Source organism: Callithrix jacchus, chromosome 7, assembly GCF_049354715.1.
Source record: "Callithrix jacchus isolate 240 chromosome 7, calJac240_pri, whole genome shotgun sequence".
Taxonomy (NCBI): domain Eukaryota; kingdom Metazoa; phylum Chordata; class Mammalia; order Primates; family Cebidae; genus Callithrix; species Callithrix jacchus.
This window is the reverse complement of record NC_133508.1, coordinates 153883434-153955522: the sequence shown is the minus strand read 5'-3', so window position 1 is coordinate 153955522 and position 72089 is coordinate 153883434. Positions and strand designations below refer to the sequence as shown.

Here is a 72089-nt window from a genome sequence, read left to right as displayed (position 1 = left end):
GCCATCATTCTCTTCTGAGCCACCATCGTCTCTTGCCTAGATGCCAGTAATCATCCCCGGAATGTTCTCTCGAGTTCATTCTTCTTTACCTTCAGTCTCCTTCTCTATACCAACATCCAATTATTTTTTACTTATTATTATTATTTTTTTTTTTGAGACGGAGTTTCGCTCTTGTTACCCAGGCTGGAGTGCAATGGCGCGATCTCGGCTCACCGCAACCTCCGCCTCCTGGGTTCAGGCAATTCTCCTGCCTCAGCCTCCTGAGTAGCTGGGATTACAGGCACGCGCCACCATGCACAGCTAATTTTTTGTATTTTTAGTAGAGACGGCGTTTCACCATGTTGACCAGGATGGTCTCGATCTCTTGACCTCGTGATCCACCCGCCTCGGCCTCCCAAAGTGCTGGGATTACAGGCGTGTGCCACCGCGCCTGGCAATGATGTTTTTTTTAATGCAAACTTGATTCTATCACTCCTCTGCTTATAACCTGTTAACAGTTTCTCTGATGCTAGAGTCCAAATGCTTTTACCAGCATCTTCAAAATCCTGCACTGCACTGCAGTTACCTCTCTGGTTCTCTTTTCTCCATTCTCTCCTTCACTCTCCACACTCCAGGGCAGTGCACTGGACTTCACGACGCTCCTGTAGTGTGCTGAACCTATAGGACCCTTCTTCCTGGAATCTACCTCTCTTCACTCTCCCTCTATACCCACACCAACCTTTTAACCAACCTGGCATCATTCACTTCCCTGCTTAAGTGCTACTTTCGACCTTGAATCTTTCTTCCTTTGCTCAGGTCAGGCCAGAACCTGTCTCATTGGCTTCCTGTCATTTTACCTCATAGCACTTTACCATACCTGGGCTTCAGGAGGGAAGAGACTGGGCATGCCAGTCCTCAACACCCAGAACACATACAGCACCCCAAACGGGATTGTTTAGCACAAAGAGGGCATGCAGTAAATGTTGAACGAATAAAAGGAGTCCAGAAAACTAATTCTCACCAAAGTGTGAATTGATAATGGTTTAAAGCACTTCCTAGAGGGTAGAGGATATCCAGATAAACTTTGGGGACTTAAAGGAGTGCCTCTCTACCGGCAAAGCTTCAATTATTACCGTATTTCTTGCTAGAGGCTTTCTAGTTCCTGACATTTCAGTCTGTGGGAGAGAAGGGAACAGAGATGTCCCTTAAATTCCTAGGTCACCTGTCCCCTGCTTGCCTCTCTCACTTCGTCTTGTGCCACTGCTCCTCCCATCTCCCTCTGCTCTGCCCAGATGGGATTTGTTTTGGTTTCTTGACTGGTAAGCTCCTTCCCTACAGGTCCCTCTATGTGGGATGCTCTCTCCACTTCCATCTTGCTCTTTACAAGGTGAGCACCTTTACAACACAAATGCCACTTCCCAGGAGAGGCCAGCTCGGTTATTCCCTGCTGTTGCACTCTCTTTGTGCCTGTCGGAGCATTTAACCACAGCTGGTACTTTTATGCCTTTAATTTATTTACTTACTTTAGTATATCTCCTTTACTGATCTGTAAATAAAGGCAAGGACCACATTTACTTGCTTCACTATTGTTTGCCCAGAATCTAGCATAGGGCCTGGGACATAGTTGGTAATCATTAACTGTTTATCAAATAAATGAATTCATAGTTGGTAATCATTAACTGTTTATCGAATAAATGAATTAATTTTTACAGTAAAGCAGAGCTGATAAAGTTATTGACTGTCACACCGAAAACTGGAATGTTTTTGTTAATATTATGGAAGTTTGGCAAGCCAGACAAATAAAAGTAAATCTAAAGTTTCATCTGAAAGTTTACTTAGCTGAAGGGGGAGGGTGTTGGGAAAGGGAAGGAAAGAAAGGACTGGGAAATGACACTTTACAAAAGAAGACATACATGAGGCCAACAAACATGAAAAAATGCTCATCATCACTGGTCATTAGAGAAATGCAAATCAAAACTACGTTGAGATACCATCTCACACCAGTTAGAATGGCGATCATTAAAAAATCTGGAGACAACAGATGCTGGAGAGGATGTGGAGAAATAGGAACACTTTTACGCTGTTGGTGGGAGTGTAAATTAGTTCAACCATTGTGGAAGACAGTGTGGTGATTCCTCAAGGACCTAGACATAGAAATTCCATTTGACCCAGCAATCCCATTACTGGGTATATATCCAAAGGATTATAAATTGTTCTACTATAAGGACACATGCACAGAAATGTTCATTGCAGCACTGTTTACAATAGCAAAGACCTGGAACCAACCCAAATGCCCATCGATGATAGACTGGACAGGGAAAATGTGGCACATATACACCATGGAATACTACGCAGCCATAAAAAACGATGAGTTCATGTCCTTTGTAGGGACATGGATGAACCTGGAAAGCATCATTCTCAGCAAACTGACACAAGAACAGAAAATCAAACACCGCATATTCTTACTCATAGGAGGGTGTTGAACAATGAGAACATATGGACACAGGGAGGGGAGCATCACACACTGGGGGTCTGTTGGGGGGAAATAGGGGAGGGACAGCGGGGGATGGAGAGTTGGGGAGAGAGAGCATGGGGAGAAATGCCAGATATAGGTGATGCGGAGGAAGGCAGCAAATCACACTGCCATGTGTGTACCTATGCAACAATCTTGCATGTTCTTCACATGTACCCCAAAACCCAAAATGCAATTTAAAAAAAAGAGAGACCACCAAAAAAAAAAAAAAGAAAGAAAAAAAGGACTGGGAAGTGTAGAGAATAGGATAAAAGATAAGGAAAAGTAAGGGAGCAAATGCAGACTCAAACCATTTACTCTGATGTGTTCTCTCAAGAATGTTGTCTTCGAGTTTCTTTTTTCTATGATTTAAGCCTATATAAATTAATGTGAAGGAAGAAATATTCAACCTGTAGGTTAATTTTGCCAAGTAAGTCATTGGACTCCTGTATTCATTTCCTGTTGCTGCTATATGTAACAAGTCTCCACAGTGTTGTGGCTGAAAACAACAGAAGTTTACTCTTCTGACAGTTCTAGAAGTCAGAAGTTCAAAATGAGTCTTAGGGGCAAAAATCAAGGGATCTACAGGACGGGTTCCTCCTGGAAGCTCCGGGGGAGAATTCTTCCCTGCCTCTTCCAGCTTCTGGGGCTGCCAGCATTTCTTGGCTTATGTTACTTCACTCCTCCCACTGCGCCTGTGGTCCCATTACCTACTTTTCTGTGTGCTTTCTCCACTCGTGTGGGCAAATCTCCCTCTGCTTCCCTGATGACATGATTACATTTAGGGCCCACCTCGATAAACCATGCTGCTCTCCTGCTATCAGGACCCTTAATTTAACACATCTGCCAGGCCCCTTGTGCGGCTCTGTACTCACAGGTTCCAGGGATTAGGATGTGTATAGCTTTGAGGCCCATTACTGAGCCTACCGCAGGTCTCTTTCAAGTGTGAATTTCTATCTTACTGCCTCCTCAAACCAACATGTGCTTGCGTTTTGGGTATTGGCTTTGTTTGTTTGTTTTTTAGAATTCTAACAACTTCTTTATTCTTTTTTTCCCTTCAGAGCCCTAACAATTTTCAATGCTAATCAAACTTCAACTTTAGGTATAATGCCTCATATTTCTCCTAGATCCCAAACTTGGTTTTCAGAAGGGAGAGAAAGTATATTGTAAGCCAGCAAAACGACTTCAACTTTGTTTCCTCTCAGGCACCTGGAAACAACTGCCTGAGACTGGGTAATTTATAAAGAAAAGAGGCTTAATTGACTCTTAGTTCCGCAGGCTTAACAAGTAATAACTGGGAGGCCTCAGGAAGCCAAGAAGAAGACAGGGAAAACAGGCGCTTCTCATGGTGGAGCAGGAGAGAGAGAAAGAGCAAATGGGATGGGGGTCACACACTTTTAAATGCCACCAGATCTCATGAGAATTCTATCATGAAACAGCCCTAGGGGGATGGTACTGAACCATTAAAAACCACCCCCATGACCCAGTCACCTCCCTCTAGGCCCCGCCTTCAACATGTGGCGATCACAATTCGACATGGGATTTCGGTGAGGACACAGAGCCAAACTGTATCAGCATCTCTTTTGAAAGGAGTCTCCAGTGACACTAAACTTAAATAAGTCTTTCTCAGGAATAAAACTTCTAGAGATTTCTATTTGGCAAAGCTCTGAGCAACACCCTTTAATTTGTTTTGGGTCTTATCAGATCTAGTTCTATTTATCACTGCAGGGAGTGTCGTGTTTTTCTGCTTCCACTCCACACAACTGGAACTTGAAAATCAATTTGAATGGTGTTTGCCCATGAAGCTGTTATTTAATAACCCTGAAAACCAGCCAAACTACATAACCCCAGCTTAAAGTCAAGTCACATTTAAGGAAAGAACTTTAATGACCACTCCCTGAAGGTACATAAGTATCTGGCCTTCACTGAAAGCCTGAGTGCAGAGTCTGGAGCCGCCTTTTGAAGGAGACCTTAGTTCGTGGCCATGCAGGTAGGAAGCTATTTTTGTGATAAGCCCTGGCCTTCTGAACTAAATTGTTATGGACATGTGTTAGTTACTCAGACCACTGCTGTCCAATAGAAATATAATGTAAGCATTATATTTAAGCATGTAATTGAAATTTTTCTAGTAAGAGCAAAAAGAAGCAAGTGAAATTAATTTTAGTAATATGGCTTGTTTAATTCAATATGTTCAAAATACTGTCATTTCAACATGAATCAATAAAATGAATAATTATTGAGGCTGGGCACAGTGGCTCACACCTGTAATCCTAGCATTTTGGGAGGCTGAGGCAGGTGGATCACCTGAGGTCAGGAGTTCAAGACCAGCCTGGCCAATATGGTGACACCCTGTCTCTACTAAAAAATACAACAAATTAGCCAGGTGTGGTGGTAGGTGCCTATAATCCTAGCTACTCAGGAGGCTGAGGCAGATGAATCACTTGAACCCAGGAGGTGGAGGTTGCAGAGAGCCGAGATTGTGCCATTGCACTCTAGCCTGGGCAACAAGAGCAAAACTCCATCTCAAAAACAAAACAAAACAAAAGAACTGTTGAGAAGTTTATATAATTTTGCTTTTTCAGGTTAAGTCATAATTATCGTGTGCGTCTTATGCTTCTTTGGCATCTCAGTTAGGACCAGCCATCTTTCATGTGTGCAGTAGCCCCGTGTGGGTAGTGACTACCTTATCAGACATGACAGTATACCCTTCATGGTTGATTAAGAAAACTATATTGGGTCACTAGTTATTCTGCCATCATGAATAAACTCTTTTACTCCTTTATATACTTTCTGGTTTTGTTGTATTTTTGCTTATTAGGTTTCATTTTAGTTATTTTTATTTTCCTCATTGGGAAACAGGAAGTTGAAACAGGAAGTTCCACTCCTTAAGAGAACACCCCCGCCTTCTCTTAAGGGATGGAAGTTGGAGGGTAAGCCATATGCTAAAAATGAGATAAAATGACTTTTATTCCCTGGTGAGCTTCACGGATGCCCTCTGAGCCCTTCAAAAAGATGGCCTCCAGGTTCCAGAACGTGGCCTGGGCCCAAAAAGCAGCACGTGGGAACAGGTGATGAAACTACACTTCAGCTGCTCGAAGAAAACCCTGACTCCTCCCAAGAGAGCAACAGCAACTCTTAACATGACATCGCAACAGCTTTGGGGACCAGTTTTCTTTCTCATATCTCGGATTCCTCAGTCTCTGCATGAAGAAGTTGTCCTGAACTAGGATGGGATTCTGGAAACCTGCCTCTACTAGCGAGTTGGGAGACCCTGGGCAATTTATTTATTTAGATTATTTGAACCTCAGAGCCCTCGTTACGAAAATGATGAAGTTTGAATAGATAAGTGGTTTTCTAACATTAAGTTGTGAACTCATGTTTCAAATGAAACTACAGAGAATCCCAATACTTCAAACAGATCCAAGTGCAGCTACTCTGACAGCGGTAATGACAGGGAGTTACAGGGGTTGGACCAGCGATCTACTGCCTCCGTCTTCCTTTTGCATCTGAGGCACAGTTTGAAAACCTCGATAGATGGTCTCCACTATAGCTTTCAGCATGAAGCATTCTAATTCTCTGCCATTCTCCATTGTGCTGTATCAGCCAATACTCCCACTTAGCTCAAGCCTAGACTAAGAAAAAAGTAGATAGGACATCATTTCCCCAGGAGACTTGCACAGGTTCTTTGGAGCCCCACCACCTCACCCCACAGAATTTCAAACACATAATTTCCTTTGTTGCTTTTTCTTTTTCAGGTATCAAATATTTGTGAAAGTCCTTAAAAAAAAAACGGGCTAATGCGCAAAATCCAGTTTCCTTTTTGCAACTTTCTTTTTGAGACAAGGTCTCACTCTGACACCCAGAGTACAATGCAGTGGCTCCATCATGGCTCCCTGCAGCCTCGTGGGCTCAAGCAATCCTCCTGCCTTCAGCCTCCCTAGAAGCTGAAAATACCAGTACTTGCCACCATGCCCAGCTAATTTTTAAATTTTTTGTAGAGACAAGGTCTTCCTATGTTGCCCAGACTGGTCTCCAACTCCTGGCTTAAGCGATCCTCCTGCCTCAGCCTCCCAAAGTGCTGGGATTACAAGTGTGAACCACTATGCCTAGCTACTTTTTTGCAACTCTTCTTTAAGTCATTCCTATCTTACAGCTAGAATATAAAGATAACTAACCTATGATATCAAAACCATGAGTGAATGAGCAAAGGGATGTATATATTGGATAAAAATTGCAGTATAACCAAAGCTCAGTAAATACAAAAGTATTTGTTCTGAACCTGGATATTTTAGGATATGTGGCTGTTGACGTAATAAATAATACATGACTTTGATACTACTAAGAGAAAAAATATATCTAATTGTAGATAGATATAATCATTAGAAGATAAACTTTTCTTGTTTTTTTTCCCCTAATCTGGTGCCTGATAGTATGATTATAAATTTAGGCAATATTTCACTTTGTAGTACTACCAGAGAATGAAGTGTTCCACTTGAACAAAACCCAAACAATCCTTTTCCTAAAACCATATAGATTCTCCATTTGATTATCCTTGTGGTAATTTTCTGACATTTTCACTGAAGACTGTTTTCTTCAAAGCATTCCCTACCTGAAGATCACAGCTGAGACATAGGAGGCAAGGTTTCCTATATCTGATAAGATGGTAAACCTTATTTCTTCCCCTCAGTCTCAGCCCTGGAGATGCCGAAAAGGAAAAGAGATTGATGAACTGGTCAAATTATCAAGTCAAACAACAATAACAAAAAATCAAGACAGAAAAAAACAAACATAAGCAAAGGTCTGAAGGATTTAGGAAAACAACCAGAAGAATGAAAATAGAGTGTGTACCTTTTTTTTTTTTTTTTTTTTTGAGATGTAGTCTTGCTCGTTGCCCAGGCTGGAGTGCAATGATACAATCTCAGCTCACTGCCACCTCTGCCTCCCGGATTCAAGTGCCTGCCCCAACCTCCCGAGTAGCTGGGATTACAGACACACACCACCACGTCTGGCTAATTTTTTGTATTTTTAGTAGAGATGGGGTTTCACCATGTTGGCCAGGCTGGTCTCGAACTCCTGACCTCAGGTGATCCACCTGCCTCAGCCTGCCAAAGTGCTGGGATTACAGGTTTGAGCCATCACACCTGACCAACTTTTGACTCTTAATTATGGTTTCCATCTCTGCTGAAATCCCTCAATATTTCTTGCTCTCTCCTTTCCAAGCAGTTCTTTTAGCATGCAGTAGCTATTTAAAGTTATTTAAATAGTTATTTAACATTCCTGTCTGAACCAGATCTTTGATTGTTTTATGTCTTCCCCTTGATTTTTATGCCTTCCAATTTTCGAAAGACTACTAGACATTCTAAGTAAAAGAGCAGTGGAGACTGCAATAAATAACATTTATGTCCAGAAATAGGTGTGCTCCTTCTTCTGACAGACTATCAACAAGGAGAGCCAAGTCAATACCGTCAGGCGTTTTGCTGAGTCTGGCATCTTCAGGGCACCGCAGGATTTCTATCCAATAGAGAAAATCTGAACATTGGTAATAAAAAGTGATAAAGTGGGCTGGACATGGTGGCTCATGCCTGTAGTCCCAGGGCTCTGGGAGGCCAAGGTGGGAGGCTTGAGGCCAGGAGTTAGAGACAAGCCGGGGCAATAAATATGGCAAGATTCTATCTCTACCAAAAGACGAAGCAAAACAAAAAGCCTCTTGTGGCATGTCCAAGGTTTCAAACAGAAAATAAATAATTAATTAAAACAAAATAAAAGGGTGATAAGTTGGGAGAAGACGTTCCCAATATCCAACACTAGCAAGTGCTACATATCTAAGATATATGCAGAACAACTTTAAATCAACCACAACAAAAGTCAGGAAATTCCAAAGAAAATGAGCAAAATAGACACAAAGGCAATTCTTAGATGAGGATATTGGAATAACTAATGATATGAAGAAATGCTCAATCTTTCAACAGACTTGTGAATTAAGATATCACTTTCCACCAATCAGATTCGCAATTTTTTTTTTTTTTCCAGACAGGGTCTGGCTCTGTCACCCAGGCTGGAGTGTGATGGCGCAATCTTGGCTCCCTGCAATCTCCGCTTCCTGGGCTCGAGCAATTCTTGTGCCTCAGCCGCCTGAGTAGCTGGAGTTTTAGGTATGCAGCACCACACCCCGCTAATATTTTTATTTTTAGTAGAGATGCTGTTTCTCCATGTTGGCTAGGCTGGTCTCGAACTCCTGAAGTCAAGTGATTCACCTTCCTCAGCTTCCCAGAGTGCTAGGGTTAGAGGCATGGGCTACCATGCCCAGCCTAGATTGACAAAAATTTAAAAGTCTGATAACACTGAGTGTTGATAAACATTTGGGGAAACAAGAGCTGGTAGGACACGTGTAAATGTGTGAGCAGCCAGCCAGCCTGCGGTGAGTAAGCAACCCATTCCCAGGCATATGCCTTTGGCAAACTCTTGCACACGACTGAAAGAAACATTGCCCGGCAAATATTAGGCACTGAATAAAATGTTTTTTTGTTTTGCTTTGTTTCTGAGATGGAGTCTCACTCTGTTGCCCTGGCTGGAGTGCACTGGCACGATCACAGCTCACTGCAACCTCCACCTTCCGGTTCAAGCGATTCTCCTGCTTCAGCCTCTGGAAAAGCTGGGATTAGCCACCACGCCAGGCTAATTTATTGTATTTTTAGTAGAGATGGGGTTTCACCATATTAGCCAGGCTGGTCTTGAATTCCTGCCCTTGTGATCTGCGCACCTCAACCTCCCAAAGTGCTCGATTACAGGTGTGAGCCACTGACACCCAGCCTGTGTAAAATGCATATTAAATGAATGCATGAAAGCGTTCATCGCAGCATTGCTTGTAGTAAGTGGACCTGAGGCAACCCAATTGTCTATTACTAGAAGTACAAGAAGATAAAACAGATGTGAGGAATGTATTTGACGACAGCTAACACTGGTGGAAATATTGCAGTGTGCCAGGCAGTCTTCTAAGTGCCTTCTATGTGTGTTAACACAATTATCCTCACGACAATGCTATAAGGTGTTTATTTTAGACAGAAAAGATTAGGTTAGATTAAGCTGAGGGTCAGGCAAACGGTAAGAGTCAGAGTTGAGTTTGAACCCAGGCACCGAGCTTCCACAGCCAAGCTCTCAATCCCCCATGCTGAGGGGCTGCCCACCTTCTGTACTGCATGTCCCTGCCCGAAGGTGGTCTGCTCTGGTCAGGAGTTGAGCTGAGTTTAGTACCTTCAGTGCACCACAGTGCATCTGTTCAACAAATAAAATCTAAACATTGATAATTATGTTTCTACCGCTGGCAGGGCGTGGTGGCTCAAGCCTGTAATCCCAGCACTTTGGGAGGCCGAGGCGGGTGGATCACGAGGTCAAAAGATCGAGACCATCCTGGTCAACATGGTGAAACCCCGTCTCTACTAAAAATACAAAAAATTAGCTGGGCATGGTGGCGCGTGCCTGTAATCCCAGCTACTCGGGAGGCTGAGGCAGGAGAATTGCCTGAACCCAGGAGGCGGAGGTTGCGGTGAGCCGAGATTGTGCCATTGCACTCCAGCCTGGGTACCAAGAGCGAAACTCCGTCTCAAAAAAAAAAAAGTTTCTACCTAGCCCTTTCTATTACTTATCTTCTTTTCCTCTCCAAAGGGAAACATTTTCAACTTGTCCTCCAGTAGCTAGGAGCACACCTCAACTCGGTTCCAAGTGTTTCTTCCTCTATATAGTTAGTACGAGGGTATCCTTCCAGCCCCTTCAAATCTCTGAAGATCTTGTAAGGAGCTGGGACCTCAGGCAGCCTCTCTCTCTCTCCTCTCTCTCCCAGTCTTCTTGAAGTTCATTTCCAGATAACCTGAGATAATCCGGTGCTTTCCTCCTCCAAGTCCCTTTCCCCTGGAGTGCAAGCACATTCCACTGTAGGAGGATCTTTCAGACTTGAAAGAGTCTGAAAGAGCTCTGGGTGCCCAACGGCCTGGGATCGTGGGAATGCCCGTCATTGCACTGGGCTGTGAGGTAGTAGTCCTTCAGAGGAGAGTATGGTCTACACTTAAGACCCCAAACGATTACACTTTGGAATTGTTTTGTCCTATTTTTCCAAAATGTTCTACCTTCTCCTTCTTTATGTGATTATTGTCTCTTTTAGCCCTGCCCGTTTTATCACTTGTTAGTGTGTTTTATCTTGCAGTGTTCTCGAACCGCCCATCATGTCAGCCAGTTGTGGGAAACCGGATGACCCAGCTCGGTAGAAGTGTGCCAAAAGAGGTTATTGAGTCCTGAGCCAAACTCTGTAGGACTCTGTGTGAGCTTGGTGGAAACGTTTCCAGTGTAAATTCTAACACTTGTTGAGGCATTAAGTGCATACCCTGTAGCCGCCACTGTGCCACATCATCTTCATACTCCGGACCTCCTTGGGAGGCAGGTACAAGGGTCCCCATTTTGCAGATACTGAAGTTCAGGGAGAGGAGGGGCTTTGCCAGAGGTGAAATGGTTGAAAGGCTGCAGAGCAGGAATGCAGCCCAGGTCTTTCGGCACAACTACCTTGAACTCTTTCATTCTTTTTCGTTTTTGCTGATTTCCATGCCGAAAATTGCCAGTTAATTAAGCTATATTTAACAGTACGTTTCGGTTTTTAATTTTTCTTTTTTCCAAAAGCACATTTCCTATTATTTGAAAAACCCTCTTACTTTAGAATAGTCAGTGGCCTAGTAGAGATTAATTATGAAACGGAAATTTCCTGCAAAGAAAACAAATCACTATAGCAAGAAGCACAATACGGTTCTTTTCAAAGAAAGCTCTACCTCCACCAGCCTGGCTCTTCTTTTGTGGAGGAGTCTCCTTTCCCTGGAGTAGGTTTGCTCATTTACCAAGCACTTATTATGGTGCACTATGTACTAGACACTCTCCTGGACCCCTTACAAATAGCACCTCACTTAGTCCTACAGGTAGAAAGTAATAATACCACCCATTTTGCAGATGAGGAAACTGAAGCTCGAAGAGATCAATCTATTTGTAAGTGGCACAGGCAAGGTTTGAACTCTAGAGGTTTGTCTCTAGAGTCCAGAGGCTTAAGCTTTGCACCACAGTTTCTTCATTACTAACTTATATTCTGTGCAATGCTGAGGAAGGGAAAACAATAGCAGATAGGAGGAGATAAAAGCAGAGGAGCCCGGGAGACCCTTCTCTGCAGGTTGACAGAAGGAGCTTTGAAAGCCAAAAGCCGGAGATGAAACTATTCTCAGAGCCTCCATCAACCCTTCAGCCGCTATAGGGGATCATTATCATTGGTCATACAGGGAGACAGGCCCTCCCTTTCTTTGCTTTGGTGTGAAGTAGATTCATGTGGACGAGGGGTGTTAGTCTTCTAGCTAACCTATAGCAAAATGACGGCCCACTCTGGCTTTTCCCACTCAAACCCTCTGCCTGGCATTTTAGAGGTAAGATCCAGGTGTGTGTTTAGAACACCTTAGACTTAAGTGGGGAGGTTGCGGAATCAGAAAAAAAAAACACATTTTTTATAAGGAAGTGCACTGATGTTTTCATTTCGTGGTCATAAAAAGAAGTCATAGAGAAGAATTTCATTTTGCTTCTGCTTTGGGATTTTATAGAATTAAAAAAAAAATCCTCTCAATTCTGCCTTTATCCACAGAGGGGAGCAGAGGGGTTGTAAAAGCCGAGGGTTTAGCACAAAATAATCAAGTTCCACCCTTCAGTGTCTGCCTTTATGTTTGCGGATTATCCAGGCTTGCTTTCTGTTTCACTTTTCTCTTGGTTCTAGCTATTGGATTACTTAGGTCACAGGAAGAAGAATGGGGAAAAACTAAAAAGACGAAAGACAAATGAGTTCACAAGTTTCTTTTTAAAGGTTGATGAGAAAGAGTTTCAAAAAGTATAGTGGGTTTAAGGAACAGGGATCCACCGAAGTTTCCTGGAAAATTCAGAAAATCCAGGAAGCCCGAGGCATAGGTCTCTCTCTCAGCATCTCTGCTTCCCTTCTCTCCCTCCCCATCTCTTCTGTCTCTCCCCTTCCCTTCTCTCCCTCCCCTTCCTGTTTTTGTCCCTTTTCCAGAATATCACTATTTCTCTCTGCCCATTTTTTGCACCCTCTTCTCTCCACCAACTAGCTTCCTCGTCCTCTGTTTCGGAGAGCATAAACTTACCTCCTCTTAACATTAGCTTTAAAATGTGACTTTTGAATCAACTTTACATCAAAGCATCCTTTTACCTTCACCTCTACTGCTAACCCCCTCTCTTTCTCAGTTTCCCAATTCCTAATTTAGATAAGACCCATCTGAATGACCCATCTTTCTAAGACAGGCTGCATAAGCCACAGGCCAGTCTGTAAATTGATGACCTTCAGGCAAGTAGTCTTTTGCTCATTAACTATGGCAATTAGTATAAAATACGCCTGCTTCAGTTACAGGGACTGGATGGAGGTGTGAGGTTTCTCTTAGAGGGTTTGTGGGTGATCCAGCATGGTAAGTCCAGTGCAAGGCAGGGATTGTTTAACCTCAGAGTTTGTGCCACTGACCTTACTGTACATTAAAAAGTGATCAATGTCTGCAGTCCTTTGAATAGACAAAATCCTTTGGATAGATTCCAAGACAGATGCCTTTGATATCAACTTCAACCGGCTTAGCAGTGTTATGGAGACTTTGGTAGTGCGCAGTCTATTGCTTTAATTTCTGACGACAGAAGTAAATGAAAATAATGACCTGGTGCATTGGAAAGATCCCAGGCCATTGCAGTCGGGTAACACCGGTCATTTGCTACTTGTACTCTGTGTGACTGAACTACATACCAGCTTCCTTATCTGTAAAACGTAGCCAACACAATGAGAATTAAATCCGTGTTAAATCACGTTTTGTAGTACCAGGCTCATAGTAAGCCCTCAATAAATGGTATTTGTGAGCAGCTATGCCTCTTTCCCAGAATATTTTTCAGGACTTATGTGGCCTGAATTTCTCTAACAGGAAGCCATTAAAATAAACTAAGTAGAGATTTGGTAAAGCCTACATACTAGTAAAGGTGTAATTGCCCCCTAGCAATCTTTTGAAACCCATTGAAAACACCAAAAAGAGGTTGGGTACGGTGGCTCATGCCTGTAATCCCAGCACTTTGGAAGGCCAAAGTGGGAGGATCGCTTGAGGCCAGGAGTTCAAGACCAACCTGGCCAACATAGCAAGACCCCATCTATTAAAAAAAATACATGAACAAATAATTAAAAATTTTTTTTAACACCAGAAAGAAAACCTCACTTTCAATGGATCAATTAAACAGCCATGTTATCAGTCAGATTTCTTAGCTACATCAGAAATTGATTCTTGCTGATATAAGCAGGAAAAAGAGAACCAAAGAGCTATCAGGGAGCTTACTGACTCACTGTGAGGGCTTGGAGAACCAGGGTCAGAAAATGACTAGGAACAAATGGAGACAGGGAAGTGATGGGACTACCTGCTGAGAAGGCCGCTGCGCAGCTGAGTCGCGGTCATCCTGGTGGCACCACCCGCACTGGATGGTTGGTGCTGCCACAGGGAAGTGTTGGCCTGGACACTGCAGGAGGCAGTCACAGAAATCGATTCCCCACTGTCCCCAGTCCTTTGCTTCACTCACACACTCACTTCAGGTTCTGTGGCAGCCATTTTGGCACCATCAGAGGAGGCATTGCCAAGCAGCCAAGGGAGGAAGGTGCTGGGAAGAACCTGGTTCTTGGAGGATATCTTTAAGCCACTGAATCCACCTGTGGACTGCCTTCCTCCAGACCTGTATGATTTAGATTGTTATGATTTGGGTTTTTTTTTTTTTTTTTTTTTTTTTTTGAGACAAGTCTCATTCAGTTGCCAGGCTGGAGTCCAGTGGCACAGTCTTGACTCACTGCAACTTCCAACTCCCTGGTTCTAGCAATTCTCCTGCTTCAGCCTCCCGAGTAGCTGGGATTACAGGCATGTGCCACCACACCCAGCTAAGTTTTGTATTTTTAATAGAGACGGGGTTTCACCATGTTGGCCAGGATGGTCTTGATCTCCTGATCTTGTGATCCGCCTGCCTCAGCCTTCCAAAGTGCTGGGATTACAGACGTGAGCCACCGCACCAGGCCATTTGGGTCATTTTTAAATGTATTGCCATTATTGTTACTTAAAGCCAGATACACCCTAACTGATACATTCTAATTGAAATAGTTGGGCTCAAGCAGCCTGATCGATTCCAGAGCTCCTCTTTTTGCCTGTTCACTATTGTCATGAGAAGCCTAAAATGGGCCAATAATTCAGCTGCTAATTCAGTGGAGCCATTGCTTTATTGCCCTTGACGATTCCTCCTTGGATTCTAAATCCTCTGTGTCAGTGGAGCACTGAGTTATGAAGAACATAAGCAAAACTTCCCACGTGGGAAGTGGGTGGAGTGTAACTCCAGCTTCCACCCTCTTGATTCGCAGATGAGTATATTCTTGCTATGGCAGAAATGGCACCATAGATAGGCCACTTGTTCAAAAAATAAACGTCACCCTCTAGAACCACAAGTAACCTCACCTGCCTTTCTTTCTAATAAGACACTGTAACTGGGCCTTGGAAGGGCCATTCCATTCCTCTGTTGCAGGCAGTGTGGTTATGAGCAGTAGCAGTTACGAGTGCAGGCTCGAGCTGGACTGTCTGGGTTCAAGTCTCAGACCCCACGCACTGCGTGACGAGAGTCAGTCTATAGCCATACTTGCTTTAGTGTCCTCTTCTTAGAAATTAATATAATTATGTAATTATCTCAAAAGGGTGTTTTAAGGGTTAAATGAGTTGTCATAGGAGAGGTTCTCAGTGGCGTACCCAGCATGTAAATATGAGTTGTCACTACTGTTCCATAAGGCCAGCAGCTTTGGGTGTTAAGAAACAAGTCCTGTACATTCCATGTACTGCCTTACTTTGTTCAGAAAGCAGGCTGGTGGGCTGCCTGCTGGTGACCTTGGCATCCATTCTTTCTACAGATCCTGAGGGCAGAAACATGAAGCATGGTGGGCAGGGACAGCAACTCTGAGCCCAGAGCATAGATTTGTTCCAGAGAGGATGGACTGCTGCCTTCCCACTTGCAGGAGGAGTCCAGTTGCTGAGGACTGGCTGGGTGCCTCGGGAATATGGTTGCATATTCAAACCCCAGGATTAGTTAACACTGAGAACAAGTTGGGCACTCAGAAGTGGTGATAGCCAGTGACAATAGCACTTCTTCCCCAAGGACAGAAGCAAAGTCCATGATGGTAAGTCTATGAATATACTTGCTCTATCACTGGGGCCCAGGATGGTTATTCATGAGCCTATTGAACAAGCCTTGAGAGAGAGGAACGTTTGCTCAGATGACTGAGTAAAGAAGATCTGTCCTCACCAATATGGGTAGGCATCACCCAATTCACTGAGGACCCAAGTAGCACAAAAAGGTGGAGGAAGGATTGATTCTCTCTCTTTCGGAACTGGTACATCTGTCTTCTGCCCTTGGACACCTGTATTCTTGGTTCTTGGGCTTTCAGCTCTGCACTAAATTATACCAGCAGCTTATAGATGGCAGATCATGGGACTTCTTGCTTCTTGGCCTCCATAAAGGCATGAACCAGTTCCCATAATCTCTCTCTCTCTCTCTCTCTCTCTCTCTCTCTCCCTCTCTCCTCCTATATATGTGTGTGTATGTGTGTGTGTGTATACATATATAGATATCCTATAATAGGATATATAGAGATATGTCTTGATATAGTTTGGGTATTTGTCCCCACCCAAATCTCATGTTGAATTGTGATCCCCAGTGCTGGAGGTGGGGCCTGCTGGGAGGAGTTTGGGTCATGGGGGTGGCTCTCTCATGGCTTGGTGCTGTCTTGACGATAGTGAGTTCTCACAAGATCTGGTCATTCAAAAGTGACCCCCAGCCTCTTAGTTGCTCCTGCTTTTGCCATGTGCTGTGCCTGTTTCCCCTTCACCTTATTCTATGATTGAAAGCTCCCTGAGGCTTCACAAGAAGCAGAGCAGATATCAGCACCATGCTTCCTATAAAGCCTGCAGAACTACGAGCCAATTAAACGTCTTTCCTTTATCAATTACCCAGCCTCAGGTATTTTCATAGCAGTGCAAGAACTGCCTAACATATGTCTCCTTCTGGTTCTATTTCTCTGGAAAACCTTGACTTATACACTTGTGTAGAGCAGGGGTTGACAAATATTTTCCGTAAAGGGCCAGACTGTAAATATTTTAAGGGCGATACTCAACTGTAACATGGTAGTGTTAAGATATAAGATAAACTATAGATAATACGTAAACAAATGAATATTTATACTCATTCATCTGGTCACTGAAATTTGAATTTCATATAATTTTCACATCATAATATATCCTTCTTTTCAACCATTTAAAAATGTAAAAACTATTCTTAGCTTGTAGACCATACAAAAATATGCAGTGGGATAGATTTAACCTGTGGGCCAGAGTTTGCCAACTGCTGGTTTAAAAAATTGTATTCCAGGGCGGGCATGGTGGCTCAAGCCTGTAATCCCAGCACTTTGGGAGGCCGAGGCGGGTGGATCACGAGGTCAAGAGATCAAGACACTCATGGCCAACATGATGAAACCCTGTGTCTACTAAAAATACAAAAAAAACTAGCTGGGCATGGTGGCATGTGCCTGTAGTCCCAGCTACCTGGGAGGCTGAGGCAGAAGTGCTTGAACCCAGGAGGCTGAGGTTGCAGTGAGCGGAGACCGCGCCACTGTACTCCAGCCTGGTGCCTGGCAACAGAGCGAGACTGTGTCTCAAAAAAAAAAAAAAATTATATTCCTAAAAGGTTTTCTCATGCCCAAATGTTCCTCACTTGTTTCTGAGATTAAACTGCTAATGCAGGTAGAGCAGAAATTATTAGCTCCATTTTGCAGAGAAGCAAAAAAATCTCAGTAAACTATAACAATACTCTAAGGATCATAGTTAATAAGAAATGGGGATGAGCTCTAACCCTCATCTCCAGGATTTTGGTACTCTTATCAAACCATGCTCTCAAGGAGACACTCACCTTTATGACAAATTTTTAAAAAGCTATCAGCTCTTGGCTATGTAAACCCAAGGAAGGAACTGCTCCCATGCATAAAGCAAGAGCTCTCATAACTGGGGACTTATTAGCACTCTAACTATCCGATACTTAGGGTTGATTTGTATTTACTATGAGACAGAAATCCAGCTCTGAAGTTCCCAGAAAGGCCCTGTCCCCAGAAACCGTCCCCAGGGGCTCTGAACCTCCACTGAAAGCCCTTACAGCTCCCCCATAGTGCCTCTGGCATACCCCAGGTCATGGCCACTAGCCTCTGATTAGTTTTCTATCATTATGTGTCCCAAGTGAGAAATAAAAAGAGAGACACGTGAAAGTGAACTGTGAAGTATGGGTTTGTGCCTCGCCTATACTCAAGAGACCTGAATTCCTCCCTCGATATGCTGCTAACAGTGTGGATATTATCTTATATTCCACATTAACTGAGGGGCCCTAGGTATGGCCCCATGATTTGAATACCTACTTCTTGGATGTAGTCCTCTGAGTCATAGAAAATGGTAGAATTTTCATTCAATTGAGAAGTTATTTTACATTCAAAAGTAACTATTTTTTAGAAATTAAAATGACCAGGCCGGGCGTGGTGGCTCACCTCTGTAATCCCAGCACTTTGGGAGGCTGAGGTAGGCAGGTCACCTGAGATCAGGAGTTCGAGACCAGCCTGGCCAACATGGTGAAACCCTGTCTTTACTAAAAGTATAAAAATTAGCTGGGCGTGGTAGTGGGTGCCTGTAATCCCAGCTACTCGGGATGCTGAGGCAGGAGAATCGCTTGAACCTGGGAGGCAGAGGTTGCAGTGAGCCAAGATCATGCCATTGCACTCCAGCTTGGGTGACAGAATGAGACTCTGTCTCAAAAAAATATAAAAAGAAAAAATAAAAAAAGAAATTAAAATGACCAATATTTACATATAAATATATTTACAATGTATAATCTATGTACTATTCTATATTTATATGTGTACCCAAGTAGCATAAGCTTTAAAGATATATGGGACTTGGGTATAAGTACAATCTTAGCCTGTGTGAGCTGCCATGACAAAATACCACAGACTGAGTGGTTTAAACAACAGAAATTGATTTTTCTCTTTTTGAGACAGAGTCTCGCTCTTGTTGCCCAGGCTGGAGTGCAGTGATGTGATCTTGGCTCACTGCAACCTCCGCCTCCCAGATTCAAGTGATTCTTCTGCGTCAGCCTCCTAAGTAGCTGGGATTACAGGCACCTGCCACCACCCAGTCCTGGCTAATTTTTGTACTTTTTTTTTTTTTTTTTTGAGACGGGGTCTCTCCCTGTTGCCAGGCTGGAGTGCAGTGGCACAATCTCAGCTCACTGCAACCTCCACCTCCCAGGTTCAAGCAACTCCCCTGTCTCAGCCTCCCAAGTAGCTGAAACTACAGGCATGCACCACCACACCTGGCTAATTTTTTGCATTTTAGTAGAGATGGGGTTTCACCGTATTGGTCAGAATGGTCTCGATCTCCTGACCTTGTGATCCTCCCACTTCAGCCTCCCAAAGTGCTGGGATTACAGGCATGAGCCACCGGGCCTCACCTCTTTAATTTTTGTACTTTTAGTAGAGACGAGGTTTCGCCATGTTGGTCAGGCTGAGAAATTAATTTCTAACAGTTCTGGAGATTGGGAAGTACAGGATGAAGGTGCTGACCCATTCAGTTCCTCGTGCGGGTCCTCCATCTGATTTGCTATGTCCTCACATGGCTCTTCCTCAGTTGGTATGCATACAAGTAAGGGACGGAACAAACTTTCCTGTGTCTGTCTTATGATGACCCTAACTCTGTTAGAGCAGGGCCCCATCCTCGTAACCTCATCTAACCCTAAATACCTTCCACAGACCCCATCTCCAAAGGGATTCAACATCTGAGTTTTGGGGTAACATATACATTTACTCTATAACAAGTACTATCTTCAATAATGTTTACAAATATCAAATTTTCTCTTTTCTCAAACTTAGGGGAAAAGCCATCCATCCATTCATCCATTAGCTGGTTATTTTAATGATGTTTGAGCACCTACTGAGTACTAGACCTGTGACCTTTCAGAGATTGAAAACCTCAAGGCTCACGGAGTTCCTGAAACCCAGATTAAACGTCCCCTTACCCCTTCTCTTACGGGCTTTCATTATTACCATTATTTTTTCATGCTCGGTTATTAAATAAATTTCCCAAGGTGTCTTAAATATTTTTTTCCTTAGATCTCTACCTTTCCTTTTAATGTGGCTCAGCAAATGGGAAATGACGACTGCTGTGTGCACTCCAGGCCTCCCAGTGTGACTTCTCAGCATCTCTGCTTCTGCAATTAGTTTTCGCCTCCTCAAAGGAGAGGGCCTCTCTGCCTACAGGTGCTGTATTTGGCTGTTAGGTGATTAATAATTAATTGCTTAGATTTATAATTTTTTTCTCATTAAATCTAATAGGCATCCAGCTCACTTCTAAGATTGATTCAGATCTTAAAAGGGCTATACTTTTTTTCCAAAAAACACCATAAATTATAAACTAATGTCTATATAACATTGAATGTTATGTTTTAAAGGGTAATAGAAAGAGGTTTCCCATAATCACTACCCTGCTACCCTAATAGAAATAGGATCAGATACTCTGTAGCTCTGGCAGGAAAATAATGAAGGTTGTTATGTTCTTCAGAAGTAGGTTAAAAATAAACAAATAATTAATTTAAAATGTAGTTATGGTCTTCAAAAAAATGAGTAAAAGGGGAGTGTTTGTACATACCAATGCTTTCCTTCTTTTCTTTCTTTCCTTTTCTTTGAGACAGACTCTCTCTCGGTCACGGAGGCGGAATGCAGTGGCATGCCACACTCAATGTGGTTGTAGTTGGCTCACTACAACTTCCACCTTCCAGGCTCAAGTGATTCTCATGCCTCGACCTTCAGAATAGCTGGGACTATAGGTGCTCGCCACCACCTAGCTGGGCATGGTGGCATGTGCCTGTAGTACCAGCTACCTGGGAGGCTGTATTTTTAGTAGAGAAAGGGTTTCACCATGTTGGCTGGGCTGGTTTCGAACTCCTGGCCCAAGTGATGCACCCACTTCAGCCTCCCAAAGTGCTGGGATTACAGACATGAGCCACTGCGCCTGGCTTCATACCATAGTTTTTCTTGCCTATACATTCTTTTCCTCTATTTGTACTCATTAGTCTCTGTGTGAGTGGTTCTCAGGCAAGGAGTGGTGGCAGTCTCATGGGCAGAATCAGTTGTAGGGGAATGCCATAAGTATTTTGTTACTTACATGGCTTTTAAATATGCAAACAAATTATTTTGTCCATAAATTAAAGCTGAGTCAAGGTTTTTCCCTCAGTATCATCACTTTCAGGAGACAGGAGGCAATAAGGCATGGCAGGTGAGAACACTCCGAGTTCACCCTGCTAAGGTTCCCGGTCTAGCTCTGCTAGTGAAGCTGAATAACTTTGGTCACGACACGCTTAGGTCAGGCACAGTGGCTCACTCCTCTAATCCCAGCACTTTGGGAGACTGTGGAGGGTGCATTGCTTGAGCCCAGGAGTTTGAGACCAGCCTGGCCAACATGATGAAACCTTGCTTATGCCAAAAAAATATACAAAAATTATCCAGGTGTGATGGTGCACACCTCCCAGCTACTTGGGAGGCTGAGGTGGGAGGATGTTTGAGCCTGGAAGGCAGAGGTTGCAGTGAGCTAGGACCATGTCATTGCACTCCAGCCTGGACAACAGGGTGAGACCCTGTCTCAAAAGAATAAGAAGGAGAAGGAGAAACACTTAAAATTAACAAGCTTCAATTTTTTTTCATTTATAGGGTTTAAGCTGTAAATGATCAGAATTCAGATATGAATAAGAGAGCAGAATACTTGGCATATAGTAAGCATTCAATAAAGGTTAGCTAAAATATTATTTTCAGTGCTACTACTTATTATTACTATTATTAAGAAGTCTTCTAATGTAGTTGTTAAGAGACTTTCAGTTCAAATGAACCTGGTCAAGATCTAACTCTGCCACTCGGTCATTCTGTGACCTTGGATAACTTGCTTCACTTCTTTCAGCCTTAGTTTCATCTCATATCAAAAAAGTGTATGGGGTGTTGTGGAAGTTAAATTGGCAATAAATGAAGCAAATAAGAAAAAATAAGGGCTCGGCCAGGCGCGGTGGCAATGTAATCCCAGCACTCTGGGAGGCCAAGAAAGGCGGATCACGAGGTCAGAAGTTTGACACCAGCCTGGCCAACATGGTGAAACCAAGTCTCTACTAAAAATGCAAAATGAGCTGGGCATGGTGGCGGGTGCCTGTGATCCCAGCTACTCAGGAGGCTGAGGCAGGAGAATCACTTGAACTTGGAAGTGGAAGTTGCAGTGAGCCAAGACTGCGCCACTGCACTCCCGCCCAGGTAACAGAGCAAGACTCCATCTTAAAAAAAAAAAAAGGAAAGAAAGAAAAGAAAATATAAGGGCTCAATAGATTTTAATTATTTAAAAAAGGTTATCAGTGATGACAGTGCTTACTTAAGTGTTAAAAGAGGAGAGGAATTGTATTTAGGAGTGTTGGATCCATATTCATTTGGTTAGGAAAATATATTATTATCAATTAAAGAGCTAAGACATGCTTTATGAGAGGGAGTGGTTATCTTAGCTTATTTGAGAAATAAAAGGTACATAAAGACAAACGGCCAACACTTTTTACACAATTTCAGACCACTAGCGAAGCCTAGAAACTGAAGATAAACTTTGACTGTGTATGTATAGGCCAGCATTGGGAGGTAATTGCTCAATGATTTAAAGAACACACAGTTTTGAAGCATGGAAGGAAGGAAGAAGTCTTAGAAAGCATGTAATTCCAACTCCTTCACTTTATAAATGAGGACACTAAGGCCTTAATCAAAAAATCGAGGCAGTAAAATGCTTTGCCCAAGGTTAGGACCAGGCACTTAATCCTTTTTTTTTTTTTTTTTGGAGATGCAGTTTGGCTCCTGTTGCCCAGGCTGGAGTGCAATGGCGCAATCCCGGCTCACCGCAACCTCCGCCTCCTGGATTGAAGTGATTCTCCTGCCTCAGCCTCCCGAGTACCTGGTATTACAGACATGTGCCACCACGCCTAGTAGAGACGGGGTGTCTCCATGTTGGTCAGGCTGGTCTCAAACTCCCGCCCACCTCGGCCTCCCAAAGTGCTGGGATTACAGGTGTGAGCTGCTGCTTAATCTTAAAACATGATCATAGTCTTTGTTAAAAGGTGCATAAGAATAGATGTATTTTGCCTCTCTCTACTTATTTCCATGTTTGTATGTATATTAGTGTGATTGGAGGTTTTCGTTTAAAGATTGTGTTTAAATGCCAACTAAACGCTAAGAGAGAGTCAGAATCTTTAAAAACATCTGGAGGTTTCATCTGTTATTTTGCATATAAAAATTTTAAGAAGGCTGGGCGTAGTGGCTCACTCTTGGAATCCCGCCACTTTGGGAGGCCGAGGTGGGCGGTTCACCTGAGGCTGGAGTTGGCGACCAGCCTGATTAACTTGGAGAAAACCCGTCTCTACTAAAAATACAAAATTAGCCGGGCATGGTGGCGCATGCCTATAATCCCAGCTACTCAGGAAGCTGAGGCAGGAGAATCGTTTGAACCTGTGAGGCGGAGGTTGCACTGAACCGAGATCATGCCATTGCACTCCATCCTGGGAAACAAGAGCAAAACTCTGTCTTAAAAACAATGATAAGAGAAGGAATATTAGTATTTAGTAAATAAGCACTTTCCAAGCATGAATCACTTTTACATAAAGTGTCTCAAGTAAACTTCACAATAATCTTGAAAAGCAGCCTATCCATCAGGGCCCAGTCCTCTCACCGCCTTAAGCAGAAAGGGAATTTGATGCCTACAAAGCTCTGAAAGGTCTAAATGAACTGGCTTTAGACAAGACCTCCAGGAAAGGCTCCCGCTTTACTACCATAGAACGAGCCTGCCCAGGGACTGCTCTCCCTAGTGCAGGTGGAACAGTCCAATGCCTACTGCAGACTCACAGATTTGAGGTCAAAGCCATGTAACTGGGACATGACTCCACCACCAGCACTGTTGGCCCCAGAGTGGTGCCACAGCTGCTAGATCCTTCCAGCAAAAGCTGATGCCCTCGGTGCCCTTCAGGCCACTGAATATTTTCCCATTTGATTCAGTTTCAAAGTCAGTTCTCATAGTACCTATTTCATCCGTTGATCTAAGTCACTTCAAGAGCTTTAGCTGCAAAGGAGTCTGATGAATACAGGTTTTGGCATTTTAAGCCTCTCTAGAATGGGAAGTCATATTAGAAGGAATTTGCAACAAATACCAAGTAGGCCTATACCCATTTTTAGAATAATAAAGCCACGATTTTGACAGGTTAAATAACTTACCTAAAGGTCACACAGCAGTTAATAAAAGGGGGAGGTTCAAAATAAGATCTCCTGGCTCTAATGCTGTCTGTGCCTGTATCCTAAGCAGTCTGTTCTTATCTCCGGCATAGCATTACATTAGGTTAGCTATATACTCACTCATCAGCTTCAACTGAGACAAGCTTGTCTAACCCGCAGGCTGTGAGCGGCATGCAGCCTAGAATGGCTTTGAATGCAGCCCAGCACAAATTAGTAAACTTTCTTAAAATGTGTATGAGATTTTTTTTGCGATTTTTTTTTTTTTTTTTTGAGACAGAGTCTTGCTCTGTTGTCAGGCTGGATGTAGTGGCACGATCTCAGCTAACTGCAACCTCCTCTTCCTGGGTTCAAGTGATTCTCCTGCCTCAGCCTTCTGAGTAGCTGGGATTACAAGCATGTGCCACCACGCCCAACTAATTTTTGTATTTTTAGTAGAGACAGGGTTTCGCCATGTTGGCCGGGATGATCTTGATCTCTTGACCTCACGATCCATCTGCCCGGGCCTCCCAAAGTGCTGGGATTACAGGTGTGAGCCATTGTGCCCAGCCTTTTTTGGGATTTTTTAAAGCTCATCAGCTATCATTAGTATTCGTGTATTTTATATGTTACTCAAGACAATTCTTCTTCTAATGTGGCCTGGGGAAGCCAAGCGATTGAACACCTCTGGATTAAGAAATCCCTTAAGATAGAGACACGTTGTTGATTATTACACTCAGGGTCTCCCAAATACAGTATTCATACCCATGTGTAATTTCTTCCCATGTTTTAGGCTTGGCTAAACGATTTGCCTTGGCCAAAGAGATGTCAACAAGCACGATGGGAGTTCAGTAAGTGTTTGCGCATTGGCACACTGCTCCCACCATGTTAAGAAGTCCAGGGAGCCAACTTGCAGATGAAAGAGATTCGGAGAGAAACGTCCAGATCCTCAGCTGGCTCATCAGAGCTCAACCCCCTGGAAATCCCCCAGCTAAATGCAGCACCGTGAATGAGCTCAGGTGAAACAGCAGAAGAGCCTCCCAGGTAACTCACAGAATCACAAGAAATAGTAAATTACTGTTTATAGTCTCTAAGGTTTGGAGCTTTTTGTTATACAGTCATAAATAACTAAAACGCATGCCTTATTTATTTTTTATCCGTGTATTAATATATTTGTTTACTCATTCATTTATTTGGCAATCATTTAAATATCACAGGCACTGGGATATATGATGCTTGTGCTAATGCTAAGCACTGGGAGATATGATAGACAAGACAGAGGCTGTGCTGTGAGGAAACATCCAATGAGGAGTGTGAGCAAAAAAGATATCTGCCTTTAGTACCATGAGATACAGGATACTAGAAGAGTAAACACTGGGGGCTGTGGAAGAATCTAACAGTGGCACCTTACTCGATTTGGGGAGAGGGTGTCACAGGAAAATGTCTGATGCAGATATTCAGTGCATACTCATTTTCTGTTGTAATAGATGAAAGAGAAATTCAGCAATTTGGTCAATGTTACTCAGTTATTGAACTGATAAAATTTCTCCTGAAGCTCATTTGGGGACTCTGTACTTAAAGGTTGTTTCTTGGCATGGGTTTTTGTTTTTGTTTTGAGACAGAGTTTCACTCTGTGGCCCAGATTAGAGTGCACTGGTGCAATCTCAGCTCACTGCAACCTCTGCCTCCCAGGTTCAAGTGATTCTCCTGCCTCAGCCTCCCAAGTAGCTGGGACTACAGACGCCCACCACCACACCCAGCTGATCTTTGTATTTTTTGTAGATACAGAATTTCACCATGTTGGCCAGGCTGGTCTTGAACTCCTGACTTCATGATCTGCCCACCTTAGCCTCCCAAAGTGCTGGGATTACAGGCGTGAGCCACAGTACCTGGCCTTTCATAGGTATTTTTTATTTTTTTATTTAGTTGGTTTTGTTATGTCTACAGTGGAAATTCATTCTCACCAATAAAAGCTGGGGTCTTGTGATCCAAACAGCTAGATTTTCTGCAAGTATAATTTTTAACAACAAATTAGCCTGCTTTCCCACCTGATCGTTCTTTACTGAAAATTAAATAGTAAAATAACGATTAAATGCTTAAATAATTTTAAAATAGCTCCGATTAACTATAACAAAATTATACTGGCAAGACACGTTCATTTATAGAGCAAGACTCAAAAACACCAAATATCGATAAACTATTTGGTACCTTTTCCACTTTAACTATTACCAGTCACTGGAGCATCCAGCTGTTTTCTTTGCATCCAAACCTGAAGAACCTCAGAAATATAGTCACGTACTGCACAGTAAAGTTTCGGTCACCAACAGACCACATCTCTGATGATGGTCCCATAAGATTATAATGCTGTATTTTTACTGTACTTTCTCTGTATTTAGATACTTTAGATACGCCAATCTTACCATTGTGTTACAATTGCCGGTTTACCAGTCTGGGTGGTGCCAGTTGGTGCATCAGAATGCAGGGTCTGAAAAATATCTCAAATACCAGTCTTAGGTTTTACAATATTGATGTTATTCATAGGAGCAATTGGGGAGTGTATTCATCTGTTCTCTCATTGCTCTAACAAAGTACTTGAGACTGGGTAATTTATGAAGCAAAGGGGTTTAATGGGCTCATGGTTCTGCCGGCTGTACAGGAAACATTGTGGCTTCTGTTTTGGGGATGCCTCACAAAGCTCTCAGTCATAGCTGAAGGCAAAAGGGTACAAGCCATCTAATGTGGCAGAAGCAGGAACAAGAGCGAGTCGGGAGCAGGGGTAGTGGGAGGTAACATAGACTTTTAAACAACCAGATCTCACGAGAACTCACCATCGTAAGAGCAGCACCAAAGAGATCATGGGAAATCATACATGGGAAATCCACCCTCACGATCCAATCACCTTCCACCGAGCTACGCCTCCAACATTGGGGATTACAATTTGACAGGAGATTTGAGTGGGAACACAGATACAAACCATATCCAGGAGTTTAGAATCTTGTGGCCTCTGGCTGCATGACCCCTGAGCCGTAATTTCTAATATTGTGGCTAATTTGTTAGTTTTACAAAGGCGGTCTGGTTCCCAGGCAAGAAGGAGGTTTGTTTGTTTGTTTGTTTGGGGAAGGGCCTATTGTCTTTGTTTCAAAGTTAAACTGTAAACTAAATTCCTTTTAGAGTTAGCTCCCCCTATGCCCTGGAATCAGCAAGGACAGCTTGGAGGTGAAAACAAGATGGAGTAGGTTGAGATCATTTCTTCTGCTGTCATAATTTTCCGGTGTCGTAGTCTTCTCACTGCTACAGTTTGTGCAAAGGTGGTTTCAAGATGGTTCTAGGACCTTGAGGAGTCCTAAGTATCACAGATGGAAAAATCGGTATGTTAAGAAAAGTACAATCACAATCACTAACCCTTATTTTAGTTAAAATACAAGCTTATACACAGGAACAAGGCTGTAGTCTAGAGGAAAGTCCACAAATAGGCAGTGCAGTTTTAATTAGTTGAGTATGGAGACTAATTAATATGCAAATGAGGAGCTTACCAATATTAATCATCTGTTTTACTAGGCAGCTTTCACTAAAGAGTTTCTAACGAGTTTGCAAATTAAGTTTCTTTGACATTAAAAATCAGCTAAACGCCTGTCTGAGAATAATCTCTTCTAACTCAAGGGCGGGAAGGGGAAATTTTTTTCTGGATGAAAAACAGCAATGTTTAAAACCAATTCCCATGTTGGCAAGCGCTGTGCAAGAGTTCTGTATCAACCCTTTCCAGGATCTAATTGAAACCGTTTCAGCAAGAGAGACACCAGAAAAACAGTTGGAACAGAGACAAATAGGAGTCACGGTGATTTAAAGATACATGACCTAGAAAGTTACATCAAAAAACTTGCTTAAGTTGGTGACCGGCATTGTTGAAACACAAAAGAGGTTAGAAATATTTGCTTATTTCTAATAAACTCCCTCTTGTGGCCTTTAACATACCCCTGTGGTTCTCTTTACTTGGAAACATTGAATACTGGGTTGGATGCTGACTTATCAGGGATGATTTGAAATATGAGGATTACAAAGTGGTCGCTTTAGCTTTGGGATCCATTTTCATTCAAGTTTGTGAAAGAGTATATAGGCTTCAGTTCAATTCATCCTATTTGTATCCTATTTTCAATGTCAATTGATTCTGTTATCGTGCCACTTGGCTATTAATACAAAATTATACACTACAAATTAATGCGATATTTTTGCATTTCCTACTTCTGGGAAGAACATCAGCAAAGAAATTCTTTGGAAAGACAATAGATTGGATGCAACTCTTCTCTGATCCTCTGCTCCAGTAACTGAAATTCACAATTGCCCTTAGAAATATTTCCTCTTTCAACATATCCCTATGGAGATTCAAAGGAGATTTTGAAATGATACCTTTTCAATGAGCTCACAATTTGTGTTTCTTCTCAAATTTTGCACCTCTCCCCTCCTCCCAGTCTTCTATTCCTATCAGCCAAAACTTAACATGATTTAGGCTAGACAAATTTGTTATCAGGGATCTCCTTCATGCGTTCATTCATTCAGTTGTTCAATGAATATTGATAAGGTCGAACCAAAATGCGGAGCACCTTCCACTGTATAAGATACTTTGGGACGCAAATATGTATAATTAGCAGTTTCAAGGGAGTTACAGTGTACCAAGAAAATAAAATCTGTGTCCAATAAGGCCACTTGGAAGAATTGTTGATAAAAGCAATGAGAGTTGTGTATCTCCTGTACGCGCTGCAGAGATGACTTGGAGCAATCTTGTGAAAACATACTGTCACAGTCTCTTTCTTGAGATAGCCGTCCTAGTGAGATACACCAGAGAACAGAAGATGATTGGTGGTTTATTACTTTTCAGTTTGTACAAGTTTAAAGTGGATAATATGACAAATACCAAAGAATGGTCCCGCCTTTCCCACCTTACTTTAGTCTGCGGGTATGTTTACTTGCTGGCTGTCAATGAGAATGAGCCAATGACATTCACTTAAAGTGATCAGCAGGGAGCTCTGGATTCTATTTTTCAGTCTCTGTTATGATTCTTGTCTGAAGCCTTATTTCTTTTGTCAATACCTGTGCTATTGTTCTGGTTGGTGGGAAATACTGTTAGGTCCAGATTCATTGAAATTCATGGCAAAAACGAAAGAAAGTCCTTAATCAAAGGCACAAGAGAGACTTTGCAACAAAATTACGGCCAGAAAATTAATCCAAAATGTGCTTTGGTTTGGGCTTTTGTACAAGCACATCCTGGCGGCAGGTGTGGACTTGAGGTTGTGGGACTTGCAGGAGTGGAAAATGGAAATGGCTCATCTGCACCTGCCCTTTCTCCAGAGACTTGGCTCCCCATCCTCTCCCATGACACACAGGGCCAGTCCACACTCAGAGAGAAGTCCGCAGACCATCTTTCCTTGATGCCCAGGCGCCAGCAGGCTGGTGCTCCAAGTCACTGCCACTAAACTGTGTATGGTGTTTTACAAACAACTATATGATTGGATCTAGAATGTGTTTCTGTGGTATGTGTGAATTCCAATCGTTTGCTCTGGAACAGCACTATTCAATAGAGCATTCTGCAGGGACAAAAAGATTCTATAAATCTGCATGGTCCAATACAATAGCCACTAACCCATGGCTATTGAGGATTTAAAATGTGGAACTGGATTTTTTATTTCACTTAATTTTGATTACATAATTTTAATTTAAATAGCCACATATGTCTAGTAGCTGCCGTAATGGGCAGTGGAACCCTAGAAAATAACATCGTCCATCTTGATTTTTTTTATTTTTTATTTTTTCATAAAAAGATCAAGAATCTTGCTCTGTCACCCAGGCTGGAGTGCAGTGGTGAGATCTCTGTTCACTGCAACTTCTGCCTCCCCAGTTCAAGCAATCTGCCTACTTCAGCCTCCCGAGCAGCTGGGATTATAGGTGCCCGACACCATGCCCAGCTAATTTTTGTACTTTTAGTAGAGATGGGCTTTTCACCATGTTGGCCAGGCTGGTCTTGAACTCCTGACCTCAGTTGACCTGCCTGCCTCCCAAAGTGCTAGGATTACAGGCCTGAGCCCCTGCACCCAGCCTCCATTTTGATTTTATAAATGGAAATAGAAAACAATCACCCTATGATAATGACACAATTCTGACTTAGGAGCATAAACTAATTCTCTTTATTTTGACATAAATATAATGAATGAATTTTCAGCCCCTATGCTATTAATGAAAAAGTAACGCTTTAACCTCAGTTGTTTGGATTGAATATATAACTGGCCAACTGCTTACTTTGATTTTTTTTCCATTTATTATACATCTTGCATCCCACACCTATTCATAGATAGGTAAGATTAAAATTACTAGTCTTCCATCTTAGGAGCACATAATAGGACCTTCTAATTAGGACACAAAATTATAAAAACAAAAAGTACATGCAAATAATATTAACTTCTTTAGATAATTAATTCAAAATGCTTCTGAACAACTTGGTGGCATGTCTATACTAGAGGTAAAGTTGCCATTATTTGAAAATTCTGAAATCAAGTACCATAAATGATGTATTCTAATAAAAATAGTCACCTCTTGAAAGTATGTTAACATGTATGAGACTAAGCAAAACGAATGCAAAACAGCATATAACCTAGATATTTTTATTTTGGGTTTTGAGATGTCTTGGATTGTAATGTATAGTTCATGCCTGGGAGGAAATGTTCCCCATGTTTGCACCGGAATTAGAAGCAACAGAGACTCAAATGCGCTGATTCTTTTTTTTTTTTTTTTTTTTTTATGATAGAGTTTCTCTCTTGTTACCCAGGCTGGAGTGCAATGGCACGATCTCGGCTCACCGCAACCTCCGCCTCTTGGGTTCAGGCAATTCTCCTGCCTCAACCTGCTGAGTAGCTGGGACTACAGGCGCGCGCCACCATGCCCAGCTAATTTTTGTATTTTTAGTAGAGACGGGGTTTCACCATGATGACCAGGATGGTCTCGATCTCTTGACCTCGTGATCCACCCGCCTCGGCCTCCCAAAGTGCTGGGATTACAGGTGTGAGCCACCGCGCCCGGCCCTGGGCTGATTCTAATAACTGCAGTGAGCTTTCCTGAGATGCTGAAGGTGCACTTCTGAGCCGCCTTCCACTCACCAGTCGGTGTTGATCAGCCCAGATACGTTACGACTGACTAGAATTTTGTCACTTTTAAACCTGCACCACTGAGTTGATACCACATCTGTGAATATGATTGATTTGGACAAGACTGAAAAATATAGTGTTTCTGATAACTGAGGGGTTCAGCCAAATTCTAAGGATGGGCTTGAGAGCACCTGCTACTCTAGTTTCATTGATACAGCTCCTGGAAAAATCGACCCAATTGTTTATAGAGTCTGTCTTCCTTCATAGGATTCTTGTGAGCATCAGCTGAGATCCTGGGAGGGTTAGATGGCAATAGTAAGTAGTAAACAACAATAAGTGGATGACAAAGAGCAGTCAGATGATCAAAAATACCTGAATTTTAATCCTGAGACTTTACTTAGTATCTTTGCATTTTAACTTTCTTATCTGCAACGTGAGGGTAGGAATGTCAGCTCTCTGTATCTCACAGTTTCTGGAAGGATCATGTGAGACACTCTGAATGCTTCTTTTTTTTTTTTTTAATTCTGTGTTTGTTATAGGCACAGATTTCTGATTTCTGGTCACTGTTTTTTAGATTCATTTGCTTTTATCTAGGCCCTTAGTCACCAGTTGCACATATCTACAAAATGATTGGCCAGGATTAGTGGCGTGGTCTATGAAGGCGAAATTGAGTGAAACAAGAAGAACCATAAAAGGCCCCAAATCCTTGGCCTTGACTTCATTAAGCAAGCGCAATATTCATCTGTGTGATCCATCTTCAGTGAAATACAGCCTCTGACCTTTTGCCAGCTTAGCCCTGCTGTCAGCAGCTGGGGGCCCTGCCACAGGGCTGGGGAGGGAGCCCCAGGTTGCCCGCATTGCACTTCATCTCAGGAATATTCAAGAGGGACTGTAAAATAAACCCTCAGCCTTGTAATTCTATTTCAAAAAGCAAAAAAAATCTCCCAAATAATGAGCATTTTGCTCTAATAAGAACTGTAGGATTGATTAGTTTCAAACTGTTAACAGACGTCCTTATGGTTAATGAAGCAGCATTGAAAATGCCTCTGGATTTTTTGAAAATTTAAATCATACAAAAGCAAGCAAAGCACTGGAGGTGGGCACAACTAGTTGACACAGAATGTTCTTTGAAAAGTTAATATCTATCAAGAGTTATTTCCGCAATGGGCAAGCAATAAACTTTGATGACTATTGTTGAAACATTCTTTGGATAACATATTTTTCTGTGAATCTTGAGTGGGGGACAGAAGCTTCTGCCATTTTAATTCCTTTGTTAATGTCTTTATGAATGCAATTAACACTTCATTCACGCTTCTTTGTTTCTGGACCCCATTAGGATGTGGTTTATGCCAGTTTCTCTCTCCCAGGAGACAGCCCGCATCACACAACATTTCACTCAGCTGTGTGGCTGAGCAGTGACAAACTCAATTTACAAAAGGCAAGAGTGAGTTGACACCATGCTGTGGCAGTTGTCCTGATGGGAGGAAACGACTCATTTCCTTCCAAGGTAGAACCCACCTTCTCTGTGCACAAGATAGTGAAGACAAGGAGGTAAAGAAAGCCTCTTGGCTGACACAGAGTCAAATCCCTGCAGCTAAAGAAATGCTGAGAATCAAATTTGGTTCCCGGTCTGAAAAGAAAAAACAGCTCTCACCTGCTTTGTAGGCACAACAGGCTGCTATTGTCTTTATCAAATATTTAGTAAAGGCTGAGTAGGTACAAAGTAAGGGAGAAGCCCAGAAGCAGAGGAAATGGTCTCTCCCTTCTGGAGCTTACAATGTAAATAAGAGGCAAGAGATAAACGTGACAAATACTTAAGCCGGGGTGAAAGGCAGGACCGCTAAGTCCTGAAAGAGAGGCCCAGACCGAAAGAACACGAGGAGTTCAGGGGAATCTGGAGAAAGCTTTTCTGGGCGGCGAGACTTAAATAGAAGCAGTTCCCCTGGCCATTCAATGATTGAGATCACCAGTACGGAGAGAGAGAATACGAGGAATTGCAGAGACGGAAGGAGAGGCAGGCATTAGCTAACACGCAAAGGCGCAAAATGAATAGGAGCCTTTTTGTTCATGATACATTATTTTCCCTTTATATTAAAGTCTCTCCTCCAATTGATGGCATCATTTCTATTTCAAATATCAGTGTGCTATTTGCTCAACAGCCAAAGGCACTGCAAATGAATATATCTGAATCTTACTAGGAAATGTACAGAAAAAGATGCGGGAGGTCCGAAGGGAAGTCAGGGACAAAAGAAGGAAGGAAGGAAGCACTGCTCATGGTTTAGCATTATGCTTTTCCTTTAAATGGAAAGAATCACTTGCAGATAGGCTTTGTACCTGTGCTGTAATTTTAAGTGTGGTTTTCTCTGACAATGACAAAAAAAGAGGAGAATTTCCGGTAAGTTATGAAGCATAACGTATTACCAGAAAAGGAAGTAGAGCAGCTTATAGCCCAAGTCATCTGTGCCTCACATGGAAGGTGTTTTCATAAGCCAAGTACCGTACTCCTTATGCCAATTGAACATTACTTAATGGTATGGTGATTGGTTGTTTTCTCGTCTCTGAGTTACCTCAAAAATCTAGCCTTTTTCCCATTAGCTATATATCCTTATTACCAAGATCTTTCTCATGTCCCTCAACCAGATCTGGGCTGTCAATGCCATCATATTCTATCAGAATAAGGCCTGGGTATATTTCTGCCAGATTGGCCAGCCCCTAGGCATTAAAGCATTACAGACCACAGTCGTGCCAGGCACTTTCTGTATTAACAATGAGGGCTATTTTGTTTGCTTTTTATCATAAGAAGCTGCTCTTTGTGGGAAAGATGGCTTCCTATATTACAAATAATGCTTGGCCGAAGTACAGCCAACATTAACAGTAACACTGATTCTAATCAAAAGTTAGTGTTGGTAATTTTATGAGGGTTATTTCTTTCCCTGAAGCAAACAGTTGTCAGTTGTCAGTTTTAGAACTAGCGTGATTTATTGGAAGAATAACAACTCATTAGAATTAACTGAATTAATTCCCAAACATATAAAAGGGAAAGAAAAATAATGATAAAAGGGATGGTCTGTGCGGAGCAGGGAAGGGAAGGGCTGGCTTTGAGGCTAGAAAATCCTTTACTAGTCCTTGTGCATTTTTTCAAATAGAAAAAAGCCACTCTGCATTCCCTGGCCTCAAGCCATTAGGTCACTATGTAAAACATAAACAGGGTCTCTGTTTTGCTGTATTTGAGAAAGATGTAAAGGTGTAAATATGATGGAAGAGGTTTTATTTCCTTTCCCCTCTCAGGAATGGTCTGACAGCCCCAGGCTCGAGAATGTGTCTCTCCCAAGTACTCTGTCACCCTGGTAACCATGGAGACCATGACGATCGATTAGATGCCATCTGATCTCAACCTCATAAAAAAAAAAAGGCAGCAGATGGCAACCAGGCCACTAGACCTGTCTCAAGAGAGACGAAGAGGAAGAGCGAGAAAGGAAAGGAAGGAGGGAGAAAGGGGAGGAGGTGGGGGTGGGTTGGCACAGGGAGAAGAGAGCCCAGAAGCAGCTCTGAAAATGAAAATTTTAGAAACGAATGAAAATAGAAACAGAAAACAAGGAAAGCAATGGGAAAAGGAAACTAAAACGCACTGTGCAATAGACCTCCATAGTGAGTTGTAGGAAGATAATTCTGTAGAGAAAGCAAATCATTGTACAGAATGGTGTGGAACCTGGGCCCCGAGGCGTCTCTGAGGAATACGCACACAGTTGGCTCTCAGAATCGGTTGGACTTTGATGCATCCAGAAGAGAATTCTGAGACCTGGTTCTCAGAATGAATGTCTTTAATCAGATGAGACCTTTCAGGGGAGTGGGTGCGTCAATACCTGGTATGTTTGTCAGCCCATCCCCAGCAGTGTTCTAATACTCCTTAAAGGAAGAAGTGATAATGCCAGTAGATACCTAAGGTGAAAAGAAGACAAGAGCGGCTAAATCAAGTCTGGTAACCTAGGATTCTTAGCCAGGGTCCCAGAGTAACGTAATGGCTAATATTTATGAAGTGTTTATGATATGTCAGACACCGTACTAAGCACTACTTATAGAATATTTAATTCAATCTAGATAATAATACTGTAAGATAGGTGCAATAATTATTCCCATTTTACACACAGGACCTGAGTCTTAGAGAGGTAAACTACCTTCATCAGGGGCATACCTAGAATGCGACGTGTAAATGTATAGAACAAGTTACTTATATAGAGTTGACTTGGTCCCTCTTGTTCTTTCTCCATCCCCTCCCCAACCTTTTTTTCTTTTCTTTTTCTTTTTTTTTTTTTTGAGACAGGATTTCACTCTGTCTCCCAGGCTGGAGTGCAGTGGTGTGAACTCAGCTCACTGCAACATTTGCCTCCTGGGTTCAGGTGATTCTCCTGCCCCAGCTTTCAGAGTAGCAGAGATTACAGGTGTGCACCACCACATCTGGCTAATTTTTGTATTTTTAGTAGAGATGGGGTTTCACCATTGTTGCCCAGGCTGGTCTCAAACTCCGACCTCATGTGATCTGCCCACCTTGACCTGCCAAAGTGCTGAGATTATAGACGTGAGCCACCGCGCCTGGCCTTCTCCCCCTTTTCATTTATTTATTTTCATTTTGTATTTTTTGAAATGAGGTCTTGCTGCACTACTCAGGCTGGTCTCAAACTCCTGGGTTCAAGTGATCCTCCTGCCTCAGCCTCCCTACTAGCTGGGACTGTAGGCATGTACTACCACACCTGGCATTTTTCCCTTTTATATTTTATTTCAGATTTTTGCAGATTACAAATTAGGATTTGTCCAATATAGAAAACTGCTTAAAACAAGAGAAAGAAAGGGAAAATTATCTACAATCCCATACACGTGATAAACATGTGAATTATGTACTGCACAGCATTTGCTGTGGAGATACATATAAATATATACACATATAGAAATGAAATTGTATGTATGTATACACTATATTGCATATTTTAAGCAAATAGAGTCTTAAATCTTAAATACTGTTTGGTAACCTACTTTTTTTGAACATTATATTATGAAAAGCTTTCCATGTTTTTGACTCTTCTATTTTAATGATTACAGTATTCTATCTATCTGATGTATCATAATTTATTTAACTACTTTCTTATTACTGGATTTTATTTCCAGATTTTTGTTACTATAGATAAGGCTATGGTGATCATTCTTGTATGTAAACCTATTTTGTACTCCTCTGACTTTTTCTTTTCTTTTCTTTTTTGAGAAGGAGACTTGCTCTGTTGCCCAGGCCGGAGTGCAGTGACACAATGTCGACTCACTGCAACCTGCGCCTCCCGTGTTCAAGCGATTCTCCTGCCTCAGCCTCCAGAGTAGCTGGGATTACAGGCGCCTGCCACCCCCACACCCAACTAATATTTTGTATTTTTATTTTTATTTATTTATTTATTTAATACTAATAAGCCAAGAGCTTTATTGATGCAGCAGTCACTTTACAATGAGCCCAAGAGCGTCCTCCTTCTCTGGAAGACAGGATGTCTGTACAAACTCTTGGTTTTTCCCACTTCAAAAACATAAGCTCTCCCATTTACCACAGCCCTTGGATCTGCACCCAGTAGAGACGGGGTTTCACCGTCTTAGCCAGGCTGGTCTCCATCTCCCCACCTCATGATCAGCCCGCCTTCGCCTCCCAAAGTGCATGAGCCACCGCGCCCAGCTCCTCCTTTTCCTTTAAGATGAAAATATAATTGCTAAGTCAAACTGCATGCTTTCTTAACTGAGGTATAGCGTATATGCAGCAAAGTGTATAAATCTTAAGTGCACTGCGAGTTAAATTCTGCATGTGTATATGTACGGCTAGGTAACCACCACCCAGATCAATGGATTAAACATATGCAGTACTGCAGAATGCTCTTCGTGCCTCTTCCCAGTCAGTATCTATCCCCTGTTTTTGAACTTCATATAAATAGAATCATAGAGTGTGTATTCGTTGGTTTATGGCTTCTTTCATTCAACATAATGTCTGCAAGATTCATCCATGCTGTGTGTATAGCAGTAGTTCATTCTTTTTACTGCCGCATAGTATTCTTTTTAAAAAATACTACAATTTATTGATTCATTTTTTTCTGATAGACATTTGGGCTATTATAAATATTGTTATGTATATTCTTATGCATGTCTTTGGAAGACATATTTATACTTTATTTACGTATTTTTTTCGAGACGGAGTTTCATTCTTGTTGCCTAGGCTGGAATGCAATGGCACGATCTCAGCTCACTGCAACCTCCGCCTCCCGGGTTCAAGTGATTCTCCTGCCTCAGCCTCCTGAGGAGCTGGTGTTACAGGTACCCACAACCACACCTGGCTAATTTTGTATTTTTAGTAGAGGCGAGGTTTCTCCATGTTGGTCAGGCTGGTCTCGAACTCTCGACTTCAGGAGATCCGCCTGCCTTGGCCTCCCAAAGTGGTAGGATTACAGGTGAGAGGCACCGCACCCGGCCTGGCATATTTATACTTTAAAAAAGTATAGGCCAGGGCGGTGGCTCATGCCTGTAATCCCAGCACTTTGGGAGGTCGAGGTGGGTGGATCATGAGGTCAGAAGATCAAGACCATCTGGGCCAATATGGAGAAACCCCGTCCCCACTAAAAATACAAAAAAGTTAGCTAGGCGTGGTGGCGCACGCCTGCAGTCCCAGCTACCCGGGAGGCTGAGGCAGGAGAATTGCTTGAACCCGGGAGTAGGAGATTGCAGTGAGCCAAGATTGAGCCACTGCAGTATATAGCCTGGGCAGCAGTGCCACACTCTGTCTTAGGAAAAAAAAAAAAGATATAAACTGGGAGAGGAATTACTAAGGTATAGAGTAGGCATACGTTTAGCCTTAAATACAGGGTAAACATTTTTAAAGTTTTATTTTGTTTCTTGAGAGGGGGCCTACTTTTAAGTTGGTCTCCAAAACAGCTGTGGCAATATGAACCCCAACTATCTAATGTCAACAGTTAGTGGGCGTTTTCATTCTTCTTAATCTTTGCCAGTATGAGAAACAAAATAGTATCTGATTGTTCACATTGTGTTTGATGACCAAGAAGATGTTAAAAACCCTCTTGCTGTGTTACCAAACTTCTTGTTTCTTCTTTTGTAAATTGCCTGAGTATGTCTTTTCCCTATTTGCTATTAGCTTTAGGAAAAGGCAAAAAGCTCAGATCTAATCCGTGTAGTCTGTATAGATCCAATGGCATTGTAAGAAAAATTCATTGGTATTTATGACCAAAAAATATTTACATTCTTTCGGTAAGTTTACATCCTGCTCTATATATTTCAGAACGAAGCTAACATGTACAGAACACCAATTACTGAGCACATTTACTCTTTAAAACAGCCCTATTTATTTAATTCTTACAGCTTCATTTAACTTCAGAGGTAGCATTTAGTTTTCATTAAAACTCTAATGGTATTTAATATTCTGCCCATTTTTACAAGTGCAAAAATCAAGGCTCACAGGACTGAGGGTCACAAATGAATTAGTGGTGGGACTCGGATTTAAATCCAAGACACCCCAAGTCAAAAGTAAATTATTTTTCTCTTTTCTGTAGATGCCATTGCCTAGGTCAGTGGTCTGGCGTATCATCTGAATGTTTGTGTCCTCCTAAAATGTATATGTTGAAATCCTCACCCCCATAGCTGATGCTGTTAGGAACAGGGGCCCTTGGGAGGTGATTAGGTCATGAAGGCAGGCCCACATGAATGATCAGTATCCTTATGCAAGCTAGCCAAAAAGCTCCCTCACTTCTTCCACTATATGAGGACACAGCAGGAAGGCACCATTAATTAACGAGGAAGCTAGCCCTTACCAGACGCCAAAACTGCTAGCACCTTGATCTTGGACTTCCCAGACTCCAGAAATGTGAGAAATACATTTCTATTGTTTGTAAGTCACCAGTCATGGTATCTTGTTACAGCTGCCTGAACAGACTGAGCAGTGATTGTCTCTCTCTTTCTTCCCCCGTCATTTTAAAGCCTGAGGGTGTCTGAATTCTAGAAGCTTATTCTTAACTCCCTTCCATTCTCAACACACATCTACCTTCCCACTAACAAAATCCAAAGAGGATCAGGATCTCCGGGCTATCAAGAAAAGACTGAGAGGCCGGGCGCGGTGGCTCACGCCTGTAATCCCAGCACTTTGGGAGGCCGAGGCAGGTGGATCACGAGGTCAAGAGATCGAGACCATCCTGGTCAACATACTGAAATCCTGTCTCTACTAAAAATACAAAAATTAGCTGGGCATGGTGGCGCGTGCCTGTAATCCCAGCTACTCAGGAGGCTGAGACAGGAGAATTGCCAGGAGGCGGAGGTTGCGGTGAGCCGAGATCGTGCCATTGCCCTCCAGCCTGGGTAACAAGAGCGAAACTCCGTCTCAAAAAAAAAAAAGACTGAGAATATGAAAAAATCCATTTTGGCTCATCTATTTTAGAAACTTCTCTATGTGTGTGGTGTGTTTCAAAATCTGAGTAATGGTTTAATAAATCCGGAATTGGAAAAAGTAGAAGCAGAAGGGAATTCACCTCTGGAGTCTGGAGAGGGAATTGCTATTTGGAGAACAAGAAGAAGGAGGGCCAGTGGAGAGCGAAGATGCAATCTGGTCTGCTATGTAGCTCAAATACTGTGATTGTCTATCCGGAGGACGTCACAGTCTTCCAACTCCTTGACACCAGATCTTGTGTGGGAACTCTACCAGGGCCTGTCTTAGACTAAATGAAGAAAAAAGAATAATCTTTCCCATCCTTCGTTCATTTTCTTGCCCCTTTCACTTTTTTCGGGTTCACTTTTCCTTTTGTCTGTTTGTACTAGAGTGCCTTCTGGGGGTGTTCTTCCTTCCTAGAGAAGTGTGTTTTTGGTAAAGACTCAGATATCCGCCATTCATTCATCCATTCATTCACAAACGTTTATTTTTCACATACGAAAGACTAGGCACCATTTTGGCACTTAGTCATTTGCTAGGGATAAAGCAGTGAAAAAGGCAAAAGCATCTCTGTTCACAAAGCTTGTAGTCTGGAGATACTGAGACAGAAAGTAAACAAATGTCCGCTTTAGCATGGCCACGGTTTTAGCACCGTTAGTGCTCCCGTGGAAATGGGCATCTGGGGTCATTTATCTCCTGTTAAAGGACTGTCTTTATCCAGAGTTAACATGAGTTCAACCATTAGGCATTTGGGGAAGTGTTTCAGATGGGGAAGGAACACGTTCCCAATTTCTTGAAGCTTTCCTTTTTAAATTTATGTACAAAACTGGTTTTGCTGTATACAAATTAGGCTGGCCATCCTCCAGCCATTTGAAACTGTGTTATTATTGCTAGAACCTCAACAACAGTCTCTGGTCTCTTGACCAGGGTATCTTGAGGAATGTTTTAAACCGTACACTACGTTATTTCTACTTATTCTCTTCAAAAGGCCCCATGCTAAGGTTACGTATGACCATGGTGGATCTCTGTTTCTAATACTTTGATCATTTTTCTTGGTCTTAGTTAAACTACCCTGAGTGATGACCGTGTCTTGGGCCTGGTGCTAAATGGTTTCAGACTTAGTCACTCACACTGTAGAGGAAATCCTCTTACTTGTAGTACAATGCAGTTGCTCAGCTTTTTATCCATTTGTCAAATTACATTCTTTCTTCATAAAGGCAATTTTTTTTTTTAGATGGAGTTTCGCTCTTGTTACCCAGGCTGGAGTGCAATGGCGCGATCTCGGCTCACTGCAACCTCCGCCTCCTGGGTTCAGGCAATTCTCCTGCCTCAGCCTCCCGAGTAGCTAGGATTACAGGCATGCGCCACCATGCCCAGCTAATTTTTTGTATTTTTAGTAGAGACGGGGTTTCACCATGTTGACCAGGATGGTCTTGATCTCTTGACCTCGTGATCCACCCGCCTCGGCCTCCCAAAGTGCTGGGATTACAGGCGTGAGCCACCGTGCCCAGCCTCATAAAGGCAATTTTTAAAATGTTCATTATTAGTACTATGTGGAAGTCCTTTATTATTGACAACTTGTATTAGTTATAATTTCTTTATGTGTATGCAACAGAAAATTCAAGCTGGCTTATACAGTAGGTTAATCGATGGCTCACAAAGCTGAAGTCCAGAGGTATTTCAGGCTTTAAGGTTGATGGAGTCACGTGCTGCGACCACATTTCCCTGCAGTTCTCTTAGCTCTTCCCTCTCCCGACTCACAGCTTCATGCTCAGCCAGGCAGCTGTAGTACTTGGCCTCACATCCATGGATGGCAATGTTCACAGACCCTTCCCCTGGCAGTCCCTGATGATCAAGCAAACTTTCCCCAAAGGCTCCTAGAAAACATTTCCTTTTGCCTCATTGGCCCAAAGTATCACATATCACATGATAATTTTTGTTCTTTTTTTTTTCACATGATCATTTCTGAACCAACCACTGGCAAAGCATTGAGATGACCAAATCAGGCCCTCCCCTGGAATACAGTCTAGGAGGGAAGAAGGGGTCGAGACAGATTCTCCTGAGGCACATGGGCTTCCTGGGGGAGGAAAATGGCAGACATAATCAGCCTCCTCAAAAGGAGTAATAGAAACAGATGCTGGGTATCCTTTTACCTAAGAAGTCATTCTAGTTGCCTCAGTGATATTTTGTTAATTTCTGAAATTACTTTTTCCAGCCTCCAGGTAATAAGACAAGTCTCATGCCAACTGATAACCGTGAAAAAGAAGTTGAAATTATGTTCAGTATCTTTCTTCCGCCTAAGAAAATTAGCCTGAAAGTAGTATGTAGGTGACTAAATAAATAATTTAAGCTAAGGGAGCTCAATTTTAGTTACTGAAAACATTCCACAGGCCTTAGCTGCCAAAGTTCCCACTGAAAAGCCTGAGCGATTTTACTGAGTAAACTTTTCATACAGAAGGAGCCTTTGCCAATCCCCTCCCGAGGTGTACATGATAGTGCCATCGTTATTGGGTTTAACCTGTATCTTGGGGTGTTTTGGACAGCTGAGGTGCTTGGTCATACTCTTATTCTCTGCTCTCTGCCTTCAGAGGCATTTTCTTTCTTGAGTTAAACCTCAGAGGGTTCCTAAAGTTTCAAGGAGATTTGATATTCCCCCTCTCTTTCCTTTGAGAGGGAGGACAGAAATGGGGTGTGCAGATATCCTTAACTTTATGTAAGTGACCCACTTTTCTTTCTTTCCCTGGAGTGTTATGAAAATTAGTGTTCTAAAAACATTTTTCAAACTGCTCCCTTGAGATGTGAAGAAAAGTGCTATCAGTCCCTCAGGTTTTCTACAAAACCTTTTAAACAGGAGGAGGGAGGAAGGAAAAGTAAAACGCATGCCTCCAGCATTTTTCAGATATTTTGGAATTTTAAAAACATATGTCGTTATAGGCACTGTTTTGGTTTTGCACCATCAACTACTTCACAGACTGGGCCTGTTGCTGGCTGTTGACAAGAAGAGCACCTGCTGGGAAAAGGTTAGCACATCAGAGTGGTGTTTGTTAAAACTGACGACGTGATAAACTAGGTTTGTATTTACTCTATCATTGTGGAGGATACTTTTAACATTTTGATGTGCTAATAGTCCTTCCTGTGGAAAATTATGCAAACAAACAAACTATTAATTAGACCAAGAGCACTAGTCTTTTTTATTTTATTTTATTTTATTTATTTTTTATTGCATTTTAGGTTTTGGGGTACATGTGCAGAACATGCAAGATAGTTGCATAGGTACACACACGGCAGTGTGATTTGCTGCCTTCCTCCCCCTCACCCACATTTGGCATTTCTCCCCATCCTATCCCTCCCCAGCTACCCCCCGCTGTCCCTCCCCTATTCCCCCCAATAGACCCCAGTGTGTAGTGCTCCCCTCCCTGTGTCCATGTGTTCTCATTGTTCATCACCCACCTATGAGTGAGAATATGTGGTATTTCATTTTCTGTTCTTGTGTCAGTTTGCTGAGAATGATGTTCTCCAGATTAATCCATGTCCCTACAAAGGACACGAACTCATCGTTTTTGATTGCTGCATAATATTCCATGGTGTATATGTGCCACATTTTCCCAGTCCAGTCTATCATCGATGGGCATTTGGGTTGGTTCCAGGTCTTTGCTATTGTAAACAGTGCTGCAATGAACATTCTGTGTCCTTATAGTAGAATGATTTATAATCCTTTGGATATATACCCAGTAATGGGATTGCTGGGTCAAATGGAATTTTTATTTCTAGGTCCTTGAGGAATCGCCACACTGTCTTCCACAATGGTTGAACTAATTTACACTCCCACCAGCAGTGTAAAAGTGTTCCTATTTCTCCACATCCTCTCCAGCATCTGTTGTCTCCAGATTTTTTAATGATCGCCATTCTAACTGGCGTGAGATGGTATCTCAATGTGGTTTTGATTTGCATCTCTCTGATGACCAGTGACGATGAGCATTTTTTCATGTGTTTGTTGGCCTCATGTATGTCTTCTTTTGTAAAGTGTCTGTTCATATCCTTTGCCCATTTTTGAATGGGCTTGTTTTTTTCTTGTAAATCTGTTTGAGTTCTTTGTAAATTCTGGATATCAGCCCTTTGTCAGATGGGTAAACTGCAAACATTTTTTCCCGTTCTGTTGGGTGCCAATTCACTCTACTGACTGTTTCTTTTGCTGTGCAGAAGCTGTGGAGTTTGATTAGATCCCATTTGTCTATTTTGGCTTTTGTTGCCAATGCTTTTGGTGTTTTGGTCATGAAGTCCTTGCCTACTCCTATGTCCTGAATGGTTTTGCCTAGATTTTCTTCTAGGGTTTTTATTGTGCCGGGTCTTATGTTTAAGTCTTTAATCCATCTGGAGTTAATTTTAGTGTAAGGTGTCAGGAAGGGGTTCAGTTTCTGCTTTCTGCACATGGCTAGCCAGTTTTCCCAACACCATTTATTAAATATGGAGTCCTTTCCCCATTGCTTGTTTTTGTCAGGTTTATCAAAGATTGTATGGTTGTAGATAAGTTGGGTTGCCTCCGATGCCTCTGTTCTGTTCCATTGGTCTATATCTCTGTTTTGGTACCAGTACCATGCTGTTTTGATTACTGTAGCCTTGTAGTATAGTTTGAAGTCCGGTAGTGTGATGCCTCCAGAGCAACAGTCTTTTTTTTTTTTTTTTTAATTTTTTATTGGATTATAGGTTTTGGGGTACATGAACAGAGCATGCAAGACAGTTGCGTAGGTACACACATGGTAGTGTGCTTTGCTTTTCTTCTCCCCTTCACCCACATTTGGCATTTCTCCCCAGGCTATCCCTCCCCACCTCCCCCTCCCACTGGCCCTCCCCTTTTCCCCCCAATAGACCCCAGTGTTTAGTACTCCCCTTTCTGTGTCCATGTGTTCTCATTTTTTATCACCCACCTATGAGTGAGAATATGTGGTGTTTCATTTTCAGCAACAGTCTTTATAGAACTACAACATGCAGATTTGCTGATGTGGATGGACTTGAGCCACGCAGTGGCTTTTAGCTGCAAGGGATGCTCTCAGGAGCCGGCTCTCTATGCACATCCATATATCTCCCAGTAAGGACTACAAGGCCACTCACCCATTACAGATTCCAGAGACCTTCATCCCTCAGGGTGGGACCAGGGTAGGAGTGCCCTGGATACAGTGTTCCATTTCACCTAGGAAGATCAACGGGAGATCGCAGTTGAGGAACATGGGAACTTAGGAAGGCAACATTGACTTTTACAAAGATCTTACAAATTCCTAAATGGTCATAAGAGCTTTTGTATGGGTTGCAGCTTTCTACAGAGGTCAAAAAAGTTTTATTGGAATGAAAAACCAAGAGCCACAAAGATTATGTGGTGAGCTGCAGCCCGAGTCTTGGCTGGCTGATGCATTTCACTGGTCAACACCTTACCGTCATATGAGCTACCATCTGTAAGGATAGTGTGACCGTTACTATTACTGGGCGGCTGATGCTAATTTTGGACCAAGTTGGGCCTGACAATATCTTTCCTGATGTTCTGGTCACACAGGGAGGGACTATGTCATTCCTTGGTCCCAGGTGTGCTCCAGTTTTATCCACAACCCTCATCAGCCCTGACCCTCACTGATGCTTTATTGCTCTGGCAGCTTCCATCTTGCTGGCTGCCTGCTCTTCCTGTTGGGTGACTTTCAGCAGCACAGCGGCCGACAGACATTGTGTCACATGCTTTTTTTTTTTCTCTTTAGCTCTAGGTTTTATTCTCCTTCCCAGAGTCATCCCTGCTTTTTTTTTTTTCTTCTGCCCAAGCTTTTAATGGTTTAGGTAAGCATTCTTTCTCTCTTTGCAAAGTTAACATTGTCACATGTAGAGTAGCACTCAGTGAAATTTTAGAGAGGAAAGAGAGAAAGTGCTTTCCCAGAGAAAACCTTGCCACTCCCAAGTTCTGGAGCGGCCTGACCCTCCAGTAAAGTTCTGTATCTTTCTCTTTCTACTCCATTCCAAGCATGATCCAACTACATAAATTGATAGAAAAAGGCTCCCTTCTCCTTTCGTGGAGTATGATTATAGAAGTGCCATGGAGACTTCCTCTCCAACCTGGAGCCATCGTATCACCTTGAGGAAGCCTTAAAATGCCCCCACTTGAGATTCATTCCTTTGGCCCAAATAAAGTACTTTTTTTTTCTGATTAAAATGAATTTTTTTAAAGACAAGTCACTTTAGTGTAAGTGAGTCATCTGGGCCCCTGGAGGAGAAAGCTCTGAAGAGGTAAAGGATGTCAGGAGAGCACATGAATAAGTTCTGGAGTGGGGCAAGAGTGGGAATGAGGCTGGGAGGGGGTGACACAGGAGGAGGGATATGTTCCCTGCTGGTAAGTCTCATCTGCCTCCCACCTTTGCTGAGAGTCCACCCTTGATACATTGGCTTCTCAGAGCAGGGCCCTGAAACTCAGAGCAGGGGCAGGATTCACCCTGAGTCCCGATGACCTCAAGACTTTGGTAGGATTCCTGGAATCTGCAAAATAATCAGTTAACTCAATGAAAAAATACTGGGCTCTTTGCTTTGGGTATTTAATTTTATTTTTTAAAGTTCAGTTCTTTGTTGAACTGAGAGTTATTTCTTGGAACTGGCTAAGTATGGCACCAAGTAGCCTGGCTGCTTTGCTGAAGAATCACAAATGAATGACATGACCAGTTCTTTTGTTCACGTGTGAGCACAGCCTTGAAACACCAGGTTCTCTTAATGTACCAGCAGGACCTCTGGGAATATGGCCTAGTCCCAATTTCTTCATCTGCAGATGAAGATCATAGTAACTCCTACCTTGTAAAGTTCCTTTTCTGTTGTTGAGACAGGGTCTTTCTCTGTCATCCCGGCTGGAGCACAGGGGCATGAACATGAGTAAATGTAGCTTCAGCCTCCCATGCTAAAGCAATCCTCCCACCTCAGCCTCCTGAGTAACTGGGACCACAGGCATCTGCCACCCATCTGAGTAATTTTTCTGAGATGGAATTTTGCTCTGGTAGCCCAGGCTGAAGCGCAATGGTACGATCTTGGCTCACTGATACCTCCACTTCCCGGGTTCAAACAATTCTCCTACCTCAGCCTCCCGAGTAGCTGGGATTACAGGCATGCACCACCATGCCCAGCTAAGTTTTTGTATTTTTGGCAGAGACAGGGTTTCCCTATGTTGGCTAGGCTGGTCTTGAACACCTAACTTCAAATGATCCACCTGCTGTGGCCTCCCCAAGTGGTGGGACTACAGGCATAAGCCTCCATGTCCAGCCCATCCAACTACTTTTTAATTTTTTTTTGTAGAGATAGGGTCTCCTTATTTTGCCCAGGTGTCAAATTCTTGGGTTCAATCCTCCCCACTCAGCCTTCCCAAGTTGGGACTACAGGGGCAAGCTGTTGTGCCCATTCATAAAATTCTTTAAGGAAGAATGATAGTGCATAGAAGGCGTACACAATGCCTGGCAAATACGAAGCACCCAATAGATGCCAGCTGTCATTTTTAGTATTAGCATAAGGCCAGCATACCAGCTATTCGATAACTACTATCTTGACAATCAGGAAGAGTTACAGCATCTTTCCAAGGAGCCTAATTTATCCCCAGAGAGTAGCATGTAGGGAGGAAGACACATCTGCAGCCTTTGTTACCACACCAGATATAAGAATAAGGGAAAGGTGGAGAAAGTTCCTTCTCCCCTCCATCCTGCAAACTGCTATTGGACATGCAGAAAGCAGCACCCGCATTAAGCATGGCTGTCTGTGTGAAGGAACAAGGACTGAGGACTTTGGAGAACCCTGAGCCCGATGGGATTCTAGTCCTCTACTCTCAGGAAAATGATTTGTGTCCTCGATGCACACATAAGCCTATGGCTTCAGCACATTCACACTCATACACACACCCACGTACAGGTTAGCACATCATCGCGCTGGGTGTACTTTTCCTTGTCTCACTTCTCGTCTCTTGCATCCTTTTCAGTCCATTCGGGCATAATTATTATTGCTCTGCTGGCTCAGTTCTGCAGCTCTCTAGAGTGGAGCAGATGTCGACAGCTCTGAAAGATCCCATGCTATTACACAGCAGAACAGATGAGGATGTCAAGAAAGGCTCTTTAGTCTAACAAGAAAACAGAGGAAAGAGGCAAAAAGCATAAAGCCTTTGGAGACCAGCAGACTCGCTCTGATTAGATCTTATGCTAACATGATGCCCACTCTGCGTACTAAGAGTGATTTAATATGTTTAAATGATACAGGAGAAATACATCTTGGGGAAAAGAAAACACAGAGAAAAGAGAATTTCTTCCCCGGCAGGCATGATTAAGATGGTGTGGGCTTCCTTGGAAATGTGACTGCAGCGTGAGACTGTTGAGTGCAGGCCTATTTACTTACAATACCTGACACGGTCTCATTATACTGGGCAGTGACGGCTTTCTCCACCACTGGGTGAGTGATAGGAGCTGTTCAGTTGGATTAGCTGGTTAGATGCATAACGGAATGTCAGCCTCATTGCCAGGCCATTGTTTCTTCCCTTAATGTGGGAAGCTATGCTTTAAAAATATCTTACGTATGGGTCCACAAGTCCACAAATCCTAATTATCCAAAACAAAGAGTAAAATATCCAGAATTTCGAAAGAGAGAAGATAGAGGTGTCTCAGCAATCAAACTGGATGAACCGAAGTCCACGTATCATGGATCACGGGAAGTAACTCCTGACCGAGGAGTTCTCAGCTCCTTGCTTTTAACCTGTTTACTCATCTTCTCTTTGTATTTCTAAGTGTTAAGTTATAGGTCTCTTCACCAGACCACTGCAGAATAGAAAAAATAATTTAGAAAGGCCAGCTTTGGGATAAGGAGGATGGAGTGAAAGACTATAACACACACACACACAGACACACACACACATAAATTCTGACAGTATCAAAATGTGATATCTGTTGATAGTAAGAGGACACAGCTACTACAATAAAGTAGGAAACATTATATGTGCTTGTTTCTTCCCTTATTTGTTCCTTTGATCCTTCCACAGCGGGTCTGAGGCAGCTTTCTAGGCACTTTCGTTATATGAGTAAAGGACAGCACATAACTCAAAACTCCCTAAGGAGAAAACGTTAAAAACCAAATAAAAACTCTATGAAGAGAGCAGGTTACTGAAGCTCATTGTGGAAATGCAATAAATGGAAAACCTTCTGGGAATTTCCCTTGTACTTAAAAATGCCGGGACTCTGCACTCCAGCTGTTAGGATCTGTCTAGAAGCTCAACGGCCCTCAGTAGGAAGAGAACTCAGCAGTTACCTGGTCCAGTGTTTGTCGCTGACAGTTGACCAGTCTGCCTGTGCTTGAGGCCATTCTCACGACGGGGCCTCACTCCTTGTGAGACACCAGTGTATTATGAGAGTGCTCTCCTTATTAGAAAGTTCAGGCGGCCAGGCGCGGTGGCTCAAGCCTGTAATCCCAGCACTTTGGGAGGCCGAGGCGGGAGGATCATGAGGTCAAGAGATCGAGACCATCCTGGTCAACATGGTGAAACCCCATCTCTACTAAAAATACAAAAAATTAGCTGGGCATGGTGGCATGTGCCTGTAATCCCAGCTACTCGGGAGGCTGAGGCAGGAGAATTGCCTAAACCCAGGAGGCGGAGGTTGCGGTGAGCCAAGATCGTGCCATTGCACTCCAGCCTGAGTAACAAGAGCAAAACTCCATCTCAAAAAAAAAAAAAAAAAAAAAGAAAGTTCAGGCTTGTTGGAACCCAAACATACCTCTTTGTCTCTTCACCTCATTGGCAATGGCTCTACCCTCCAGGGCAGAACACCTGCATGTAGTCAGAACACCTGTGTCCATATCCTGGCTCTAGTCATGTGACTTTGGACAGGTAACTTAATCTCTCTGAGCTCCAGTTTCCTACTCAAAGGCTAGAAGTGAGAATAACCGAGAGAATCCGTATAAAGATATTTGCCATACAGAACTCACTCTACGTATGAACCGTTTTTTGGAGTGTGAAAGGATTGCTGCCTTCCTTCTAGTGTACTCACATTGCTATTACAGGCTGCACTTACAGTGCACTAGTGATTCATTTTGGGCTTATAATCAGCTGAAACATCTCTATTATTTTCACACAGGCTCCTGTCAAACCACGTCTTTCCCATCTGCTGCTTATTCCATCTTATTTGCTTGTTTATTTTAACCAAATGTTAAGACTTTACATTTATCCCCATTAAACATAATCTTGTTAGATCTGGTCCATGGTTTCAGCCTGTCAAATCTTTTTTGCGTTGCAATTTCTACTGTCCAATGTATTAGCTATCCCTTCCAGCTTTGTGTCACCCACAGATTTTATCACTGGGCCATCAACGTCTTCATCCAGGACATTAATAAAAATGCCTAACAAGGCAAGACGAAGGCCAGAAACCTGTGGTGTGAAAGATCTTTTCTCTAGATCGACATCAACTCATTCATTAGTACTCTGAATCCAATCAGTTACTCATCTACCTGACTTGGTTGCCATCAGCCCTTGTCCATGGGTGTATCCCTTTGTCAAAGATAGAGACTTTATCTGTCAAATGCATGCTGCAATCCACATGCACTTCGTCCACACAAGACCTGGAAAACCAGCCTAGCAACTCTCGGAAGGAAACACGGCAGGTCTATGACTGTTCACTGACTCCTTGCCTCTCACCTGGGAACAGCATCCAGCTCACCAGAAAAGGATCATCCAAACTGCCTGCCCTTTATTTAAAAGGTCAAAAACTTCCACGTTTTCCCATAGCTGGGCTTCCAGTGCCTTTCCTCAAAGTCTCAGTGCTTCAAGATGGACAGCAAGTCTCCTGGAATATAACTTGTCTGGCCAGGCTCCTGGGCCCCAAGCATTCATTTAGAACCTTCTCTCTTGGGCTTCCATATTCTGTCACCAATATCTGTGGGAACCTTTTCTAACCTGACATTGCTTTTCTTGATAGGAACTATGGAAGGGACATAAATGCTGAAAGAATCTGCTTTCCACCATCTGTTAATATTGTGCCAATTACAATACTGATCTCAAGCCATGGACATAGTTTTTTGTCTTGTGCCAAAGATAACTTAAAGTCCCTTTATGCTTTGCCTTGAAAGTACAGGTGCCTTTTAGAAGTCCTGGGAGCAGTATCAGCAAATGTTTAGATGGGTCAGTATAAGCCAGCCTGCAATGGCAGTGGTTACACAAGGGGAATCGGTCCCAGTCACTAGGTTCCTTTCCTGACTGTCCCCTACTCCCATGTCCCACCTTCGGGTCCTGGTCCATACCAACCAGCCATCATTGGAGAGAGAAAGTGTTTAACACCTTGGAATTCCAAGTTTACCTAATGCCACTTGGGCTAATCTCTAAGAGGGGGACAACAGTAACTATCTCATGAGTGGTCGTGAGCATCACATGATACAATGGGTCTACGAGTGCCATGCACAGTGCCTGACACGTGCTCAGGGCAGAACACCGGTGGTCTGTTATTACCGTCTGATTTCCACCGTGGTCATGTCCACTTTGGTTCTGCTCTTATCATCAGTCCCTTGTCCATCCCCTCTCAGTTTATGTTAGCTCAGTCTCAAACTGTAAGTTTCAGTTTGCCCTTTGAAGACTGGTTGCTTCCCAACCTGCCCCCAAACACACACATACTGGCATTTGATAGTATATTGCTTACATTGAAAAATCCCGTGCTGACTCTACTTCTGGAGAAACAGACAAAATGTGAGTGCATCACCCATCTCCTACCTGCCAGGGCCCAGGCCCCCACCTATGACAAGCCCCAGTGAATAAGGGACACTCCTTAATCTTTTTCACAAGTCTCAGCATCCACATGTTTGGGTTTAAATCCTGACTTCTTTACTTTTTAACTGCATAATCTTGGAAAATAAGTAATCTAAGTCTCAGTTTCCTTCCCCATAAGGTAGGCCTAATAATGTAGGATCGTTGGGAACATAAGCTGCTTAGCACCACACCTACAAAATGGTAAATACTCAGTACAAGTTATTATTATCAGCACCATTATCATCATCCTTCACTGTTTAAGTTAATTAAATCTATGAACTCGGTAGTGAGATTCCTAAAAATCACGTGGGTCATTCTATATTATGCCTTCCCTTCCTCAAGGAAAGGCTTGTAAATATGAATTGTAAAGTGCAATGAAAATGATGGTTACTGTATCACTACAAATTGAGATACAATTCAATCATATTGTTCAGATTCCATTTTTAGATTTCACACCCTTCTTCTTTTGTTTTCTTTGAGATGGAATCTTGCACTGTTGCCCAGGCTGGAGTGCAATGGTGTGATTTCGGCTCACTGCAACCTCCACCTACAGGGGTTCACGCGATTCTCCTGCCTCAGCTTCCCGAGTGGCTGGGATTATAGGCACGCACCACCACACCCGGCTAATTTTTTGTATTTTTAGTAGAGACGGGGTTTCACTATGTTGGTCAGACTGGTCTCAAACTCCTGACCTTGTAATCTGCCCACCTTGGCCTCCCAAAGTGCTGGGATTACAGGCAAGAGCCACCGCACCTGGCCTACCCTTCTTCTGCCTTTCTAGAATTCTTTTACAAATAATAGGGAACCACTGGTTTACATATTGTTTTCATCTTACACCATGAGATACTTGAGGGCAGGTCCATGTTTTAGTCATAAGCTTCCTTTTGTTCAATTTTCAGCATGAATAAATTCTTACATTTATTGAATTCTGTTATGTGGCAAGCACTGCCGGGCAGAAACTAGTAAGATATCGTTCCTGCCTTGAAGAGGCTAAGTTAGTTGGGGTAAAGGGAGTAGACGAGCTGTTTCTGGTTGGCAAATAAAAGATTCTAGCAGATCTTCATTCCCATGGTAACACCGAGAAAACTCTGGGTAACATAAAAATCACACAGATTATCTTTTCTGGCCACATTAGAATTGAATTATAAAACAATAACAGAAAGATATCTAGAAAATATTTAAATATTTGTAAATTAAGCAATATACTTCTAAAGAAAAAACTCTAGGGAAATTAGATGCCTTTTTCTGAATGATAAATACCGCATATCTCAGAAAAGATTTTGAAAATTTCAGCACAATTCCATGATAAAACCTCTGGACAAACAAGTAATGGAATTTCCTGAATTTGATGAAATGCATCTATAAGAACCTATACCTAACATCATAATTAATAAGATACGAAACGCTTTCTCTCTCAGGTCAGAAACAAGGTACGATGTTCACTCTCATGCGCTATTCAGTATTGTACTTGAGGTCTTGCCATTAGGCATAAAAAGATCATAAAAAGATAAAAGTCATAAAGACTGAGAAAGAAGAAGAATCATCTTTCTCTACAATGACATGATTTTGCAGGTAGAAAATTCAAAGGAATTGCTGGGTGCGGTGGTTCACGCCTGTAATTCCAGCACTTTGGGAGACAGAGGTGGGTGGATCATGAGGTCAGGAGACAGAGACCATCCTGGTCAACATGGTGAAACCTCGTATCTACCGAAAATACAAAAATTAACTCGGTCCCAGCTACTTGGGAGGCTGAGGCAGAAGAATCGCTTGAACTCGGGAGGCGGAGGTTGCAGTGAGCAGAGATTGGCCACCGCACTCCAGCCTGGCAACAGCGAGACTCTGTCTCAAAATAAAAAAGTAAAAAGAAAATTCAAATGCATCTACTCCCAAATTCTACTACATTTAATAATTAAACTCAGCAAACCTTAAGATACAAAGTTAACACAGACAATTTTTACTTCATTTCTATATATGATCAACATACAAATTGGAAAAAGAAATTAAAACTCAGTATCTATAACAGTATCAATATCACAAACACCTTCAAATATTCCTTTTAAAAAGATGTACGAGACTTCTGCACTTGAAACTGTAAAACATTGTTGAGAATGCTTCAGAATGAATGGAGAGATGCCGCGCTTACGGGGTGGGAAGCGTCAGCCTTGTGCAGATGCTGACTCCCACCAAATGCATCTGTCGGTAAATGCAACTGCAATCACCAGCTGCTGTTGTGGTTGTTGAAATGGTTTTTTCTTTTGTTAAAAATAAAATAGTCAGAGGACTTATATGACCCAATTTTAAGTCTCACTGTAAGTTTTATCATTTTTTATTTTTATTTTTTTGAGACAGAGTCTCTCTCTGTTGCCCATGTTGGAGTGCCATGGCACGATCCTGGCTCACTGCAACCTCCACCTCCTGGGTTCAAGTGATTCTCCTGCCTCAGCCTCCTGAGTAGCTGGGATTACAGGGGCATGCCACCACACCTAGCTAATTTTTTTGTGTTTTTAGTAGAAGTGGTGTTTCAGCATGTTGGCCAGGCTGGTCTCAAACTGCTGATTGCAAGTGATCCACCTGCCTCGGCCTCCCAAAGTGCTGGGATTAGAAGCGTGAGCCACCCTACCTGCCCGCCAGTTTTATCATATTTTTTTTTTTTTTTTTTTTTTTTTTGAGACGGAGTTTCGCTCTTGTTACCCAGGCTGGAGTGCAATGGCATGATCTCGGCTCACCGCAACCTCCGCCTCCTGGGTTCAGGCAATTCTCCTGCCTCAGCCTCCCGAGTAGCTGGGATTACAGGCACGTGCCACCATGCCCAGCTAATTTTTTGCATCTTTAGTAGAGACGGGGTTTCACCATGTTGACCAGGATGGTCTCGATCTCATGACCTCGTGATTCACCTGCCTCGGCCTCCCAAAGTGCTGGGATTACAGGCTTGAGCCACCGCGCCCGGCCTCAGTTTTATCATATTTTTAAAGACTGTTTCGGTCTCTTACATTTCCATATAAATATTAGTATTAATTTATCAGTTTCTAAGACAGTGTCTTATTGGTGTTAAAACAAACATGAACATCAATAAGACAGAAAAAGAATTACAATCAAATGATTTTTGACAAAGGTGCCAAGGCAAATTGATGAGAAAAGACAATTTATTCAACAAATGGAGCCAGAATCTGCTCAGCAACAAAAAGGAATAGACAAGAATGAATGTCTGAAATATTATAGAGTAAAGGGAGGAATTAAGAGACAAAGGAATATATACTTTAAAATTCAATTACTATGAAGTTCCAGAACAACCAAATCTTGTCTGTGGGTTTTGTGGGTACAGAAATTGAAATAGAAATTGAACCTCAGGACTGGGCAGAGGGCGATGACCACAAAGGGCACAGGACATTTTCTAGAATAATGGTAACATTTTATGTCACGTTTCAGGTGTGCATTAGACAAGTTTTCACATTTATTAAAAGGAGGTATAATAGCATTTAGTAAACTGCATAGAGTTACTTAAGTGTATTTTTTTCAAATGAGAAAATTAGTTACTATCCATTAATAATTTTTTAAAGCAAGGAGTAGGCTAGAGGAAAAGAAAAAGACACATAAGACAACATTAGAACGCAGCATCGTAGAGTGCTGTGGGAGAATAAGCAAGGGGCACAAACAGCTGGGTGGCCAACAAGACCTACCTACCTGACAGTTGTATCTCCTGTCCCTTCTGGCATCCCTTGTCAACTAGATCTGTGAATATCTCATTTTCTGGTGGTCGATTGAGGCCTTGACACCAAGAAACAATTCTGGGTCTGCTCTGACTTTTGGCTACTTAAACTTAGGACAGTTTATTTTGGTAAAGGGAGATCCCTTAATTATGGAGAAGGGGAAAGTGGCGACAGTCTGGAATGCTCCCAGCGGCTCTTGAATACTTGTTTATCCTGACAACTTTCCTGGTACTCACCCAACAATTCATCAGTGTTCTGAACATGCCAGGCTTATGAATGAATTTCTCCAGCACCAAATCCTCTCAATTGCCTTTTTAAAAAATGTTGTCCAATTTAACATCAAGACACAGTGCATGCAAATCTGTTGAAAAATCTGGCTATTTGCAAACAAAGAAAAAAATGTATAGCCTCATACACTGTATATCAAAATAAGCCCAAATGTATAAAAAAGAAAATTTTAAGTGAAACTAAAACTTGAAAATATGGAGATGAATATTTATTAAAGCTTCGAGTAGGAAAGGAATATTTTTTAACAGATAACCAACAGAATAAGTCAGAAGAATAATCATTTTCTTAATGGAAATACAAAACTTGGCTGGGTGCGGTGGCTCACGCTTGTAATCCCAGCACTTTGGGAGGCCTAGAAGGGCAGATCACAAAGTCAGGAGTTTGATACCAGCCTGGCAAATCCTGGTGAAACCCCATCTCTACTAAAGATATAAAAAATTAGCCAGGTGTGGTTGGCACCTGCCTGTAACTTCAGCTGAGGCAGGAGAATCACTGGTACCTGGGAGAAGGAGGTAGCAATGAGCCCAAATTGTGCCATTACACTCCAGCTTGGGTGACAGGGCAATACTCTGTTTGAAAGAAAGAAGGAAGGAAAGAAAGAGAAGAAAGAAAGAAAATACAAAACTTAAGTACTTAAAAAAAAGTTATTACACTATTTAAAAACCTTACAACAATCATGTAAAAAGCATTTATTACAAATAGTTCAGAAAAAGGATTTGTATCCTTAATAACGAAAGAAGTGAAGAACATTAAGACCACAATTTTTAGAAAGTGGCTAAAGGACAATATAAATGAGTAACAGGCCTGAGGGAAAAAAGCTAACCTCACAAGTATTCAACCACATAAAATAACCTCGAGATGCCACTTAAAAACCTATTGAAATAACAAAGTGTTTGAAAAATGACCACACTCAAAATCTGGTGAGAGCAGTATTTTTCCCCATTGCTGAGGGAGTGAAAATTTGTGTGGTCTTTCTGAAAAGCAGTTAGGCAATCTTGTATCAAAAATCTTCAAATTGTTCTTACTCTTTGATGTGTGAATCCTAAAACAATTAGAAGTATGAAAATATTTTTATGCACAAAGGTGTTTAACCAAAAGGAAAATGACCTAAATGACTGATGATGTGCATCTGCGTGGATAAACTGTTGTATATTAAAATTATGAAATATTGTGCAGCTTTTAAAAGTCAGTTGAAAAAGCTTTTAAGACCTCAGAAATACCCGAAATATTTTAATTGAAAAGGATACAGAACTTTACTATTTCACCTGGTAATCAAACAGAATACAGCTGATCTTTGAACAAAGCTGGTTTGAACTTCGCTAGTCCACTTACATACAGATTTTTTTCTTCTTTCTTTTTGATTTTTTGAGACGGAGTCTCACTCTGTAGCTCAGACTTGAGTGTAGTAGTACCCTTTTGGCTCACTACAACCTCTGCCTCCCAGGTTCAAACAATTCTCCTGCCTCAGCCTCCCAAGTAGCTGGGATCACAGACACCTGCCACCCTGTCCAGCTAATTTTTGTATTTTTAGTAGAGATAGTGTTTCACCATGTTGGCCAGGCTGGTCTCGAACTCCTGGCCTCAAGTGATCCACCCGCCTCAGCCTCCCAAAGTACTGGGATTACAGGCATTTGTTTCAATAAATATATTGAAACTTCTTTTGGAGTCTTGCAACAATTTGAAAAACTCAGACAAACTGTGTAGCCTAGGAATACAGAAAAAATTAAGAAAAAGGTATGTCCGTAAATGCAGAAAACATATGTAGATACTAGTCTATTTTGTCATTTGCCACCATAAAATATACACATGTCTATTATGCAGGTTAAAATGTATCAAAACTTATACACAAATACTTAGAATAGTACATGGCATCATTCCCAGTTGAGAAAAATGTAAGCAAAGGTGAAGACACAGTATTAAATTGTAACTGTATAAAATTAACTTAGTAATACTGTGCTATCATAATAATTTCATAGCCACTTTCTGTTGCTATTGCCATGAGCTCATGTATTGTGAGAATCCACTAAAAACACAGTGCTACCCTAAAACTCTCCACGTGAGCAATCAGTCTTTCTGGTAAATTGCACATGGCATTAGAAAGTGATCTCTTGTGGTTTGGTTCTTACATATTTTTCACCATGTTTATTCAATACTATAAACCTTAAATAACACCATAGGACCCATATGAGTGCCGCTAGGGATGCTGGAAGTACTCCCAAGAAGCAGAGAAAAGTCATAATATTACAAGAAAAAGCTGAATTGCTTGATGTGTACTGTAGATGGAGGTATGTGCTGTGATTGCCACCCTTTCAGCAGACAATTCAGCTTGCAAACAGATGATTTAAACTGAATGGTATTGATAGATAAATGCTGTAAATGCACTTTCCCTGTGATTTTCTTCATAACGTTTTCTTTTCTCTAGCTTGCTTTATTATAACAATACAGTAGATAATATATATATAACATACCAAATGTGTATCAATCAATTGTTTTTGTGTTTGGTAAGGCTTCTGGTAAAGAGTAGGCTATAGTAGTTAAGTTTTTGGAGATTCAAAAGTTATAGGAGGCCCGGTGTGGTGACTCACGCCTGTAATCCCAGCTTTTTGGAAGGCGGAGGCAGGAGGATCAACTGAAGTCAGGAGTTCGAGACTAGTCTGGCCAACATGGTGAAGACCCGTTCCTACTAAAAATACAAAAATTAGCCAAGCATGGTGGCCTGCACCTATAGTCCCAGCTACTAGGGAGGCTGAGGTGGGAGGATGGTGTAAAGCCAGAAGGTGGAGGTTGTAGTGAGCAGAGATCATACCACTGCATTCCAGCCTAGGTGACAGAGTGAGACTGCGGAAAGAAAGAAAGAAAAAGAAAGAAGAAAGAAAAGAAGGAAGGAAAGAAAGAAAAAGAAAGAAAGAAAAAGAAAGGAAGGAAGGAAGGAAGGAAGGAAGGAAGGAAGGAAGGAAGGAAGGAAGGAAGGAAGGAGAAAGAAAGAAAGAAAAAAGAAAACAAGCAAGCAGATATTTGACTGTGTGGGAGGTTGGCACCCCTAATTCCCGCATTGTTCAAGGGTCAGTTGTACATACATACACACATAGAAAAATACTGAAATGGGCCGGGTGCGGTGGCTCATGCCTGTAATCCCAGCACTTTGGGAGGCTGAGGCGGGTGGATCACAAGGTCAGGAGATTGAGACCATCCTGGCTAACACGGTGAAACCCTGTCTCTATTAAAAATACAAAAAAATTAGCCGGGCATGATGGCGCGCACCCGTAGTCCCAGCTACTTGGGAGGGTGAGTCAGGAGAATCACTTGAACCAAGGAAGCAGAGGTTTCAGTGAGCTGAGATTGCACCATTGCACTCCAGCCTGGTTGACAAGAGCTAGACTTTGTGTCAAAAAAAAAGAAAAAGAAAGAAAGAAAAATACTGAAAGAAAATATACATGTTTTCTGAATCCTGCCTCAAGAGTAAGCTAGAAGTCATGGATTAGGACTCTATTCCGTCTGGGAAGCTGGTTCTACACTGATGTGGGTCGACATAGAAGGGAAGGCTGTTTACCACTACGCGATGCAGAAGGTCTGGTGATGGAGCAAGGGGGAGCATCTCACTCACAAATCCAGAAGGCACTTAGGACCATTCAAGGACAAGTGCACTTCCAGGATTTTCCCCAGGGCCAGAAGATCCTAAAAGCATTCCTGCGTGACACTCCTCTTTCAAAGCACGGTGAAAAGAATCCGGTCTTAGAGAAGACCAGGTGGAATTCTGCCTCTTTCAAGTTGTGGATTCAAATAATGCTTGTAGAGTAGAAATCTGAATTTAAACTGAGCAGGAAAAGGTTACAGCCAATGGTTATCGGGATTCTGATGGTGGGGGCTATGTCACCTGTTCAGTTGCTTCTCTGCTTTAATAGGAAATGAACTCTCTTTTGGAGCAGCAAATCTGAGAAGGGGTCATGAGGAAGTGCCTTTCCCTGGGTGCCTTGAAGGGTCAAAGCTTCAGGGTGGGAAACAAGGAGAGGTGAAGAGAGCACTGGACTGAAAATCCGTCTCCACGGGCCTAGTTGTAGCTCTTATTTCTCAACTGCACTGTGACCTTGGACAAGTCACTTTCTCTGCATCTCATCTTCATTTATAAAATGGGCATAGTAGCACCTACTCCGTTTGCTTCCCAAGGTTTAGTGAAGTTTAAATTGGCTAGTTAGGCACTGTGAAATTGTTTTCTAATGCAAGTCTCAGGGGTGATTACGTGTCTGCTCTGCTGGCTTGTTATTATGGGAGGATTTAAATCTTGTGTGACCTTGTGTTTGCTATGTAGTTTGGGATGAAGGGGATATCACACTCACAAATAAAAGCATTCCCTTGCTAATCACGAAGCTGGCTGAATTGTGTGTGCCACATTTAACGTATGATCAGCAAAGCCACATAAAAATAAACAAAGCAGAACAACTCTCTCTGAGAAGAAATAAGATTCTGGGGGTCACAGCCCTCTCCTTAACCCCTATTAAATCATGGATCTTGATAATAACAGGGACAGACTTCGTTATGTGGAGGCTGTGGCCAGTGAAGAATGCAAAGATTGGTCTCTTAAACAGATACTGGTGACTGTACTCTTAGAGAACCAGTTTTTCCCACCTTTTACAGATGGCCAATGTAAACCACAGTTAAGATGTCGTCTGTGGATGGAAGTTCTAACTGGGAGAACAGAAAATGCTGAGAAATGAAGTCGTGGTCGACGTTTGCTTTGTTGTTATTGTTTCTCTGTAAGGTTAAGGACACTGTCATAATCTGCATAAATTAAGAGCGAACGCTTTGCAGTCAGAATCGTTTAAGATGTAATCTTAGTTACCAAACAGTCTAACTGTACGACTTTAGGTAAGCGCTTCATTTCTCTGTACCTTGGTTTTGTAATCTGCTAGTTATTTTCGAAGTCACAGGCCTGTGTTGAGAATAAGGGAGGAAAATGTACGTAAGCACTTCACGGCCAACGCAGAATACGGACTGAGTAAATGACAGCTGAAATACTGAATAGATAGTTGCTACCGTGATCATTATTTTCACCAGAATTTTTAAAATAAAAAGTCAATTGCATTCTTATATGGTAGCAATTAAGAGCTAGAAAACGTAATCTAAAAGAGGGTTTAAAAAGTTTTGTGGAAGAAAAAAGGGATCAAAATCAGCCAAGAAAACTAACGGAGTAAAAATGAGGAAGATGGACTTACACTCTCAGGTACCAGGACTTATAGGCAGCCATATTAATGTCGTGTGTTGCTGGTGTAGAGACAAGCTGGTCAGTGGAATAGAATAGAGATCCCAGAAAGAGAACCCTGAATATAAAGAACCTTGATATTTGAGAGAGGGTTTGGAAGGTCAGTGGGGAAAAAAGACCATTTAATATATTATTAACCTGGGGGAGTGGGGAAAGAACAGCCATGAAAAAAAGTGAAATTAGTTCTTAAGTTCACACCATACACAAAAATTATAGATTACTTAAGACTAAATAACAAAAGCTAAACTTCTATTTTTAAGGAGAGAAGATAAGTAAATATCCTTCTAATCTTGAGAAAAGAAAAAAATTTCAGCAACAAAAATGTTAACCATAAAATTAACAATTGGTAAATGTTATTCTATTAAAAAACTTCTGTTCATCAACAGAAACCTTATCCATGTGAAAGAAAATTTACAAACTGGATTGGAAAAAGATATTTTCAGTACATGTAACTGACGATGAATTCATATCAGGATCAGGTTAAAAACTGCTTCAGAGCTGTCAGGAAACAACAGACATTCCAAAAGAAAAATAGCAGAAGACGCCCACAGGCATTTTACAGAAGAACGTATAACTAAAAAAGATGTTCAGTCAGAGGGAATTACCAGTCAGGGCCACAGTGAGATATATTTTATATCCATTTAATCAGCGAAAATAAAAAATACCAACTATACTAAGTACTGGAGAGGATATGGAACCACAGAGTCTTCTATACTTTGCTGGTAGAAATACAACTGTATACAAGCTCTTTAGAAAGGAGTAATTTTATTACCGAGTGTAGTGGCACACAGCTGTAATCCCAGCATTTTTGGGAGGCTGAGGCAGGCGGATCACGAGGTCAGGACTTTGAGACCAGCCTGGCCAACATGGTGAAACCCCGTCTCTACTGAAAAATACAACAATTAGCCTGGTGTGATGGTGCACCTATAATCTTAGCTACTCAGGCGCCTGAGGCAGGAGAATTGCTTAAACCTGGGAGGTGGAGGTTGCAGTGAGCCGAGATCACATCACTGCACTCCAGTGCACTTATATATTATAAGAGAAATATAAATATATCTGTATAAATATAATAGGTAAATATGTGATATAAAAATATAAGATATCGTATAATAGACACATCATGTTTATCTAATATATAAAAGATAGATATAAGATATCTGGAAATAGATGCATATATAACCAACTTGCTGAACATGTACAAGGATGTCAATAGCAGCACTCTTCAACATAGGAAAATCTGGAAACAACCTAAATATTCAATGACAGTCATGCATTTCTGAGCAACAGGGATATTTTCTGAAAAATCCATATTTAGGCAATTTGGTCATTGTGTGAACACCATAGAGTATACTTTAAAAAGCTAAATTCTATAGCCTACTACACACCTAGCTACGTGGAATAGACTATTGCTCTTAGCTTACAGACCTTTATGCATGTTACTGTGTTGAATCCTGTAGGCAACTCAATATAATTGTAAGTATTAATATTTGTGTATCTAAACATAGAAAAGCTACAGTGAAAATATGGTCTAAAAGATAATAAAAGGTACATCTAAACAGGACACTTAACCATGAATGGAGCTTGCAGGAGTAGGAGTTGCCCTGGGTGGATAAGTGAGTGAGTGAAAGTGGATGTGAAGGCCTAGAACGTTACTGTATCCTCCTGTGCGCTTTATAAACACTACACTTAGGCTACACTAAATTTATAAAAAGTAGGTTTCTTTCTTCAACAATAAATTACCCTTAGCTTACTGTGATTTATTTTTACTTTAAATTTTTAAAAACTTTTAAACATTTAAGTTTTAAAAAACTTTTTGGACTCTGGTAATAACACTTAGCTTGAAACACAAACACACCGTACGGGTATTCAAAATCTTATCTTTATACCATTATACTATAATTTTTTCTATTTTTAAAACTTTTATTTTTTACTCCTTAAACGTTTTGTTTTTTTATAAAACGGAAAGTTGTTTTTTTTTTTTTAACTAAAACAGAAGCACACATTACTGTAGGACCAAGCAGAGTCAGGATCATCAACATCACTGTCTCTCACCCACACATCTTGTTCCACTGGCAGGTCTTCAGGGACAGTACTACGAATGGAACTGTCATCTCTTATGGTAACAATCCCTTCTATTTGAATACCACCTGAAGGACTTGCCTGAAGCTGTTTTACAGGTAATATGTTTTTAATAAGTAAAATAGTATATTGTAAAATACAGCTTAAAAATATAGTATAGTAAATACATAAACCATAACATAGTCATTTATTATCAAGTAATATGTACCATACATAATTGTATGTGTTATCCTTTTATATTTTTATTTTTATTAAAAAATTGTTTTTGAGACAGGTTCCCACTCTGTTGCCCAGGCTGGAGTGCAGTGGCGTGATCTCAGCTCACTGTAGCCTCAACTTCCCTGGCTCAAGTGATTCTCCCACATCAGCCTCCCGTGGAGCTGGGACTACAGGCACACATAACCATGCCCAGATAATTTTTGCATTTTTGGTAGAGATGGCGTTTCACCATGTTGTCCAGGCTGGTCTCAAACTCCTGAGCTCAAGCTATCTCCTGCCTCCACCACCCAAAGTCCTGGGATTCCAGGAATGAGCCAGGGTGTCCGGCCCGTATAATAGTTTTATATGACTGGCAGTACACCAACATCACCAGAAACACACGAATAGTGTGTTGTGCTACAGCGTTGCCATGGCTACCATACATCACTATGCAATGGGAATTTTTGAGCTCTATTCTAGCCATAGATGCAGCTGCATAACGACATTTTAGTCAACAATAAACCTCCTACACAACAGTGGTATAAATATACCACAGTGTGTTTATCCATTTTCTTGGTGTATTCACATAATTGAATATTATGCAACAGTCAAAACAATGAATTTCAGTTATATGCAACGATGTGAATGTTTCCTTTGTCCAGGTTTCTGAGAAGACGATGTCGAGGTGAAATTAAATATGGAAAGATTGTTTTAGGGTCAATGACTGTGAGAGAAAATGGAGAAGGAGCCCGGGAAGGGTGGGAGAGCCATCCGAGTACCATGCAAGTCTGACCCCGATTTAGGCAAGAGGAAAAGAAGGTGGAATGAAAATGAACCACATTTCTATTAGGTCTAAGGAGGACTTGGCAAGGCCACCCAGGTGTCCTTAAGCCATCAGATGTTGGGGGAGCCCCATGTCTCCCAAGAATGGGGCTGCCCGATGCCCCTTCCACACTCAGTCATTGACTGGGAGCCACAGATGTCTTAGCAACAGAACATTAAGGGGAAAAAAGAAGAAGCATTTAGGATAACATTTTTTTTTACACAAGGTTAAAAGTAGCTAAACACAAAAAAACTAAAACATCTTTTAGGAATGTAGATGGTGAAACCACATGTTGGAAAGTGAAGAAATGATATACACTTGAATCAGGTGAGTGGGTGAGGTTTGCTTAAGGACAGGATGCAGGAGGGGCACGTGAGTGGATGTAAGGGACTGCCAATGTTTTAATTAGATTATTTAAGAAAATTGAGTCAATAAATATATACTTTCACACATACCTATAAGCGGCAGGGTCAAACATGGGCCCAAAATGACAGTATTGTATGAGAAAAAAGGATTATGATTAATGTAATTCTGTGACTCTGAGGCCGAAAATGCATTTATTTTCTCTGCTGTGCTCCTATGTGTTTATCTCTAATTGTTAGTGATTGAGCTACTGATGGACAAGAAATTGCCTCTGTGTCACTGATTAAACATTAAGTTGGTTAAGGTTTTTCTCAACCTGGTAACCTGGAATTTGGATGTCTTCTTATAGAACCGTAGATGGAGTATTCAAACTCCAAGTGCTCAAATAAGAGAAAGAGAGGACAGTTGATGTACATGGATCTTCCCCAAGGAGTATTTGGTTATCTCCCTCTTAGACAAGCTAGGAGCCTGGAGTTCAAAGCTCTAGGAATGAAGACCTAGATCAGGCTCAAGGGAGCAGGAAGATGGCAAAAGATAGCAGGTCAGGCCGGGTGCAGTGGCTCACACCTATAATCCCAGCACTTTGGGAGACCAAGGTAGGCGGATCACCTGAGGTCAGGAGCTTGAGATCAGCCTGGCCAACATGGTGAAACCCTGTCTCTACTAAAAATGCAAAAAAATTAGCTGGGCGTTGTGGCATGTGCCTGTAATCCCAGATACTCGGGAGGAGGCTGAGGCAAGAAAATAGCTTGAACCTGGGAGTTGAAGGTTGCAGTGAGCCAAGGTTGCAGTGAGCCAAGGTTGTGCCATTGCACTCCAGCCTGGGTGGCAGAGAGGGACTCCATCTCAGACAAACAAACAAAAAGACAACAGGCCAGAGGGTTCTCAAGAGGCACAAGAACATCATCATCATGGCTATAGGCTCTCAAGCCAAATCTCTAGGTTTGAATCCTGGCTCTACTACATTCTAGATTTTTCATCTAATCTCTTTATACCTTGGTTTGTTTTTTTGTTTGTTTGTTTTGTGTTTTGTTTTTTGAGACAGGTCCTCAAACTGTCACCCAGACTGAAGTGCAGTGGCACAATCATGGCTCACTGCAGCCTCAGCCTCCTGGGCCCCAGCAATCCTCCCACCTCAGCCTCCCGAATAGCTGGAACCACAGGTATGCACCATTATGCCAAGCCAATTTTTAAATTTTTGGTACAGACGAGATCTCACTATGTTGCCCAGGCTGGTCTCGAACTCCTGAGGTCAAATGGTTCTCGCGCCTTCGCCTCCCAATGTGCTGAAGTTGTAGGTGTGAGCCGTTTTCCCAGCCTGGGTCGTGGTTTTCACGTACATAGAAGGGAAATAATAGTATCTTCTCCACAGTGTGTTTGTAAAAAGTAAATAACTCAATATGCTTAAGATGCTTAAAACAGAGCCTGAGACATACTGTATCAGTCAAGATGGGCTAGGATATGTTTCAAAAACCCCCAAATGCTAGTGTCTCCTAAGGAAAAGTTTTATTCTCCGTGCATACAAGGTCAAGTAGTACAAGCCTATTGATCATGAGCCCTTGCACCGAGATCCATAGAGCCAGGGGGAGGAAACTGATGATACTTAATAACAGCTTTGTCCACCCAACGCCAAGAACTCTGCCATGTGTTTTTTGCTGCTCAGCTGTAAAGCATCAGCAGAGGGTTCTGTCCCAATCTCCTCAGTGCAGGATCCAGGTAGATGGAGCTTGTACTCTTTGGATAATTGTCTAGTGCAGTGGCAATGAAGGAGACGAGACAAAATGTACATGGGTCTTAAAGGTTCTTCTCAGATGTCACTTCTTCTAGCATTTTGTTGGCTGAAGCAAGTCACATGGTGGCACCTTACCTAAAGTGGGCAAGGAATTGCAAGTTTTCACCTTCCTCGAGGTAGGAGAAGCAGAGTATTTGTAAACAATCCAATCAACTTCTGGGGAATGTCTCTAAAGTGACGTTGCCTGGGCCACTTTTAAGATTACTAGTTGAGGCCCCCACACGGGTTTTCAGGTCTTTGCTCATCTCTGTACTTTCTGATGTCAGAGACCCAAAAGTCACCATTTCTGCTATGTGAATCAGTTGTCTTGGGCTCTTCGCTGCTGCTGACAATAACATAGCCAGACGAACTAGCTCCTATGGTATAACAAAAATACATATGAAGGAGATAAAAGAATAGAGTTCCTTTGGATTAACAGTAAACCTACAAGATCAATGGCATGAGCATGACACGTGGCTCCAGTCCATTATTTCACTGGCCCATGACTACGCTGAGCTGAGTTACTGGACTGCTTCAAGCCTACGAGATTCTTTCTATTGACTGTGAGTTAATCATTCAGAAGCCAACAGACACCATTAGTTCACATTTAGCAAATATTGCTGATGGTGACAATATATAATAGTGACTGACTAATAACGTGGTCCCTGTTCTCATGGAGCTTTCCGACCAGTGCCGGGGTCGGGGAGGACTGATATGAAACAAACAAACACGTAAGTAAGCCTACAATTAAAATCAAGATGTGTACTTTGAGGGGAGGGGACATACCAGAGATTCAGGGGAGACTTTTTGGAATTCATAGTGGAGCTGATACCTGGAGAATAACAATTGATCGAATCAAGGTTGAGGAAAGGAGGAGAGTATTCTCAGGCAAAAAGAAACATGGGGGTAAAGAAAGGATCTGGAGGGCCGGGCGCGGTGGCTCACGTCTGTAATCCCAGCACTTTGGGAGGCCGAGATGGGTGGATCACGAGGTCAAGAGATCGAGACCATCCTGGTCAACATGGTGAAACTCCGTCTGTACTAAAAATACAAAAAATTAGCTGGGCATGGTGGCGCGTGCCTGTAATCCCAGCTACTCGGGAGGCTGAGGCAGGAGAATTGCCTGAACCCAGGAGGCGGAGGTTGCAGTGAGCCGAGATCGCGCCATTGCACTCCAGCCTGGGTAACAAGAGCAAAACTCCATCTCAAAAAAAGAAAAATAAAAAAAGGATCTGGAGTGACAGGGTGTGTATAATGAGTATTAAACATTTTTTAAAAAGAAAATTTTGACTGTAGTGTAGAGATAGAGCAGGGTGAGTGGTCAAGACAAAGCTATGCTTTAGATCAGGTTAAGAATATTAGTTTTATTTCAAGAGAAATAAGAAGCCATTGACAAAAGCAGCCTTTCCTAATAATGTGTGAATCCTTGGGTGGGGTCCAAGAAGGGAGAGCGTGTACATGAAAGGACAGCAATGACCTTCAGTAACTCAACTCCGGAGGATGCAGGTCCTGATGTACTCGGAAGTACATGGGAAGGAGAAACAGTTGAGACCCCTGTTTCCTAAAGAGAGTTCCTCTGGACACAAGTCGCACACGTCCCTTTCAAAAAGCATTGTGTTCAAAAAAATTTATGCAGCAGCTGTTCACTGTCTAGGACCCTTGGGGAACCACAATGCATAGGAGCTATATTCATGGTTAAGTTCTACAGGAAGGAGGAAAAATGCTTAGCTTAATATTCTAAAACTTCTGTGATTGTGGAGGCATTTTATTTTCAGATAAACTCTATTTCCAACCTGTGGCGTTATGGACAATCTAGACTCATGCACAGTTACACATACCAGTTTAAAAATGAAAAGAAAGCCTTTTGTATACACAAGATTTTAAATGTGCGTAGTAACAGGTGACCAGTCAGGAAAAGGAAAATTGACTCCGGAACACCAGTGTGTTGAAATCCCACATCTGAGAACCACTGAATCTAATGCCGATAAGAAGGGCCGTGCTGAAAGATTCCGGTGAGGCAACAGCTTAGAAATTCAGATAACCTATGGGGATACGGTCTGATGATTCCAGGCATCTCCTGACGAGTGTGTCAGGAGAAATCATCCAACGTGGTAAAGCTCCACAGAGTGGAAGGCTTCAAGAGAATGGACTTTGATAGCCTCGTGGCGGCCTGTATCCCTGAACTGTGGGTGTGATTACACAGATTACTTAGACGAAATCTCCACTGCCATTACCAAGTTCATAAAGAAAAGGAAAGTCAAGATTCTTAACAGAGTAAGAGTTAAAGCCTGAAAGATAAGCCTGAAAGCAGAAAGTCGTAGTTCAAAGAAGAGCGACTCAAGAATTGCATAATGGACCCATGCTTGTGGGTACAGAGAGCTGGAGCAGAGGACAAATCTCATAGATCTTGGGGCAAATAATATACGAGAGGAAAGGAGCAGAATGTGTCCCAGGCTAGAGAGAGGAGGTGATGGTAACATCAGGCTTACCAAGGGTTGGAGGGGTAGAATGGGAAGGCTGCAGGAAAACTTAGTGACCATCTAGTCCTGGTCATATGTGGACAGAGCTCTGAGTTATTAAAGAACTTTACCAAAGTCACACAGCCAGAGAGTTGCTGAGCCAGAACTATAATGCCATGCTCTTACCCTCATTCCAGGCCATCTGTGCCAAGTGGAAAGAACAGTGGTAACTCTGGCAATGTGATATTAATCATTTAAATAAAATATAAAATTAATATCCCTGGAGCCTAAATTTTAAACAGATTTTTTATTTTTAAGAGACAAGAAGAAAGGCTGAAAGTTTTAGGTATACATAGGCCTGGGAATTAAAAATGCACAGTACTCCAAAATATTAGATATTATAATAGATATTAAGCATTTTCCTTTTGCTCATTCATTCATACATTTTTTTGTCTGTCTGTTTTTTTTTTGTTTTGAGACAGTGTCTCACTCTGTCATCCAGGCTGGAGTGTAGTGGAGCTATCTTGGCTCATTGCAACCTCGGCCTCCCAAGTTCAAGTTATTCTTCTGCTTCAGCCTCCTGAGTGGTTGGGATTACAGACACTCACCACCATGCAAGGCTAATTTTTTTGTATTTTTAGTAGAGACAGGGTTTCACCATGTTAACCAGGCTGGTCTCAAACTCCTGACCTCAAATGATCCACCTACCTCAGCCTCCCAAAGTGCTGGGATTACAGGCGTGAGCCACCATGCCCGACCTCATTCATAAAAGTTTATATGAACTTTTGGTTCTGGGCAGGAACAGGTAAGCACAGTCAGCCATATCTCTCCTGCTAATTACAACTAAAAACTAGGTAAACACAGATAATCCAACTCTCAAAAGGCTCTGAAAAGTGGATGAAAGCAGTCAGAGTGGGTAAGGATAACTGGACTTCAGGGATGATTTGGTGGTGATTTCTCTAAAGACTTTATTTATTTATTTATTTATTGATTTATTGATTTATTGATTTATTGCCTCTTATAGATTTTGCTCTGGGTGCTGAAGCAGCCTGAAGCCTGGACACAGACAGGAAGAAGCCCTAAGGATAGCCAGAGTCTCTGGAAAGGGAGGACCCCATTGGACTAAATCCTTTTGACTTTAATCAACCCTACTCCAGGCAAACACCAGCAAAGAACTGGTCCTCCTTCCACTCTCACTGGTGGCTGAGGTGGTCCCTCAGGGGGAGAGTCCTGCTGAGTCTCTCTGCCCTACACCAGGCAAATGCCAGCAAGAGGCAGTCTTCTTCCCTTCCTCCCCAGCACAGCAGACCCTATACATAGGATAACACCTCAGCTTTCTAGCCAGACATCAGAAAGGGGAACCCTGAAGGCCAGAGACTGCAGGATAGAGTGGGGAATTATGAAGAACAACGTGCTGGAGAAAAGGATTATTTAAAGCAGTGTATAAAGAAGTGCTGAGCTTACTCCTGAACTGAGCATGTGTGAAGCTGAGCAGAATCAGCACATAAGGACTTTCACCACTGAATGATGGAGTAGACCGTTGCCCAGGTTTCAGACTGGCAGCTAGGTGATGCAGAGGCAGGATGGACCAGCACATCACTGTAAATGCTTTAGAAAGTTGGCCAGGTTGTGAGTCTAAACTTGATTTGCCTGACTGCATTTAACACAAGTCAATGCTTTTCAGAAGATTTACATAGGACTCTGGGTTTTATCACATTATATTTAAAATGTCCTACACACAATCCAAAATTATTTGACATGTAAAGGACCACAAAAATGTAAACAAGAGTAAAGAGAAACGGCAATCAACAGAAGCCAGCATGGAGCTACTTAAATATTGAAATAGTCAAATAAAGACTTTAAAGTAGGTATTATAATTATGCATTAATAAATAAAGGTAAATACTTCTTAAATAAATGGAAAGACAGAAGTTCTCAACAAATAAATAAAAGCTATATAAAAGAACAAAATGGAAATTATAGAGTTGAAAACTTCACTGGAGAGACTCAGTAGCAAACTGGAGATGATCTCAAACTATACCTCACACCATATATAAAACTTGACTCAAAATGGATCATAGAACTGAATGTAAAACTATAAAAGTCATCAAAGAAAATATTTTTAAAACTTTGTGATTTGGGGTTAAGCAAAGAGTCTTTAAATACAAGGAAATAAAGACAACCCATAAAAGAGAATATGGCAAAATTTGACTTTGTTGGAATAAAAAAGCCTTTATTACTTTACAGAATATGCTGTTAATGCAATAAAAAGGTTATAAGCAAGGAGAAAATATTTATAATCACATATAAAATGAAAGACTTGTATCCAGAATATATAAAGAACTCAAAATTCAGTGATTAGAAACGAACAACCTGTTTTAAAATGGGCAAGAGATTTTGACAGACACTTCACCAAACAAGATATACGGATAGCAAATATAATGCTTAAAATTAATAAGATGAATGAAAAATGCTTAAATATAACCAATTGGTAAAATGCAAATTAAATGACAATTTTAAGTGCTGGTGAGAATGCAATCAAAAAGAACTCTCCTGTATTGCTGACAGGAATGTGAAATGGTACAGCCACTCTGGAAAATTGCTTGAGAGTTTTTTATAAAGTTTAAGTTACATTTACCAGGTGACCCAGCAATCCCACTTTCAGGTATTTATCATAGAGAAGTAAAAACACGTTTACACAAAAATCTGTGCACAAATGTTTATAGCAGCATTATTCATAATCGCCAAAACACAAGAAACAACCAACTTAGCATTAATGTGTGAATGGATAAATAAACCGTGTGCCATTTATGCAATGGAATACGACTTAGCAATAAAAACGATGAATCATGAATACAGACAATAACATGGGTGAATCTCAAATGCATTATACTGAGTGAAATCTCAGTATCTAAAGGTTACAGATTTATTCCATTTAGGAATCATTCTGGAAAAGGCAAAAGCAGACAGATCTGTGGTTTCCAGGACTTAGGAATACAGAAAGGATTTAACTTAATAAAGGTAGCTGGAGGGAAATCTTTGGAGAATTCAAATTGTTCTCTATCCTGACTGTGATGCTGGCTATAGGAATCTATGCATGTGGTAAAATTTATAGATGTGTACATCAAAAAAGGTGAAATTCACTCTTTGTAATTTTTATAACTAAAGAAATGTTTAGAGCAGGTGCACTGGCTCACACCTATAATCCCAGCACTTCAGAAAGCCAAGCCAGCCGGACCATCTGAGGTCAGGAGTTCAAGACCAGCCTGGCCAACATGGTGAAACCCCATCTCTACTAAAAATACAAAAATTAGCTGGGCGTGGTGGTGGGTGCCTGTAATCTCAGCTACTTGAGAGGCTGAGGCAGGAGAATTGCTTGAACCTGGGAGGCAGAGGTTGCGGTGAGCAGAGATCACGCCATTGCACTCCAGCCTGGGCAACAGAGTGAGACTCTGTCTCAAGAGAAGAAAAAAAAAAAGAAAAAAGGTGTTTACAGCATTCCTATTCTATATCTACCATAACCTCCGAAACTAAAAATATGATTTAATGTTTGAAAGGGGATTGAAACTTTGTAATATAAAAATGTAACTTTTAAGTTTTTTTGTCTAGTTTTCATTCCCAAATGTCCTCTCATTCTAATAGATTTATTCTAAGACTTTCTATATCCGCTGACAAGGGAAAAAGAAGGATGTTACCTGTGAAGCTAATGGGAGTAAGAAGTAGGTGAGGACTCGAGAAAAAGTGTTTGATTAGAACGTTTAAAAATATCTCTTTCACTCAAGGTTGGTGCTGAGAAGTAAGTTGACACCACTGAGCAGATGTTGTGACTGGGAACAGCCGGGGTCAGCACGCTGTCCTGCCACAGAGCAATAGAGGCA

General features: G+C 42.0%; 1 long non-coding RNA gene across 2 annotated transcripts; it reads left to right on the top strand.

The window, feature by feature from the left end:
• The first annotated feature begins 15470 nt into the window (after window positions 1-15470).
• On the top strand, window positions 15471-71071 carry LOC118143103 (uncharacterized). Of its 2 annotated transcripts, XR_008473118.2 has the most exons (7): window positions 15471-15737; window positions 19761-19907; window positions 22510-22727; window positions 24712-24962; window positions 62596-62696; window positions 65028-65145; window positions 69237-71071. It is a non-coding gene; the product is annotated as an uncharacterized LOC118143103 (long non-coding RNA). The 2 variants fall into 2 exon arrangements; XR_013520358.1 differs by lacking the exon at window positions 22510-22727.
• The last annotated feature ends 1018 nt before the right edge of the window (window positions 71072-72089 follow it).